The sequence below is a fragment of the Ranitomeya imitator genome, chromosome 4 (genome assembly GCF_032444005.1).
Source record: "Ranitomeya imitator isolate aRanImi1 chromosome 4, aRanImi1.pri, whole genome shotgun sequence".
Taxonomy (NCBI): Eukaryota; Metazoa; Chordata; class Amphibia; order Anura; family Dendrobatidae; genus Ranitomeya; species Ranitomeya imitator.
Genome location: NC_091285.1, coordinates 399204714 through 399276802, shown reverse-complemented (window position 1 = coordinate 399276802; position 72089 = coordinate 399204714).

Below are 72089 nucleotides of genomic sequence, written 5' to 3'. Positions count from 1 at the left end.
CCACACATGATGCTCCATACTGTATATTGACCACACATGATGCTCAATACTGCATAATGACCACAGTGCTCTATACTGTATATTGACCACACATGATGCTCAATACTGTATAATGTGTTGTGAATTCTGTGGTCAGGCTCCCTCCTGTGGTCATGAGTGGTACTTAGGCTGGTTCTGTCCATGAGCTTCCTTTGGTGGATGTGAGTGGGGCTGCGGCTTCTGAGTTTCCTTCCTCAGGTGACAAGGTTAAGTCGTTAGGTGCTGCTCTGTTTAACTCCACCTAGTTCTTTGTTCCTGGCCTCCAGTCAATGTTCCAGTATTGGTCTTGCTCTCTCCTGGATCGTTCTTGTGGCCTGTCTGCCCTGCATAAGCTAAGTTCTGCTTGTGTTACTTTTGTTTGCTATTTTTTCTGTCCAGCTTGCTATATTGGTTTGTTTTGCTTGCTGGAAGCTCTGGGACGCAGAGGGAGCGCCTCTGTACCATTAGTCGGTGCGGAGGGTCTTTTTGCGCCCTCTGCGTGGTTGTTTGTAGGTTTTTGTGCTGACCGCAAAGCTATCTTTCCTATCCTCGGTCTATTCAGTAAGTCGGGCCTCACTTTGCTAAAATCTATTTCATCTCTGTATTTGTATTTTCATCTTTACTCACAGTCATTATATGTGGGGGCTGCCTTTTCCTTTGGGGAATTTCTCTGAGGCAAGGTAGGCTTATTTTTCTATCTTCAGGGCTAGCTAGTTTCTCAGGCTGTGCCCGAGGCGCCTAGGTCTGGTCAGGAGCGCTCCACGGCTACCTCTAGTGTGGTGTGATAGGATTAGGGATTGCGGTCAGCAGAGTTCCCACGTCTCAGAGCTCGTCCTATGTTATTAGTAACTATCAGGTCATTTTCAGTGCTCTTAACCACCAGGTCCATTGTGGTTCTAAATCACCAGTTCATAACAGTACTGGAGGCCCAAAGTACTAATGCTTCTCAAAAGAGGGAAAAAAGAAGTTCTGAGACCATTTTTTTTTCTCTGCACTGTGTTTTGTCTTTCTTTTCCCCTAGACATTTGGGTGGTTCAGGACACAGGTGTAGTGATGGACATTAAAAGCCTGTCTTCTTGTGTGGATCATCTCACTGCAAGAGTACAAAATATTCAAGACTTTGTGGTTCAGAATTCTATGTTAGAACCTAGAATTCCTATTCCTGATTTGTTTTCTGGAGATAGAGCTAAGTTTCTGAGTTTTAAAAATAATTGTAAACTGTTTCTGGCTTTGAAACCCCGCTCCTCTGGTGACCCAGTTAAACAAGTTAAGATCATTATTTCTTTATTACGTGGCGACCCTCAAGACTGGGCATTTTCCCTTGCGCCAGGAGATCCTGCATTATGTGATATTGATGCGTTTTTTCTGGCGCTCGGATTGCAGTATGATGAACCTAATTCAGTGGATCAGGCAGAGAAAAATTTGCTGGCTCTGTGTCAGGGTCAGGATGAGGTAGAGATATATTGTCAGAAGTTTAGGAAGTGGTCTGTGCTCACTCAATGGAATGAATGTGCGCTGGCAGCAATTTTCAGAAAGGGTCTCTCTGAAGCCCTTAAGGATGTCATGGTGGGATTTCCTATGCCTGCTGGTCTGAATGAGTCTATGTCTTTGGCCATTCAGATCGATCGGCGCTTACGTGAGTGTAAAACTGTGCACCATTTGGCGGTATTATCTGAGCATAAACCTGAGCCTATGCAATGTGATAGGACTTTGACCAGAGCTGAACGGCAAGAACACAGACGTCGGAATGGGCTGTGTTTTTACTGTGGTGATTCCACTCATGCTATCTCCGATTGTCCTAAGCGCACTAAGCGGTTCGCTAGATCTGCCACCATTGGTACGGTACAGTCGAAATTTCTTTTGTCCGTTACTTTGATCTGCTCTTTGTCATCCTATTCTGTCATGGCATTTGTGGATTCAGGCGCTGCCCTGAATTTGATGGACTTGGAGTATGCTAGGCGCTGTGTGTTTTTATTGGAGCCTTTGCAGTATCCTATTCCATTGAGAGGAATTGATGCTACGCCTTTGGCCAAGAATAAGCCTCAGTACTGGACCCAACTGACCATGTGCATGGCTCCTGCGCATCAGGAGGATATTCGCTTTTTGGTGTTGCATAATCTGCATGATGTGGTCGTGTTGGGGTTGCCATGGCTACAAGTCCATAACCCAGTATTGGACTGGAAATCTATGTCTGTGTCCAGCTGGGGTTGTCAGGGGGTACATGGTGATGTTCCATTTCTGTCTATTTCATCATCCACCCCTTCTGAGGTCCCAGAGTTCTTGTCAGATTATCGGGATGTATTTGATGAGCCCAAGTCCAGTGCCCTACCTCCGCATAGGGATTGCGATTGTGCTATCGATTTGATTCCTGGTAGTAAATTTCCTAAAGGTCGACTGTTTAATTTGTCTGTGCCTGAGCACGCCGCTATGCGGAGTTACGTAAAGGAATCCTTGGAGAAGGGTCATATTCGCCCGTCGTCGTCGCCATTGGGAGCAGGGTTCTTTTTTGTGGCCAAGAAGGATGGTTCGTTGAGACTTTGTATTGATTACCGCCTTCTAAATAAAATCACAGTCAAATTTCAGTACCCCTTGCCACTGCTGTCTGATTTGTTTGCTCTGATTAAGGGGGCTAGTTGGTTCACCAAGATAGATCTTCGTGGTGCGTATAATCTTGTGCGTATTAAACAGGGCGATGAATGGAAAACAGCATTTAATACGCCCGAGGGCCATTTTGAGTACCTGGTTATGCCATTCGGGCTTTCCAATGCTCCATCAGTATTTCAGTCCTTTATGCATGACATCTTCCGAGAGTACCTGGATAAATTCCTGATTGTATACTTGGATGATATTTTGGTCTTCTCGGATGATTGGGAATCTCACGTGAAGCAGGTTAGAATGGTGTTCCAGGTCCTGCGTGCGAATTCTTTGTTTGTGAAGGGGTCAAAGTGTCTCTTTGGTGTTCAGAAGGTTTCATTTTTGGGTTTCATTATTTCCCCTTCTACTATCGAGATGGACCCTGTTAAAGTTCAGGCCATTTATGATTGGACTCAGCCGACATCTCTGAAGAGTCTGCAAAAGTTCCTGGGCTTTGCTAATTTTTATCATCGCTTCATCAATAATTTTTCTAGTATTGCTAAACCGTTGACTGATTTAACCAAGAAGGGTGCTGATGTGGTCAATTGGTCTTCTGCTGCTGTGGAAGCTTTTCTGGAGTTGAAGCGTCGTTTTTCTTCTGCCCCTGTGTTGTGCCAGCCAGATGTTTCGCTCCCGTTCCAGGTCGAGGTTGATGCTTCTGAAATTGGAGCAGGGGCTGTTTTGTCGCAGAGAAGTTCTGATTGCTCGGTGATGAAACCATGCGCCTTCTTTTCCAGGAAATTTTCGCCTGCTGAGCGAAATTATGATGTTGGCAATCGAGAGTTGCTAGCCATGAAGTGGGCATTCGAGGAGTGGCGTCATTGGCTTGAAGGAGCTAAGCATCGCGTGGTGGTCTTGACTGATCACAAGAACATGACTTATCTCGAGTCTGCCAAACGGTTGAATCCTAGACAGGCTCGTTGGTCGCTGTTTTTCTCCCGTTTTGACTTTGTGGTTTCATACCTTCCGGGCTCTAAGAATGTGAAGGCGGATGCCCTGTCTAGGAGTTTTGTGCCCGACTCTCCGGGTTTGCCTGAGCCGGCGGGTATTCTCAAAGAGGGGGTAATTTTGTCTGCCATCTCCCCTGATTTGCGGTGGGTGCTGCAAAAATTTCAGGCTGATAGACCTGACCGTTGCCCAGCGGAGAAACTGTTTGTCCCTGATAAATGGACGAGTAGAGTTATCTCTGAGGTTCATTGTTCGGTGTTGGCTGGTCATCCTGGAATCTTTGGTACCAGAGATTTGGTGGCTAGATCCTTTTGGTGGCCGTCTCTGTCGCGGGATGTGTGTTCGTTTGTGCAGTCCTGTGGGATTTGTGCTCGGGCTAAGCCCTGCTGTTCTCGTGCCAGTGGGTTGCTTTTGCCCTTGCCGGTCCCGAAGAGGCCCTGGACACATATCTCTATGGATTTTATTTCGGATCTCCCCGTCTCTCAAAAGATGTCGGTCATCTGGGTGGTTTGTGATCGCTTCTCTAAGGGTGGTTTCACACTTGCGTTTTTGTCTGCAGCGTTTTTTTTCAAAAAAACGCATGCTTTTTTTTTCCTATCTTTAACATTGAAAACGCATGCGTTTTTTTGTGTACGCGTTTGGTCGCGTTTTTTGACGCATGCGTTTTTTTACTGCATGCGTTCATTTTCTGAAATGCTACTTGTAGTATTTTTAGAAGCGTTTTTTGGACCAAAAAAAAACGCATGCGTTTTCATGCGTTTTTTTTGGGTCAAAAAATACATTGGAGTCAATGGGGACGCATGCGTTTTTTGGTGCATGCGTTTTTTGCGGTAAAAAACGCATGCTTTTTTTATTAAAAAACCAGAAAACACACTGATATGCCACCCCCCAGCATAAAGGTGATAAAGGGAACCTAACCCTACCCCTAACCCTACCCCTAACCCTAACCCTACCCCTAACCCTAAGGGATCCTAACCCTAACCCTACCCCTAACCCTACCCCTAACCCTAACCCTAACCCTACCCCTAACCCTAAGGGATCCTAACCCTAATCCCTTTATGGTTAGGGTTAGGGGTAGGGTTAGGGGTAAGGTTAGGGTTAGGATCCCTTAGGGTTAGGGTTAGGGGTAGGGTTAGGGGTAGGGTTAGGGGTAGGTTAGGGTTAGGGGTAGGGTTAGGGTTAGGATCCCTTAGGGTTAGGGGTAGGGGTAGGGTTAGGGGTAGGGTTAGGGGTAGGGTTAGGGTTAGGGTTAGGATCCCTTAGGGTTAGGGTTAGGGGTAGGGTTAGGGTTAGGGGTAGGGTTAGGGGTAGGGTTAGGGTTAGGGTTAGGGGTAGGGTTAGGGGTAGGTTAGGGTTAGGGGTAGGGTTAGGGTTAGGATCCCTTAGGGTTAGGGGTAGGGTTAGGGGTAGGATCCCTTTAGGGTTAGGGTTATGATCCCTACCCCTAACCCTACCCCTAACCCTAACCCTAACTATTTCTGTTTATAGTGGGTTTTTTACTTTATTTTGATGATTGGCAGTTGTCACACATTTTTCTGCATGCGTTTAAAAAACGCAAACGCATGAAAAAACGCATGTAAACGCGGTAAAACGCCGCGTTTTTTTCACCACATGCAAAAACGCATGCGTCAAAAAAACGCAGCGTTTACACGCGTTTACATGCGTTTTTTCACCATGCGTTTTTTTGCGTTTTTTACCGCAAAAACGCACCCGAAAAAACGCCAATGTGAAACCAGCCTAAGATGGTCCATTTGGTACCCTTGTCTAAATTGCCTTCATCCTCTGATTTGGTGCCATTGTTTTTCCAGCATGTGGTTCGTTTACATGGCATTCCGGAGAACATCGTTTCTGACAGAGGTTCCCAGTTTGTTTCGAGGTTTTGGCGAGCCTTTTGTGCTAGGATGGGCATTGATTTGCCTTTTTCCTCGGCTTTCCATCCTCAGACAAATGGACAAACTGAACGAACCAATCAGACCTTGGAAACATATCTGAGATGTTTTGTTTCTGCTGATCAGGATAATTGGGTGTCCTTTTTGCCTTTGGCTGAGTTCGCCCTTAATAATCGGGCCAGCTCGGCTACTTTGGTTTCGCCGTTTTTCTGCAATTCTGGTTTCCATCCTCGTTTCTCTTCAGGGCAGGTTGAGTCTTCGGACTCTCCTGGTGTGGATACTGTGGTGGATAGGTTGCAGCAGATTTGGACTCATGTAGTGGACAATTTGACCTTGTCCCAGGAGAAGGCTCAACGTTTTGCTAACCGCAGGCGCTGTGTGGGTCCCCGACTTCGTGTTGGGGATTTGGTTTGGTTGTCGTCTCGTTATATTCCTATGAAAGTTTCCTCTCCTAAGTTTAAGCCTCGTTTAAATTGGTCCGTATAGGATTTCTGAGGTTCTTAATCCTGTGTCTTTTCGGTTGACCCTCCCAGCTTCTTTTTCCATCCATAATGTATTCCATAGGTCATTGTTGCGGAGATACGTGGCACCTGTGGTTCCATCCGTTGATCCTCCTGCCCCGGTTTTGGTTGAGGGGGAGTTGGAGTATATAGTGGAAAAGATTTTGGATTCTCGTATTTCGAGACGTAAACTCCAGTACCTGGTTAAGTGGAAGGGTTATGGTCAGGAAGATAATTCCTGGGTCTTTGCCTCTGATGTTCATGCTGCCGATCTGGTTCGTGCCTTTCATTTGGCTCATCCTGGTCGGCCTGGGGGCTCTGGTGAGGGTTCGTGACCCCTCCTCAAGGGGGGGGGTACTGTTGTGAATTCTGTGGTCAGGCTCCCTCCTGTGGTCATGAGTGGTACTTCGGCTGGTTCTGTCCATGAGCTTCCTTTGGTGGATGTGAGTGGGGCTGCGGCTTCTGAGTTTCCTTCCTCAGGTGACGAGGTTAAGTCGTTAGGTGCTGCTCTGTTTAACTCCACCTAGTTCTTTGTTCCTGGCCTCCAGTCAATGTTCCAGTATTGGTCTTGCTCTCTCCTGGATCGTTCTTGTGGCCTGTCTGCCCTGCATAAGCTAAGTTCTACTTGTGTTACTTTTGTTTGCTATTTTTTCTGTCCAGCTTGCTATATTGGTTTGTTTTGCTTGCTGGAAGCTCTGGGACGCAGAGGGAGCACCTCCGTACCGTTAGTCGGTGCGGAGGGTCTTTTTGCGCCCTCTGCGTGGTTGTTTGTAGGTTTTTGTGCTGACCGCAAAGCTATCTTTCCTATCCTCGGTCTATTCAGTAAGTCGGGTCTCACTTTGCTAAAATCTATTTCATCTCTGTGTTTGTATTTTCATCTTTACTCACAGTCATTATATGTGGGGGCTGCCTTTTCCTTTGGGGAATTTCTCTGAGGCAAGGTAGGCTTATTTTTCTATCTTCAGGGCTAGCTAGTTTCTCAGGCTGTGCCCGAGGCGCCTAGGTCTGGTCAGGAGTGCTCCACGGCTACCTCTAGTGTGGTGTGATAGGATTAGGGATTGCGGTCAGCAGAGTTCCCACGTCTCAGAGCTCGTCCTATGTTATTAGTAACTATCAGGTCATTTTCAGTGCTCTTAACCACCAGGTCCATTGTGGTTCTAAATCACCAGTTCATAACAATAATGGCCACACAGTGCTCTATACTGTATAATGACCACACATGATGCTCAATATATGGCCACACAGTGCTTTATACTGTATAATGGCCCCACATGATGCTTTGTACAGTATAATGGCCCCACATGATGTTCCATACTGTATAATGGCCCAGATGATGCTGCATACTGTACAATGGCTCCATATGATGCTGGGTACAGTATAGTTGCCCCACATGATGCTGGGTACAGTATAATGACCCCACATGATGCTCCATACAGTTTAATGGCCCCACATGATGCTGAGCACAGTATAATGGGCCCAGATGATGCTGCATACAGTATAATGGCCCCACATGATGCTGGGTACAGTATAATGGCCCCACATGATGCTGGGTACAGTAGAATGGCCCCACATGATGCTGGGTACAGTATAATGGCCCCATATGATGCTGGGTATAGTATAATGGCCCCACATGATGCTGCATACATTATAATGGCCCCACATAGTTACCCCACCCTCATCATTGCATTTTCCCCAAGCCCCATCATTGCCTTCTCCATCACCACACACACACACCTCTCACTGCGCTCCCTCGCAGTCGGCAGTTTCCTCTCCCGCGGCGCTGAATGATGACATCCAGCTGCACTGCGCCGCTGACTACTCACATCGCAGCAGCTCTGGTAAACCACTGATAAAGACCTCTCCGTGTCTCCTGTGCCAGTCAGTGTCAGAGCGAGGAGCAATATCTGCTCTGGTCCGACGCAACTAGCGATCGTGCTAGCAGTTTAAAGCGACAGTACATTTGGTCTGAGGCCATACCAGAAAAGGAGGATCCCAGCCGGGACAGCGTCTCAAAATTGGGACTGTCCCACTGGATCCGGGATGGTTGGGAGTTATGCACACACAGCTCTGCTTCTTTCACCTCGCACACGCGTGGCTCCGCTCCATACACCTCGCACACGCACAGCTCCGCTCCATACACCTCGCACATGCGTGGCTCCGCCCAATACATCTCGCACATGCTCGGCTCCGCTCCATACACCTCACACACACCTGGCTCTGCTCTGTACACCACATACACATGCGGCTGTGCTCCGCATTCCTCGTACACACGCGGTTCCAATCTGTATACCTCGTACACACGCAGCTGTGATCCGTACACCTCGTTCACACGCGGCTCCGCTCCATACACCATACATGCGCGGCTGCGCTCTGCATTCCTCGTACACACACAGCTCCAATCTGTACACCTCGTACACGCGCAGCCCTGATCCCTACACCTCGTACACACACGGCTCCACTCACCTCGCACACACGCGGCTCCGCTCCATACACCTCATACACACCCGGCTCCGCTCCGTAACCTCATAAACATACAGCTCCACTCCATACACCTCATAAATATGTAGCTCTGCTCCATACACCTCATACACACGCGGCTGCACTCCGTACACCTCGTACACGTGCGGCTCCGATCCGTACACCTCGTACACACGCGGCTCCGCTCCATACACCTCGAACAAACATGCAGCTCTGCTCCGTACACCTCGTACATACTGCTCCGCTCCATACACCTCATGCACACCTGGCTGCGCTCTGTACACCTCATACACACACGGCTCCACTCAGTACACCTCGTACACACACGGCTCTGCTACATCCACACTGTAAACCCCTGCTGACCCCACACATAAATTTACCCTCATCCAGCACCATGACAGCAAAGCAGAGTCCTATCCTACATACACAGAGGCCCCTGATCATGTGACCTCTGAGTCCTCCCCTCCTGTGACCTCATCACAGGTCCTGTCCTGCATACACGGAGGCCCCTGATCATGTGACCCCTGACTCCTCCCCTCCTGTGATCTCAGACTCCTCCCCTCCTGTGACCTCATCACAGGTCCTGTGCACACAGAGCAGCTATATGTGGTGTGCGGCTCTGCGGATGGAGGTATGTGGCTCTGCAGTGAGGAAAAAGTAAGATCCCGCCCGTGACAGCAGGGCAGACTCTCAAAATCGGGGATGCCCCTCTGGATCTTGGATGGTTGGGAGGTCTGCCATCGTGACATTACCACCCTCCCGATGCAACAGTATCGGGCCTCAATCTAGTAAATTAGATAACTGTAAACTGAATACCTGTTTTGCATATGAGATGCAAAACTTTTGTTTAGGTCACTACAAGAAGCAAGCTAAGTACATGCAGAGGGAATTGATAAAAAAAAACCTCAGGGCTCCAAGGAAGGCAATAGGGTCAGTGTGAAAAAATGATGTAGTAAAGTAAATGTTCAGCACAGCCCGGGGGAGGTGCATAGAAGTAGGTGCCCAGACCTTAAACGTGATATAGAATGTACTCAGCACACTCTGAAAAGTCGGATGCAAAAGGGTGTTTAATACATACAGTATTCACAAATGTTTCGGTCTGCAAAGACCTTCATCAGTATGCTCTAAAGACAAAAAAATAATAAAGTGCATAGACATAAAAAACAAAAGTATATACAGATAAACGCATACTTTTGGTCATATAGGTTCTGGTGGTGACTAAGAGAGATGTATCCAAACACAATTACCATATTTTCCGGCGTATAAGATGACTTTTTAACCCCTAAAAATTGTCCAAAAAGTCGGGGGTCGTCTTATACGTCGTGTATGGGTGCACGGAGCGAACCTGGATGGTTCCCAGGGTCTGAAGGAGAGGAGACTCTCCTTCAGGCCCTGGGATCCATATTTATGCAAAAAAAAATAAAGAATAAGAATAAAAAATATGGATATACTCACCCCTCCGGCGAACCCTGGCTCTCAGCGCTGCAAGCGTCTGCCTCCGTTCCTAAGAATGCAGTTAGTGAAGGACCTTCGATGACGTCGCGGTCACGTGAGCAGTCACGTGAGCGGTCGCGTGACTGCGACGTCATCGAAGGTCCTTCACTAACTGCATTCTTAGGAACGGAGGCAGACGCTTGTAGCGCTGAGAGCCAGGGTCCGTCGGAAGGGTGAGTATATCCATATTTTTTATTTTTATTCTTTATTTTTTACATGAATATGGATCCCAGGGCCTGAAGGAGAGTTTCCTCTCCTCCAGACCCTGGGAACCACACGCCGTATAAGATGACTGGGCGTATAAGATGACCCCCATCATATACGGTGGGTATATCCCAAATTCCATATTTTATATGGAAAAGTTGGGGGTCGTCTTATACACCCAGTCGTCTTATACACCAGAAAATACGGTACTCACATTGCCACATGTGAGACTAACATGGTAAATATAAATATAATAGTGGCGCTAGACAGGGTATATGGTAGCGAAAAGACCAAAAGGAAGGAAAAAGGGGGGGGGGAGGAATAAAATAAAAATAAATATAAAAAGATATAAAAAGAACCAGGGGCAGTACATACCTATTGTGAAAAAGTGAAACACGTTAATTGTTACTCCAGAGAAGGGACAGAAAATCAATCACCATAGAAAATGACAGGATTTGATGTCTGATTTGATTTCCAAATGTAGCGCGAATTTAAACAATGGTGCTGCTTTGCCAGGACCAGATGTTTCACATTTCAATGAGGGAGACCACCATTCAAAAATAAACTCTTATGAACATTTTCTGTTGTAGTCTATAGTGTCCTCTATGGCCACTGTTTCTCACTACTTTACCACAACACAGCTTCAATACTACAGTCCTGATTAACAAGTGTCATCTACTTGTTCTTCGGTTCTGCATTCCTCTTTTCCCTTTAAAGAGACAGTATGGCCAGTAATTCTGATACTCTGGAACTCCCAACCGGAACATTTGCTTGCCATCGTACTCAGTCATGTTTAAGGTCCATTACCATCCAGTGTTATAAGCTCGGAGTCTGATGGCTAGGCGTCCTCTACTAGGACCCATTTCCGGAAGGTCACTGTCTCTTAGTCACTTAAGACCGGATCTCAATATCCCTTTTCTTCAGTCTCCTCTCACTTAAGGTTATCCCAGAAGGCGTCACTGCTCATCTTAAACCTTTTGGTGCACTCACTATGCACTTCAGGCCCTATCTGACAGGAAATTGTCACTTTCCCTTTAAAGGGACACAAGATTGCCTTGTGCAGGCATGTACTACGGAGGACAGGGAATGAACTTCAATCCAATATTGCAGCCAGCATGCAGCCAGCGGGTAAGGAAAGGGTGAATCAAAAACCCCGCCTCCATGGCTGAAGATTGTTCCCTCCAAATTCAGGTGACAGTGTCCCTTTAATTCAGCCTTTCCACTCTGAGCTAGTCCCAAACATTAACTCTAACTATCCCTATGGTCAAACTACACATATTACTAATGCACATCACAATCCACATTATATCTCATCACAAAACATTATATATTACATTTCACATTACACCACATAACAGTAAACTTGTTTCTTCAGAAGGAAATATGGACGGCATGTCCATATCCTTACACAAACACTGATGAGTATGAGAAGGTGAAGATTTTGTACTACATATGAGCAAAAAAACATTTAGGAGATTTTTTTGCAAAACAAAATTTTTGGTTTCAGCATAATAGAATTTTATTAGATGACAACTGGTGAGAAGAAACATGTTTTCAACCTTTGACTACATATCACAAAGTGTCAAGCAACCAGTGAAAGCCTTTGTAACAGTCCAGACAAATGTACTCCTACTGTGTATTCAGAAGTGCTTTATCTTCACAGATGGGAGGTTGTTAACAATGGTTTCATTATGCTCATAAGCACAGAGGCACACCCAGAATGCCACAAGGCTTTGCATTGCATGATCTGTCTGATCTGCTTGAAAGAGTCAGCTCCCTATGTCAGAGCCAAAATAAACCTGATAGGACAATTCGAACACTTCTGGATATTATATAAATACAGTACACACTGAACAAGTACTGTATCTGCTTCTTTACATCACAACATGCAGGGAAACCTTGCTCTGTAAAGTGAACCTGTCATTCGATTCATATTGCCTAAAACCATGAATCAGAGGCTGCCCACACTATTATAGCCAGGTATGTTTTTTCTCCATAGTGAGAGACCTGTCAATCACCTGCAGTGGCATTGGGAGAAGTTGGCCAAGGGTAGAACCAGACTATTTTCACCTCTGGCATTGGTCCGTGGCCAGATCTTTAAAGGGCATCTGTCAGTAGAATCAACCTCCAAAGCCGTCTATATTGGCATGTAGGTCATAGAAAGTTCAATAAAACAATACCTTGTTATCTTCGATAAGATATCTTATTCCTGGAATATTTTATTTGTCCGAAGCAAGTAAGAATAAAAGCGCCCGTCAATTGCCTGCAGGACTCGTGTGACATAGCAATGTCATGTGCACAATTAGTGGAGAAAGCTTGAACTTGATGGACCTAGATCTTTTTTCAACCTATGTAACTATGTAACTATGCCATGTGAGCCCCCAGAAACCGGCACCAGAGCTGAGTAAAGGCTATTATTTTACACGGTTCAAATATAGTGATTGTGAAGCGATTGTTCGAGTAGTGTACAGACCTTTTAAGCAATACAAGTCAAAATTTTCAAAAATTTTGATTGACATCTTTATTGTCCAAAAGTTGGCCACATATTGATAAAGGATCTTACAGTAATACTGTATATTGTGCTCATCTGATCAACAGTAAATATTAGCCAAAAATTGTGATTTTGAATTTATTGAAGATTGACAGCATCATTAGCAAATTTTGTTCAACCTGCACATGGAAGCAATTTATAATTCCATACTTTCTTATTTACATAGTTGTAGCATGATAGTTGAAGACATCATAAAAGTTGCATGTATACTCAACCTAGTGTTTTCATGTATTAGTACTGAACAGGGGTGTTGCTGGAGGCCTAACAGATGAAGAGACCAAGCCTTAAAGTACATGTCTCCCCATATGACCCATTACCACCACCACCACTTAAAGGGATCTATGCATATATACAGTTAGGGCCAGAAATATTTGGACAGTGACACAAGTTTTGTTATTTTAGCTGTTTACAAAAACATGTTCAGAAATACAATTATATATATAATATGGGCTGAAAGTGCACACTCCCAGCTGCAATATGATAGTTTCCACATCCAAATCGGAGAAAGGGTTTAGGAATCATAGCTCTGTAATGCATAGCGTCCTCTTTTTCAAGGGACCAAAAGTAATTGGACAATGGACTCTAAGGGCTGCAATTAACTCTGAAGGCATCTCCCTCGTTAACCTGTAATCAATGAAGTAGTTAAAAGGTCAGGGGTGGATTCCAGGTGTGTGGTTTTGCATTTGGAAGCTGTTGCTGTGAGCAGACAACATGCGGTCAAAGGAACTCTCAATTGAGGTGAAGCAGAACATCCTGAGGCTGAAAAAAAAGAAAAAATTCATCAGAGAGATAGCAGACATGCTTGGAGTAGCAAAATCAACAGTTGGGTACATTCTGAGAAAAAAGGAATTGACTGGTGAGCTTGGGAACTCAAAAAGGCCTGGGCGTCCACGGATGACAACAGTGGTGGATGATCGCCGCATACTTAATTTGGTGAAGAAGAACCCGTTCACAACATCAACTGAAGTCCAGAACACTCTCAGTGAAGTAGGTGTATCTGTCTCTAAGTCAACAGTAAAGAGAAGACTCCATGACAGTAAATACAAAGGGTTCACATCTAGATGCAAACCATTCATCAATACCAAAAATAGACAGGCCAGAGTTAAATTTGCAGAAAAACACCTCAAGAAGCCAGCTCAGTTCTGGAAAAGTATTCTATGGACAGATGAGACAAAGATCAACCTGTAACAGAATGATGGGAAGAAAAAAGTTTGGAGAAGAAAGGGAACGGCACATGATCCAAGGCACACCACATCTTCTGTAAAACATGGTGGAGGCAACGTGATGGCATGGGCATGCTTGGCTTTCAATGGCACTGGGTCACTTGTGTTTATTGATGACATAAGAGCAGACAAGAGTAGCCGGATGAATTCTGAAGTGTACCGGGATATACTTTCAGCCCAGATTCAGCCAAATGCTGCAAAGTTGATTGGGCGGCGCTTCATAGTACAGATGGACAATGACCCCAAGCATACAGCCAAAGCTACCCAGGAGTTCATGAGTGCCAAAAAGTGGAACATTCTGCAATGGCCAAGTCAATCTCCAGATCTAAACCCAATTGAGCATGCATTTCACTTGCTCAAATCCAGACTTAAGACGGAAAGACCCACAAACAAGCAAGACCTGAAGGCTGCGGTTGTAAAGGCCTGGCAAAGCATTAAGAAGGAGGAAACCCAGCGTTTGGTGATGTCCATGGGTTCCAGACTTAAGGCAGTGATTGCCTCCAAAGGATTTGCAACAAAATATTGAAAATAAAAATATTTTGTTTGGGTTATGTTTATTTGTCCAATTACTTTTGACCCCCTAAAATGTGGAGTGTTTGTAAAGAAATGTGTACAATTCCTACATTTTCTATCAGATATTTTTGTTCAACCCTTCAAATTAAACGTTACAATCTGCACTTGAATTCTGTTGTAGAGGTTTCATTTCAAATCCAATGTGGTGGCATGCAGTGCCCAACTCGCGAAAATTGTGTCACTGTCCAAATATTTCTGGCCCTAACTGTATGTATATATATATATATATATATATATATACACTGTATATATATATATATATATATATATATTGTACACTATTGTTGCTGCTAACCCAAAAACGTGCCATACAAAGACCAATATTACCAAAATTACTAAAAAGCCTAAAATAATTCTACTACACATTGTTTGATACCATACCTTTTTTTTACTCAAATAGTTTTTTATTAAGTATAAAATTTCAATAAAACATTTGACATTAATACATGTATTTTCAAATTTTCCCCAACAATAACCCCCCTTTACCCACCCCTCCTCCCTTTTTCCCAATTAGACAGCTCACACTCTTCTATTAACACGTCTTGTAACAGTATATACGTTAGCATTATATAGTGTCTTCCATTATGAACATATATACCATTATTTCATAGGCAAAACCTCCTCAGGCCTATCTTCCCTTAACCTCCTCCTAACCCAATTCCAGCCAAGGCATCCACAATTTGTCATACAAGACCATTTTCCCTCTTTTCTGATACACTCCTTTTTCCAGGGCAATAACCTGCCCCACATATGTATTCTCCCCTCGAGGGAGGCTCCTCTTTTATCCAATTTCTTGCTATGACCTTCCGAGCCATGTAGAGCAATCTAGCGATTGCTATTTTCAACTTGTTATCCACAATTATCTCCTCTACATATCCCAACAAGCACACCACTGGTTCCCTTGGGATTACACATCTGTACGCCCTTTCTATCCGGCTGAGAACCACCAACCAAAAAGCAGTCAATCTCGGACATGTCCAGAGCATGTGAAACATTCCAGCATTATCATTCCTGCATATAGGGCATTCCGAATCAGATCTCAACCCAGCTCTGTATAAGACATCCGGAGACCTATACACTCTGCGTAGAATATAAAGCTGGGAAAGTCTATATGGCTCATTCAGTGATAATTTTGGTATCCATTCTAATACAGATTCCCACGTTTCATCCTCCAAGTGACCCAGCTCTCTTTCCCATTGAGCCCTCGCGCCAATCGGATATCCCAATGAGTGGGTATGGAGTAAATCTTTGTACAGGGAGGAGATAACTCCCCTCGTTGTCCCCACTTCACATATGTATTCCAATACTAAGTCAATTTTGATTTTGAGACAATCCCCCTTATTCTGAGCCACAAATGCATGTCGAACTTGTGCATATTGATATCCCCTGAATGTCCTAAGATCATACTCCGACTGCAGCTGGGAAAAGGATTTCAACTCCCGCCACTCTAAAACCTGATAGACATATCGAATCCCCCTAGCTTGCCATTCTGATATACATCCCATTGCCAAAAACTCTGGTAGATTGTTATTAACCCCTTACCGGCATCAGACGTACTATACCGTCCGATGCCGGCTCCCCTGCTTTGATGCAGGGCTCCGCGGTGAGCCCGCACCAAAGCCGGGACATGTCAGCTGTTTTGAACAGCTGACATGTGCCCGTAATAGGTGCGGGCAGAATCGCGATCTGCCCGCACCTATTAACTAGTTAAATGCCGCTGTCAAACGCAGACAGCGGCATTTAACTACCGCTGCCGGCCGGGCGGCCGGAAATGACGTCATCGCCGACTCCCGTCACATGATCGGGGGTCGGCGATGCGTCTCCATTGTAACCATAGAGGTCCTAGAGACCTCTATGGTTACTGATTGCCCGTCGCTGTGAGCGCCACCCTGTGGTCGGCGCTCACAGCACACGTGCAATTCTGCTACATAGCAGCGATCAGCAGATCGCTGCTATGTAGCAGAGCCGATCGTGCTGTGCTTGCTTCTAGCCTCCCATGGAGGCTATTGAAGCATGGCAAAAGTTAAAAAAAAAAGTTTAAAAAAATGTGAAAAAAATAAAAAAAACATAAAAGTTTAAATCACCCCCCTTTCGCCCCAATCAAAATAAATCAATAAAAAAAATATCAAATCTACGCATATTTGGTATTGCCGCGCTCAGAATCGCCCGATCTATCAATTAAAAAAAAGTATTAACCTGATCGCTAAACAGCGTAGCGGGAAAAAAATTCAAAACGCCAGAATTACGTTTTTTTGGTCGCCGCGACATTGCATTAAAATGCAATAACGGGCGATCAAAAGAACGTATCTGCACCGAAATGCTATCATTAAAAACGTCATCTCGGCACGCAAAAAATAAGCCCTCAACCGACCCCAGATCATGAAAAATGGAGACGCTACGAGTATCGGAAAATGGCGCAATTTTTTTTTTTTTTTTTTTAGCAAACTTTGGAATTTTTTTTCAGCACTTAGATAAAAAATAACCTAGTCATGTTTGGTGTCTATGAACTCGTAATGACCTGGAGAATCATAATATCAGGTCAGTTTTAGCATTTAGTGAACCTAGCAAAAAAGCCAAAAAAAAAACAAGTGTGTGATTGCACTTTTTTTGCAATTTCACCGCACTTGGAATTTTGTTCCCGTTTTCTAGTACACGACATGCTAAAACCAATGATGTCGTTCAAAAGTACAACTCGTCCCGCAAATAATAAGCCCTCACATGGCCAAATTGACAGAAAAATAAAAAAGTTATGGCTCTGGGAAGGAGGGGAGCGAAAAACGAACACGGAAAAACGAAAAATCCCCTGGTCATGAAGGGGTTAAACCACAGCGGTGAAAACCTGGTAAGACAGGTAACCCCACGAATGTGTTTAACTTTCCCCCATATTTTATATATCAGAAACAATGTTGGATACATTTTTCCAAGCATCCCCAGGGAACCATCTTCTAAACACTGTACCGCCAGACTTCTTTTTGTCTCCCTCTCTATCAAGAGTTGTACCACATTGGCAGACGTCCCATGCTCCCAGCCCTTTAAATGCTGACATTGGGCCGCTAAAAAGTATATTTTGGGATTAGGTAAAGCCAAACCTCCCGCATCCTTAGGTCGTTGAAGCGTCTCCAACCTAATTCGGGGGTGTTGTTTCCCCCACAACCAACTTCTAAATAAGGAGTTAATCAGTTTGAATTTCCCACTAGGTATCCAGATAGGTGAGTTATGGAGAACATACAATATCTTAATATACAAAAAAGGTTGCACTCCATCGTGTCATAGCATTGTCTAATATGAAATATATGAAATATGAATAGCAAAATGGCTTTTGAACATTAGGAAAATATTTGAGAGACGCTTTGCACAGAATTTGATCAAATACTGAGAGCCCATCAACCATCAAAGGCCAATGTCTGTATGTCTGGGTGAATGTGGACACCTCTGTCAGCAAAAGCCTACATATGTGTTGGCAAATTCTGTGCAAAGCGTCTCTCAAATATTTTCCTAATGTTCAAAAGCCATTTTGCTATTTATATTTCATATATTTCATATTAGACAATGCTTTGACACGATAGAGTGCAACCTTTTTTTATATATTGTGTATGGAGGTAGCTGCTCCTGGTATGCACCTATTCACACTAGTTTTGATGTGCCAGTCTTTTTTCTGTCATTTCTATGTTAGCTTATTGACTGAGCACTCCTCCCGTCACCATGTGGTTTTTAATTACATCTAAGCACACTTGGTTCCGGCCAACCCATATGTAGGCTTTTGCTGACAGAGGTGTCCACATTCACCCAGACATACAGACATTGGCCTTCGGTAAGTGTTCACATTTGGACAGGGAGGTCAGGGACCCATCAGTTTTTAAGAGATCACCTTGACGCGCAAAAAGCGCAAAATCATGCAAAAAAGCATGCAAACGCTGCGGTTTTTTGCATTTGCGGTTGCGGATGATACGCTGTGCACAGACGCAAATGTGAAACTAGCCTAAAAGATGTTTTTTATTGCAAAAAATAGTTTTTGCATCACCACATTTTGAGAGCTATAATTTTTCCAGATTTTGACACACTGAGTTATGTGAGGTCTTATTTTTTGCGGGAAGAATTGACGTTTTTATTGGCACCATTTTCGGGCACATGACATTTTTTGATGGCTTTTTATTCCGATTTTTGGGAGGCAGAATGAACAAAAACCATCAATTCAGGAATTGTTTTTTTTTATATACCGTTCCGCGTGTGGTAAAATTGATAAGGCAGTTTTATTCTTCGGGTCAGTACTATTACAGCAATACCTCACTTATATCTTTTTTTTTCATGTTTTGGCGCTTTTACACAATAAAAACTATTTTATAGAAAAAATAATTATTTTTGCATCACTTTATTCTGAGAGCTATAACTTTTTTATTTTTCTGCTGATGGAGCTGTATGGTGGCTTGTTTTTTGCGGGACAAGATGATATTTTCAGCGGTATCATATTTTTTTACATCCGTGTTTTTGACCGTGTTTTATTGCACTTTTTGTTCGGCGGTATGATGATAAAGCATTGTTTTTTGCCTCTGATCATCTTCATCTCCACTCCTTATGGGTCATTTGCATCAAATCTGTTCCATCCAGCATGCCCACATGAAATTCCCTCTCTGAACCCTGCTTATACAGGTACTATACAGATGATCAGGTTTTTAAATACATCAGATAGGGATTATATACATTAGGTAGGACTGCCCTATATGGGTATACCTTGACGTTTGGTGGAGCAGCTTAGTATACATTTTTTTGCAAAAAAACGTATCAACTAAATACCCTGTTTCTTCCATCTTTTGACTAGCACTTGCTTGTTACTGTGATTTTTTTTTTTACAACAGAGTATTTTTGACCTCACTGTGCTCTTTTGTGTCTTCAAGTTTCTTGGTGGTGTGTGATCAGGTTCCTACAGACTTGTTCATTGTGCAAGTAGCCCATGTGTTTCTGGTTCTGTAATTGTTCTCTTGTTTCTACAAGACTCGGGAGTCCACCACTCTTTATGGGTTATTTGCATCAAAGCTGTTCCATCCAGCATGTCCACATGAAAATTCCCTCTCTGAACCCTGCTTATACAGGTACTATACAGATGATCAGGTTTTTAAATACATCAGATAGGGATTATATACATTAGGTAGGACTGCTCTATATGGGTATAGCTTGACGATTGGTGGAGCAGCTTAGTATACATTTTTTGCAAAAAACGTATCAACTAAATACCCTGTTTTTTCCATCTTTTGACTAGCAATTGCTTATTACTGTGATTTTTTTTTACAACAGAATATTTTTGACCTCACTGTGCTCTTTTGTGTCTTCAAGTTTCTTGGTGGTGTGTGATCAGGTTCCTACAGACTTGTTCATTGTGCAAGTAGCCCATGTGTTTCTGCTCCCTATATACAGTATGATTTTCTCCCTACATACATTTTGAGGTTCTCAGAGCCCACTAAATACAATATGATGCCCCGACATCTTCCTATATGCATTATGAGGCCCTCAGGGGAATCTTATATACAATATGATGAGGATCCAGCAGCCCCCTATATAGATGATGATGTCCCCACAACCTTTCTATAAAGAGTATGATGCACCAAAGCCCACTATGTAGAATATGTCCATCACAGCCCCCTATATTTGTTCAGACTGGCCTACCGCCTCAATGCATTAACCTAACGATCCCTGTGTGGCCTATTTATAATAAAAAAAAAAAAAAAGGTTCCTCGCATCATGTTCTCATACACTTTATGCAGTATTAGCCCTCTGTGTCTGTACTGCTACATACTTAGGCAGGTAGCTGGTTCATGCAGCTTTACATGAACACCTGAGCCTTACACTATAGCTGGTCCGAATAACTAAAGCAATTGTTACCATCCACCTCTCGTGTCTCCCCTTTTCCCCATAGTTTGTAAGCTTGCGAGCAGGGCCCTCACTCCTCCTGGTATCTGTTTTGAACTGTATTTCTGTTATGCTGTAATGTCTATTGTCTGTACAAGTCCCCTCTATAATTTGTAAAGCGCTGCGGAATATGTTGGCGCTATATAAATAAAAATTATTATTATTATTATTATCATGTTCCCATAGTCCCTATATAGAGGATGATGGCCCTCGTAGCTCTCTATATACAGTATGATGGCACCATAGACCCTTATATGTAGTACGATGTCCATAGACCCTTATATGTAGTACAATGTCCACACATTTTCCTATACATTGTACGATGTCCGTACAGCCTTCTTTATATAGTATGATGGCCCCCCACACCTCCTATAAATAGAATGATGCTCCCACATCCCCCTATACGTAGTATGATGTCCTCACAACCCCTTAAATATAGTATGATGTACCTCCACATGATGTCCATACAGCTTTCTATATACTGTATAACAGCTTCACTATATAAGATATGATGTACTCACAGCCCTCTATATATGACACAGTGCCTTGCGAAAGTATTCGGCTCCCTGGAACTTTTCAACCTTTTCCCACATATCATGCTTCAAACATAAAGATACCAAATGTAAATTTTTAGTGAAGAATCAACAACAAGTGGAACACAATTGTGAAGTTGAACGTAATTTATTGGTTATTTAAACTTTTTGTGGAAATTCAAAAACTGAAAAATGGGGTGTGCAATATTATTTGGCCCCTTTACTTTCAGTGCAGCAAACTCACTCCAGAAGTTCATTGTGGATCTCTGAATGATCCAATGTTGTCCTAAATGCCTAATGATGATAAATATAATCCACCTGTGTGTAATCAAGTCTCCTTATAAAAGCACCTGCTCTGTGATAGTCTCAGGGTTCTGTTTGAAGCACAGAGAGCATCATGAAGACCAAGGAACACAACAGGCAGGTCCGTGATACTGTTGTGGAGAAGTTTAAAGCCGGATTTGGATACAAAATGATTTCCAAAACTTTAAACATCACAAGGGGCACTGTGCAAGTGATCATATTGAAATGGAAGGATTATCATACCACTGCAAATCTACCAAGACCCGGCCGTCCCTCTAAACTTTCATCTTAAACAAGGAGAAGACTGATCAGAGATGCAGCCAAGAGGCCCATGATCACTCTAGATGAAATGCAGATATCTATAGCTGAGGTGAGACAGTCTGTCTATAGGACAACAATCAGTCTACACTGAACAAATCTGGCCTTTATGGAAGAGTGGCAAGAAGAAAGCCATTTCTCAAAGATATCCATAAAAAGTGTCCTTTAAAGTTTGCAACATGCCACCTGGGAGACACACCAAACATGTGGAAGAAGGTGCTCTGGTCAGATGAAACCAAAATAGAACTTTTTGGCAACAATGCCAAATGATATGTTTGGCGTAAAGGCAACACAGCTCTTCACCCTGAACACACCATCCCCACTGTCAAACATGGTGGTGGCAGCATCATGGTTTGGGCCTGCTTTTCTTCAGCAGGGAGAGGGAAGATGGTTAAAATTGATGGGAAGATGGATGGAGCCAAATACAGGACCATTCTTGAAGAAAACCTGTTGGAGTCTGCAAAAGACCTGAGACTGGGATGGAGATTTGTCTTCCAACAAGACAATGATCCCAAACATAAAGCAAAATCTACAACGGAATGGTTCACAAATAAACGTATCCAGGTGTTAGAATGGCCAAGTCAAAGTCCAGACCACAGTCCCATCAAGAATCTGTGGAAAGAGCTGCTGAAAACTGCTGTTCACAAACGATCTCCATCAAACCTCACTGAGCGCGAGCTGTTTGCCAAGGAAGAATGGGCAAGAATTTCAGTCTCTCGATGTACAAAACTGATAGAGGCATAACCCAAGCGACTTGCAGCTGTAATTGCAGCAAAAGGTGGTGCAACAAAGTATTAAAGTATTTTGAATTTCCACAAAAATTTAAAATAACAAATACATTTCATTCTACTTCACAATTGTGTTCCATTTGTTGTTGATTCTTCACCAAAAATTTACATTTGGTATCTTTATGTTTGAAGCATGATATGTAGGAAAAGGTTGACAAGTTCCAGGGAGCCAAATACTTTTACAAGGCACTGTATATATAGTATGATGCCTCAGGGCTCCTTCTATAATATGATGGACCCTATAGCTCCCATATATAGTATGATGTCCTCACAACTCCCCTATATACTGTACCATATGTCACCACAGCTCCCTTATATATACACTATGATGTCCCCACAGACACCTATCTACTGTACTATATAATTGTCTAAGGGTCACTTCCGTCTTTCTGTCTGTCTGTCCTTCTTTCTGTCACGGTTATTCATTCGCTGATTGGTCTCGGCAGCTGTCTGTCATAGCTGCCGTGACCAATCAGTGACGGCCACAGTCCGGAAGAAAATGGCCACTCCTTCCACCCCGCAGTCAGTGCCCGGCGTCCGCATACTCCCCTCCGGTCAGCTCTCACACAGGGTTAATGGCAGCGTTGACCGCGGTGTAACGCACTCGGTTAACGCTGCTATTAACCCTGTGTGACCACCTTTTTACTATTCATGCTGCCTATGCAGCATGAATAGTAAAAATATCTAATGTTAAAAATAATTAAAAAAATAAAAAATAGTTACATACTCACCCTCCGGTGGCCCCCCGGATCAGGAACCGGCCTTTCCCGCTCCGCGCGACGCCCGCTGCATGCATTCGGTCTCGCGAGATGATGACGTATGGTCTCGCGAGACCGCTATGTCATCATCTCGCAAGACCACAATGCAATCTTCAGACCGGACCGTGTGCCAAACATCTGGAACTGGCCGCTTCGATCCGGAGGCTCCAGGAGGTGAGTATGTAACTATTTTTTATTTTAATTCTTTTTTTTTAACAGGGATATTGTGCATACTACGTGACTGGCCAATATACTACGTGGCTCTGTGCTGTATACTACATGGCTCTGTGGTATATACTACGTTGCTCTGTGCTGTATACTACATGGCTCTGTGGTATATACTACGTGGCTCTGTGCAATATACTATGTGACTGGGCAAGCTGTGAAATATACACGTGACTGGGCAATATAATAATAATAATAATCTTTATTTTTATATAGCGCTAACATATTCTGCAGCGCTTGACAGTTTTGCACACATTATCATCGCTGTCCCAGATGGGGCTCACAATCTAGAATCCCTATCAGTATGTCTTTGGAATGTGGGAGGAAACCGGAGTGCCCGGAGGAAACCCACGCAAACACAGAGAGAACATACAAACTCTTTGCAGATGTTGTCCTGGGTGGGATTAGAACCCAGGACCCCAGTGCTGCAAGGCTGTAGTGCTAACCACTGCGCCACCGTGCTGCCCGTATACTACGTTGCTGGGCAATATACTATGTGACTGGGCAATATACTACGTGGCTGGGCAATATACTACGTGGCTGGGCAATATACTACGTGACTGGGCAATATACTACGTGGTATGTGGTTGGGCAATATACTACGTGGACATTCATATTCTAGAATACCCGATGCGTTAGAATCGGGCCACCATCTAGTATACAGTATAATGACTCCACAGCACCCTAAATATAGTATGATGTCAACACAGCTCCCCTATATAGTGTATTATATTCCCAGATCCTTATATATAGTAGGAGTTGTCGCAATAACCTGATAATACAAAAAATAAAGATTATTCATGCTTAATCCTGATTCTCATCACCTTTTTAATTTTTTCTACAGCCTGCAGAGGCAGCGTAATGCAGTGCGTCACCACACTGCCTGTGTGTGTGCACTGTCGTTTAGTAAGCTGCATGCCTACAGCAATCTACAGCTTACAAGATAGAAAGTGATAGGGCAGGACGGCCGTGGCTCCTTGCCCTATGCTATGGAATTGAACTGTATCAGCGTCATATTGATGCTGACACAGCTGAAAGTGAAGGTAGCCTGAGATCTGTCCGCTGTCCGTTTATAGCCCTTGACGTCATTTGGTCTGGCCTTTTGTTAGATTCCCTGTGGGTTGCAGTGCATGGGCCACCGGCTATTTAATTTTCTGTAGAATACATGTACACAGCATTTATTCATGCACTCTAAGTGTATCTTATGTGATGTATATGTATATACAGCATTTTCAGTGTATCTAGTGTATCCTATGTGATGTAGAAACAGTGGTCTCAGTGTGTCCTATGTTATGTAAAGAGCTGTCTGAGTGTATTTCAGGTGATTTATACAGAAGAGTCTCAGTCTATCCTATGTGATATATAAAGCAGATAATCAATGTAGACTATGTGATGAGCATACATCAGTCTCAGTGTATCTTATGTTATGTATATTCAACAGTCTCAGTGTATCCTATGTGATGTGTATACAGCATTCTAATTGTATTGTATGCAACATATACAGCAGTCTCAGTGTATTCTATCTGTATACAGCAATCACAGTGTCTACTATGTGATGTACATATAGCAGTTTGGGTATACTATGTGATTTTTATATAGCAGTCTCGGTGTCTCCAATGTGATGTATACAGCAAAGTCTCAGTGTTTCCTTTGTGATATATATATACAACAGTATCTGTGTATCCTATTTGATGTGAATACAACAGTCTTCGTGTATTCGATGTGTTGTATATAGCAGTCTCAGTATATCCTATGTGTTGTATACAGAAGTTCAGCACAACGTATGTGATATATAAAGCAGAGTCTCAGTGTATTCTATGAGATGTATATACAGCAGAGTTTCAATGTGTTCTATGTGATGTATACAGCAGACCTCCCACTGCTTGAGTTCTATAATTGTTACTTAGAAAAATATGAATTTCATGCTTTCAGGAGACCTGCATTGAAATATGCATCTGTGTTAGGAATAACTTACGGATGCGAGCCAATCTTTTCAAAACTTCCCATTGCAAAAACCTGGAAAAACAGTTGTAAGTAACAATCTCATTAATACCTCCTAACATCACACACCTTACCGAAGAGATGCAGTTCAAGCCATCACATTAGGGGTCAGTTAATTAAATGTTTTGACCTAATATAGCTGGATAATTATTAAGTTGATAATTTAATATGGGCAGTAAGTAATGTTCTATCTATCCAAATGTCGTTCGGCAAAAAAATGTTCCCCACCCCTGGTGTGTGGGCACAGTGTTACGTAAAGAACAGGTTGTGAGTTTCATTGCAAATATTTTGGAAAGTACTGTGTTAACAATATTTCTTAGGCAATCTACGTCTGATTAGTGTATTATGAAATTTGTCATCTTGTTGACAAAAACAGTAGGCGAAGCCTAGCAACATTACATATACAGCACAAAAGGTCTATGCATACACATCAACTCAACACCTGAATCCGGTGTTTTCTTTGCGACTTATGCTTCCTTGAAAATTAATTTCCAGATGACAGTGTGATAAGAACAGAAACATTTATCAAAGCTGTCAGAGCTCACCTTTTCATTTTTCAAACTGCTGTAGAAAACATGTACTGACATTTTGTTTTTAATAATGAGGCACACTTTATTTTAATAATGAAAATTGACACTAAAATATTACTAGAAATTAATAAATTGATGCCAGATACATAGCTAAATGTCTCAGAGTTTATATCTGAGAAATTTAAATTACTAGTATAAAAAGAACTAAACAATAGCATATGGTTATAAATGGGTTGTCTGGTATTCTGTGAAAGTCAGCAGTCATGTTAAGTGACTGCAGACTTCCGAGTCCTTACAGTGTGGGCGCTGCATGCTGTCAGGCTTCCCTGGTGCTGCTGGTGAAAGTGGATGGTCATGTTACCAGAACCAGAAGTATGTGATTTGTATACATGTGGTCAGGTGAATTTAGTGAAGTGAAGCACCTCAGGTCCGAATGTGGCTGGAAGTATGCAAATCAAATATTTGCAATCTCATGCCACACATTGTTGCCAGCAACACCAGAGAAGCCTAAGACTATGTGCCCACGTTGCAGAAATGCTGCGGAAATGTCCGCAGCATTTCCGCAACTCCCTGCCGTGGGTAAAACGCATGCGGAATTCGCATGCGTTTTCCGGCAAAACCCAAGCGTTTTACAAGTGGTTTTAGCTTGTAGAAGGCTTGCATTTTCCAAGAGATTTGAAGCATCGCTTGGAAAAGTGATTGACAGGTTGGTCACACTTGTCAAGCATAGTGCTTGACAAGTGTGATCAACTTCTTACTATTGATGCTGCCTATGCGGCATCAATAGTAAAAGATAGAATGTTAAAAATAATAAAAAACGACGGCCCCCGATCTCCTTAGCAGCGCTTCCGGTACGTTCTGTTCCCATGGATGCTTTGCGCGAAGGACCTTTGTGACGTCACGATCGCGTGACCGCGACGTCATCTCAGGTGATTCGCGCAATGCATCCCTGGGAACGGAAGCCACCGCGTGCACTGCTGAGAGGCGGGAGGACTTCAGGGGCCATCAGAAGGTAAGTACAGTATATCCCTATTTTTTATTTTAATTCTTTTTTTTACATGAATATGGATCCCATGGCTGAAGGAGAGTCTCCTCTCCTCCAGATCCTGGGTACAGTCCGCACATGAAGTGCTCACTTTACGCATGGTGGGCATAGCAATATGCGTAGAGTGAGTGTTTCAATGCAATCCTATGGCTGCGGAATCACCGCGAATCCGGAGAAATAATGAACATGCTGCGGATCTGCAGCGGAAAAATCTGCAGCATGGGCACAGCAACTGCGGAATCCCATAGGATTGCATGGGAATGCGTTTTTTAAGCGTTTCCGCTGGGGCAAAAAATGCGGCAGAAATGCATATAAAATACAACGTGGGCACATAGCCTAAAAGTGAGCGCACTGCACAATGTCAGAATTCAGAAATCTGCAATCTTTCCTCTTAAATCCTCAAAGCCCCTTGTCTGTTTTGTGTCTCTTTTTTAGTTAAATAGAAACAACACTATTAATCCTTTCTTAAATATCGGTAATAAATAAGTTGTACAATTGCAGATCCAGCACTTTCAATTTTTCTTTTGAAATTACAAATATGTTGTAAATTAAGATTATTATCCTCCTAAACTTAAGTCAGTGCACAATGTAAGAAAAGAAGGCCCTTGGCACATTGGAAACAGAGAATGGGAAGACAGTATTGAAAAGAAAGTTTATTGCATTGTGAAATGCGAGGTGTCATTATTGAAACATGTATAAAACATTTTTGTAAGTCTAAATGGTAAGCCATTGGGTTCAATACAAACAATTTATCTGCCCATATAAAAGGAACCTTACTTGTCTCTTTATTGGGCTTTGAAATCAAATCTTATTTAGGTATTTGTTCTGTAGAAATAATTTTAGGTTCTATAACAATTTACTTGCATTGGTTACTGTGATGACACCTTTATTTTAACGAGACATAACATGCTTCTGATCATCACCTTGTAGTGAAGGGTAGGAGTGGATAAAATGACAGACAAATATTAACCAGGGATAAATAATAAAGCAAAAATCAATTGGGCCTTTGTTAGATGTGTTACTTTGAAAGAAATTATGCAAGTAAAGGACTCATTACAGGCAATGATTGTGAATGATTGGTGGTCTAAAGAGTTATTCCCAATGTAACTCACTGATCATTAGAGGTTTGGGTTCTACAGAGCCCCATCCTGAAGGAAGCAGACTTCCTCTTCACGTTCATTTCAACAGGAGGCAGGGACAGTGGCGCCAGCGCCGATTGGGCGCTGGGCACCATGTGTCATTTTACCAAATCACAGCCTCGGGGTCACAAGTGCCGACACCACTGGAACGGAGCCGGCACAGGAGGTGACTGTAGGTTTGTCTATTTTATCTGGGCTGAACATTTAGTTTAAGAAGAAGTTGTCCTAGTTGTGGACAACCCCTTTAATCTTGGCTCCAGCAATCTCATATTTAATGGTGGATGAAAAAAGTTTAGCATGCAGACCTCTACTCCATTCAGGACGGAGCTCTGCAGAGCCCGGCACTAGAATTGCAGAACCTTGATATTAGGATTGCTGGGGATCACATCAACCTGACCTCCAGCTATTAATAAGCTATCTCCTATCTTTAAGTTGAGTGATAACTTGTGTAGGCAGTCATCTGGGAGGATACTGGGCTGAGTGTATGTCCCCCTGGATAGCTAAGCTGGGCAATATATTTATTTAAAGTACTGGTTGGTGCAGCAACTTTGGTGTTGACCCATTTTATTCATGGTAGTTCCAGGCCATTTTTTATTGGAGTGATGCGTAGGATATGGTAGCAGGACTCATCACTCCCACTCCAGTACGGGTTTTGTTGGAGGCTTAGCCAGCTCAGCTGAGAGAGGCCGTCTCATTACAGACACAGAAAAGTCTGAAGGAAAAGCTTCAGAGAGACATAGCCTTTGAACTGACATGATGTATTTCTGAGCATATCCACAGCGGTTAAATGTGCTAAACGCTGAGTTGCTGGAAAGCCAAGGCCCCCACACATCTCTGGTAGCATGAGGTATGATTTCTTAGTTAGCGCCTAGCCGGGAAAGTCTTTGTTGCTTTCGGTTGCTTTGTTAGATGAATTTCGGCTGAAAATAAAAGCCCAATGTTTCCTTTTGATGAACTGTTTCCATCTATGTCATGGACATGCCACCCTACAGCACCCTCACAAGCTAATAAAGCTCTGAGGCCATATTGTTCCAAAAGTCTAGTGTCTGTCCCTTATTTAAAGAAGCACTCCCATCAAAATTTGTATCCTCTTAATATATTGCAATCATATTATATTGCACTGTGTACTTAGAATTGCTCATTTTGCCCTTCTACAGAGATCATTCTCCTCTTTTCCATTAAGTCTATGACATCATGTGATTAAAAACTGACCAGATGAATCCTTCTAAGCTCTAAGTAGAAATAGGAAGTCTCTTTTCTTTGCATGAGTAACCACTGTGAAAGTCCCAGGCAGGGGGGAGGAGCAGAGCAGCTGGGTCAGGAGTTCAAGAGGGAAATAATAAATGCAGGACAAAGAGACTTCCTGTTTCTACATAGAGCAGATAAAAGAGATTAATTATCTGGGTAGAAAGGCAAAATGAGCAATTCTAAGTATAGATTGCCAGATAATATGATGATGCAATATCTTTAATATTTGCAATTTTATTAAATAATTGCAGAATTTAATTCAATTTAATACCAAGAAATATTATTGTTGCCTATAGACAACTCTCCCTAGTGGTAGCAATGTTGTTACCGGTTACATTTATTGATTGAACTGCTAATAACAATATGAATAACTGCACGATGAAAGAAAAATAATGCTAAATAATAGTTTTCAGGTTTTCCACTGATCTACACATACAAAAATTATTATAATTTTTGGAGCACACGTAAATCAGAATGATTGTACACACAAATCTTAATATATTTGTGCAATGTCTAGTATTGGGACACGTGGGGAGGTGCATATTCCGTAACACCAAAAGGAGCCTCCCCGTGTCATCAAAAGCCCCTCGTGTTAAAATGCCGTATAGTGCTGCCTGTTTTAGATATTTCTCCATACAAGACTGCGAGTCAATAGTTTTACAAGAATTTGCACCGTACCTGCTTACTATACTATCATGTCAGTATCTTATGTACTTATTCTTTCTTGTAAAGTTAATGAATTCTCAGTATATCCCTGCAGCAACATGCATCCATTAATTAGATACCAGATGCAAATTAAATAAATTAAATCTACAGGCGCAGATATTAATTTTACGATTAGTCATAAATAATTAGAAAGCATGATCTAATAGATGAGAAATCACTTTTTTGGATATATATAGTGATTACTCATCTTATGTTACATGATACACTAGTAGGTTTCCAGGTCAGTTAATTAATACGCTGAGGTTCCTATGTATAGAAACGCCTTGAAGAAATGTATTGTATAAGCAGAAGCTTTTTGCAGCAGACAAATGTTATAATTCAGATGCAGTTAAAAAATATATATCTTTCCTACTAGAAACAGCCTAGGGTCGCCCAAAATCTCAGTTGGCAACATTTAAAATGCCATAATACCCAGTATTGTCCTGGCACTGGGCCTACTGGACCTGCTTATGATGAATGAGGCTAGGTCTACATGGCCATTCCTCTGTGGTAAGATGGCAAGAAATTGCAATTATGTCCAATGGGAATTCTATGTTACTATGCAGAATATTGTGTTTTTCGAACACACATTTAATCACACTGTGCAGCTTACTATATATGGGAATATCATGCAAGTCTGCTGGATAGAGAAAGGAAAAACTGAAGATAAATGGAAATGTCAGTGAAAAGAGATCTAAAGTAAACTACGTAAGTCAACACAGTTACTGATCACACCTAGTTTCACATAACAAGTTGCATAATGGCTGGAGTGTTATTAATTATAACAAGTTGAATTCTAGAATTATATTTCCATGATATGCTTATACTGTATATGTAGGATTATTTGCTACAGTATTTAGTATACATTAGTAATCATCTAGTGTTTAGTCCTTCAGCTGAATTACTGCAGCCATTCTATGTGACTGCAGATCCCTATGAATTGACAATATACAATGGGTACACTGTCAGGATTCTGCTGCCGTCTAGTCAACCAGTGGTCACTTGACCATATGTTAATTGAATACTTGGGTAATGTGCTGCTGACTACACTCTCATCCATTACTCTATATATAACATTGAGAGAAGCAGAACAAGATGCTAGTCTGCATGTGACCACAACCATACACATTACATACTAGTTATCATGTAACTGGCAGGTTGAGCAGGCAACTGAGCGGAATCCTGAAAGTGTGCACATTCCACATCGTCTGGATTCAGCAATCTGCAGTCCTATACTGAATTTTGGAAATGTAGCTGAAACCCCGGAAAACCCCTTTTTCCAGTTTACAGGTATGACTTTTTTCTTTTTTTAAAGTTGTATCATTACAATTTTTTTCTTTCTTGCTTTATTAGGGAGGGAGTGTTCAAAAAGTTTGTTTTATTATCACGATTACATAAAAGCAAATTGTTTCATATTTCCAATGGTTAATGTGTAAAGTCTAGGACCATGAACCATACATTTTCAGTGTGTTGTCCTTAACAGGTTAAAAAAACACAAGCGTATGCTGTCCACTGACGGGAAGTGTATGTGGATGAAGAAATGGTTTTCTTATGTCTGTTTAGTATGTCTTAATGTTATTGTATACTTACATCAAACGTTACTTTTTTTTATTTTAGCCTTTTTCCAATGCACCAGGCTGCACATATGCTGCACACTGCAATGAAATATGTAAAAGAAGGGGTTAATTATATCTTCTGCATGCAGTAATATCCTTGAATAAACTACAGTACCCAGTATGATCAGTTGTTGGACTGGAAAGCTATGGATGCCACTTTATCATGAGCAAATGTGCTCGGATAAGGTCCTATCTGAGAATGCTCGAGAGCTAACTGAGTATCTTCAGCGTACTCAAAAAATATGTTCAAAAATCCCCATGGCTGTTCGATAGCCGCAACACAAGCAGGGATTGTCTAATACAGTTACGTCCATATATATTTCGACAGAGACAACATTTTTCTAATTTTGGTTATAGACATTACCACAATGAATTTTAAACAAAACAAATCAGATGCAGTTGAAGTTCAGACTTTCAGCTTTCATTTGAGGGTATCCAGATTAAAATTGGATGAAGGGTTTAGGAGTTTCAGCTCCTTAACATGTGCCACCCTGTTTTTAAAGGGACTAAAAGTAATTGGACAGATTAAATAATTTGTAAATAAAATGTTCATTTCTAGTACTTGGTTGAAAACCCTTTGTTGGCAATGACTGCCTGGAAGTCTTGAACTCATGGACATCACCAGACGTTGTGTTTCCTCCTTTTTGATGCTCGGCCAGGCCTTCACTGCGGTGGTTTTCAGTTGCTATTTGTTTGTGGGCCTTTCTGTCTGAAGTTTAGTCTTTAACAAGTGAAATGCATGGTCAATTGGGTTGAGATTAGGTGACTGACTTGGCCATTAAAGAATATTCTACTTCTTTGCTTTAATAAACTTCTGGGTTGCTTTGGCTTCATGTTTTGGGTCATTGTCCATCTGTAGTATGAAACGACGACCAATCAGTTTGGCTGCATTTGGCTGGATCTGAGCACACAGTATGGCTCTGAATACCTCAGAATTCATTCGGCTGCTTCTGTCCTGTGTCACATTATCAATAAATACTAGTGACCCAGTGCCGCTGGCAGCCATGCATGCCCAAGCCATCACACTGCCTCCGCCGTGTTTTACAGATGATGTGGTATGCTTTGGATCATGGACTGTACCATGCCTTCCCCATACTTTTCTCTTTCCATCATTCTGGTAGAGGTTGATCTTGATTTCATCTGCCCAAAGAATGTTCTTCCAGAACTGTGCTGGCCTTTTTAGATGTTTTTTAGCAAAGTCCAGTCTAGCCTTTTTATTCTTGATGCTTATGAGTGGCTTGCACTGTGCAGTGAACCCTCTGTATTTATTTTCATGCAGTCTTCTCTTTATGGTAGATTTGGATATTGATACGCCTACCTCCTGGAGAGTGTTGTTCACTTGGTTGGCTATTGTGAAGGGGTTTCTCTTCACCATGGGGATTATTCTGCCATCATCCACCACTGTTGTCTTCCGTGGGCGCCCAGGTCTTTTTGCATTGATGAGTTCACCAGTGCTTTCTTTCTTTCTCAGGATGTACCAAACTGTAAGTTTTGCCACTCCTAATATTGTAGCAATTTCTCGGATGGGTTTTTTCTGTTTTCGCAGCTTAAGGATGGCTTGTTTCACCTGCATGGAGAGCTCCTTTGACTGCATGTTTACTTCACAGCAAAACCTTCCAAATGCAAGCACCACACCTCAAATCAACTCTAGGCCTTTTATCTGCTTAATTGAGAATGACATAACGAAGGGATTGCCCACACCTGTCCATGAAATAGCCTTGGAGTCAATTGTCCAATTACTTTTTGTCCCTTTAAAAACAGAGTGGTGCATGTTAAGGTACCGTTACACTGAACGACTTACTAACGATCACGACCAGCGATACAACCTGGCCGTGATCGTTGGTAAGTCGTTGTGTGGTCGCTGGGGAGCTGTCACACAGACAGCTCTCCCAGCGGCCAACGATCAGGGGAAAAACTGTCTTCAATGATGCGAAGTCCCTGGGTAACCAGGGTAAATATCGGGTTACTAAGCACAGGGCCGCGCTTAGTAACCCGATATTTACCCTGGTTACCATTGTAAAAGTAAAAAAAAAAAAACAGTACATACTCACATTCCGATGTCTGTCACGTCCCCCGGCGTTCACTGTGTCAGCGCCGGCCGGCCGTAAAGCAGAGCACAGCAGTGACATCACCGCTGTGCTCTGCTTTATGGCCGGCCAGCGCTGACACAGTCAGTGCAGGAAGCTGACGCCGGGGGACGTGACAGACATCGGAATGTGAGTATGTACTGTTTGTTTTTTTTTTACTTTTACAATGGTAACCAGGGTAAATATCGGGTTAGTAAGCGCGGCCCTGCGCTTAGTAACCCGGTATTTACCCTGGTTACCAGTGAACACATCGCTGGATCGACGTCACACATGCCGATTCAGCGATGACAGCGGGTGATCAGCGACCAAAAAAATGTCCTGATCATTCCTCAGCGACCAACGATCTCCCAGCAGGGGCCTGATCGTTGGTCGCTGTCACACATAACGATTTCGTTAACGATATCGTTGCTACGTCACAAAAGGCAACGATATCGTTAACGAAATCGTTATGTGTGAAGGTACCTTTAAGGAGATGAAACTCCTAAACCCTTCATCCAATATTAATGTGGATACCCTCAAATGAAAGCTGAAAGTCTGAACTTCAACTGCATCTGAATTGTTTTTTTTTTAATTCATTGTAGTAATGTCTATAACCAAAATTAGAAAAATGTTGTCTCTGTCCAAATCTATATGGATGTAACTGTATGTAGGCAATACATGCAATTGTTGCACCTGTCCAACAGCCATGGGGACTTGAACATATTTTTCGAGTACGCTGAAGATACTAGGTTAGCACTCGAGCATGCTCAGATAAGACCTTATCCAAGCACGTTCGCTCATCACTTCTCTTTATAAATTATTCAGATGAATTATTTACCATTTGCATATATTTATTGGCTAATTTGTAAATAATATATTACCAATAATTCAATTAAATGAATATTGCCTTCCTCACACGGGTACCTTTCTGAGCACTTACAGTTCACAGCATCAAATAGAATAGTAACAGCAGGGGCTAGGTGGAAACTTTATCACACTGAGCTCTGCAGTCATTGGCGTTCACTCATATTCGTACACACATGAATATTTGAATAATTGTAGGAGAAAGTATAGTCCCCTTTTCGCTGCCTGCAAATGTTTGGAAAACTCCTTTGTAAACAAAATGAATCAATATTGCATAGCTTCATAACAGTAAATTTAAGATAGCAATGTGGGGCAGAGGGGGATGCAGCTGCAGTTTCCCATTCAATGTTTCAGTGCAACAGCATGGGGAGGGAGAGAAAATCAGAGATCTTTCTGGATGAGTTTTCTGATGACATCAGAAACAATGTGCCTTCATAGTGATGTGGCTGAATGAGCTTCTTTTAACGTTTTTTTCTGCTTTGCACTTCCCTATCCACTGTCTCCTTTCTACATCTTTATTATCCTAATTTTTCTTTTCTCCTGTGTCATTAGGGTTTCTCCACTTTTACATTTGTTTCAACACAGTGGTTACCATCAGGTCCTCACCTTAGAGAATCCTTTAGAGGGAGTCTGTCATCCTCGAAAACTCAAATTAAACCACTTATACTTTCATATTAGCAACGTATTTACCTATAGAAAGCATTGATCTATCAAAGATTTCGGTTTTACATCTCATTTTACATATGGAACTAAATCCACACCTTTGTGCCTTGGCCCTGGCTGTGTCATAGTGGGTAGGTTCTCATCTCCTCGCAGTCAGAATCATCTGCAGTCAGGAGCGAGAGTGTAGAGCGTTTCTGCACTGACACTGTGTGTTCTCTCGGCTCCTACAGTGTCAGTGCATGCAGGGCTAGGGATTGAATTCAGGTAGTACTCCAAAGCAAGCGCTGTCAATAAAGACAAGGGGCGGTGCAGAGAATGGCAACTGAGGGGAGTAGAAAGGTTCACTGAGCTCTGCATGGTTCCTTTCTTCTTGAGTCCACAAGACACGGCGCCCATGGTTTCCATAAAGAATTTCACATTTTTACTTACCTGACCACAGAACAGTTTTCTATTTTGCTTCAGTCCATTTTAAATAAGCTTTGGCCCAGAAAAGATGACACCGTTTCTAGATTACAGTTATACATGGCTTTGTCTATGTATGATAGAGCTTTAACTTGCATTTGAGGAGTGAGCTGTATTCAGAGACAATGATTTCTAGAAGTATTCCTGAGCCCATGCAGTGATTTACATGACCAAATCATGCATACTTCTAATGTAGCACTGCCTTAAGGCCCATAGATTGCAAGCATCTGATATTGACCTTCGGCCTTTTCCCTTGTGCATATGGATTTCTCCAGAATCTCTGAATCTTTTGATGATATTATGTACTGTAGAAGTCTTTGCATTTTTATGTTGGGGAACATTTTTCTGAAATTGTATCACAATTTTTTTTAACAAAGCTATTCACAGATTGGTAGACCTCTAACCATCTTTGCTTCTGAAAGACTCTGCCTCTCTAACATGTTTTTTATACAACCTACTCAAAAGGTGAATATACAAAAAAAAGGGAGTCCAAAAAATGAAAAGTTTAAAATAATTTTATTAATCACAATATTAAAAACAGGAGGAAACTGACACCAACGACATAAAATTACCATAGTACAAGGAGATAATATAATATATTCATGATTGGGAAAGCTGACCAAAAAACATAATTATAAATGATCCCTTATAAAATAATCTTTATAAAGTGCAAAAAATGAATAGACAGAAAAAAAAAATCGACGGTAAGTCTGAAAATAAAGGGCATAAAAAATATAAAGAAGGGATTATAGATAAATACCAATGGTCAGGGATCCGTGGCTCCTATAGCTCCAATGTACGTTTCACCAGCGTGGCTTTCTCAAGGAGTCACTAAATCACTAAGCTGGTGCATAGAGCCTCTGGTGTTGGACCCAATGCATTTCTGAGCTGGATTCGTGTACTTGTTTACATGGTACTGTAGCTTGGTGGCTATGATGCCTGACAGTAGTTTCCATGTTGATGTAAGGCAGATTATTGGGCATTAGTTGGATGGAACTGTTCCTTTGTGAGAAACCTTCATGATCAGTACTCTTCTTCCAAGCTGGGTGGTGGCCTGCTTCTAGCAGTTGGTTCGTCTGCTTTACCATGCGTTCATGTACCGCTGTTAATTTCTTTAGCCAGTAGGTGTGGATCATGTCTGGGCCAGGTGCTGTCCAGCTCTTCATGTTCTTGAAAGGCTGATGGATGTCTGCTTCTGTAATCGTGACTGGTTCCAACTCTAGGTGGTTGCTGTGTTTCATTATCAGATCTTGCAGCCACATTGCACTAGTGTTGTGTGTTTTTTTCCTTCTCCCATATGTTCCTCCAGTATTGTCCAGTCTCTGCTATTGGTGGAGTTGCTGCCTTTGTACTCTGTAGTTGGGAGTACACCTTGGATGATTCTTTGGAGAGCAGGGCATTTATCTTCTTGGCCTCAGCTTCTCTATTGTATCTCCCTAGTCTTGCAGCGAGTGCTGTGAGCCTTTGTTTAGCAGTCTCTAATGCTTCAGTTGGGGTCAGGCCTTTGAACTTGTCCAGCTTGGTCTTATTCTTGATCTTTACACCATTCTGTATTTCTGTTAGTAGGCTGACTTACCTTCGTGTCACCTTGATCTTTGTCTTCAGTCTTCTTTTCCAAGGGGGCACTTACTAAAGATTTTCATGGGGTTGCACATGTTGTTCTTCTAGGTCTTCATGTGGGGTGGATCTGCAATGCAGTTGATCCATCTCAAGTTGTGATAATAGCTTTCTCTTTATGACATTGAAACGTTGGGTAACTAGTTGTTTCATGCAGGTTTTGTATCCATCCAGAGTTTCCTCATACGTTTCATATATCCTCTCTCATTTGGTCTGCTGTTAGCATTTCATTAGATCACGTTCTCTTGCCTTGTCCATGTATGGTTTGTTCCAGTACTCCATTTAACATCAGGTTGTCCTGGTTCCTCGACATCTGACGCGGACCTTGTTAATCCAGGTGACGTCTGTGCCGGTAATGACTCTCTTTATTCGTGACACTCTCATGTTTATTGAGGTAGGCACTATAGTGTTAGTAGTCTTGCTCAAGGACCACTACTAGTATATTATTTCCATGATTTTAACTCAAGTCTCCCACGTTGGTGGTTGTGCACTTTAACCACTATGCTATAACAGCCACCTAAGGTAGGTATTACAGTGTTAGGAGCTTTGTTATATAACTTATTTATTTTTCCACAGGGCAGAGTCGGGATTTGAACCCCAATCTCCCATGTTGTAAGCTGTGCACTTAAAGGGAACCTGTCACCTGAATTTGGCAAGATTGCCTTGCGCAAGCGTGTACTACGGAGGACAGAGAATGAACTTCAATCCAATATTGTGGCCAGCAAGCAGCCAGCGGGTAAGGAAAGGGTGAATCAAACACCCAAAAACTCTGCCCATATGACCCAAAACCAGTCCCGCCAAATTCAGGTGACAGGTTTAACCATTACACTTATATATACAGCTCTGGCAAAACTTAAGAGACCACTGCAAAATGTTCAGTCTGTCTGATTTTTCTCTTTATATGTATATTTTTTGAGTAAAATGTAAATTGTTCTTTTATTCTATAAATTTCTGACAACATGTCTCTGAATTTCCAAGCAATAAATTCTGTATTTTTTTCTGAAAAGGAGGAATGGTCGAAATTTTAAAAAAAGCATACAGTGCTTTCAGACCTCAAATAATGCAAAGAAAACAAGCTCATAATCATTTAGAAACAACAATACTAATGTTTTAACTCAGGAAGAGTTCATAAATAAATATTTTGTGGAATAAACATGATTTTTAATCACAGCTTTCATGCGTCTTGGCATGCTTTCCACCAGTGTTTCACACTGCTTCTGGTGCAAAAATGTAAGCAGTTCTTATTTGTTTGATGGCTTGTGACTCTCCATCATCCTCTTGATTACATTTTGGAGGTTTTTAATGGGGTTCAGGTCTGGAGATTGGGCTGCCCATGACAGGGTTTTGATGTGGTAGTCTCTGAGTCTTAATTTTTGCCAGAGCTGTAGTTGGAAAAAATTCCCTGATTATCAGCTTGACTAGATGGAAGCTAAGGGAAAACTCTGCAGCTAGTACCCTAAAGAGAGCCTGTCAGCAGGATTGTGCTCAGTAACCTACAGACAGTGTCATGTCGGTGCTGTTATACTGATTAAAATGATACTTGATGATGAACTCCTTTTTGTGGTTTTTGTTTAATCTTTATTTTCAGTTTTAAGTTAATAATATGCTCGTGCTTCGAGGCGGCCTGTAGGGGGGTCTTCATGTGGTGCTTTGCTTAGGTATTCATACTGTTGGCATCTGACAGGTCACTGATCCCTCAGTGACTTGCCCCCTAGTTTGAATAATGAATATCTGTACATACTGAAAAAACTCTTCTGCAGGCAAGCACCGACCATTGTACCTGCTCTTTTTGTATCCCTTTCCTATTTTATACAGTTCGACTACCTTTTCCCGTAATTCCATTTACAATTTTTTTGCTTTCCCCATGACTCACAATTCAGAAATGTTAGTGGCTGGATGAAGGATGCAAGAGTCTGTCTGGATCCCAGAAACTCACTCAGCTTTTATGCACACACACTGATTACAAGCAAACAGGTCACAGGTGAGGATGTTATCTTTAGTAGCCATTCAAACCCATTTGTATCAACTTCTGTGCATGTTATCTGGCCAAAATCACCAGGGTATGTCAACTTTTGATCAGGGTTATTTGGATGTTTTGGGTTGTCATTATGATTTAAAAAGAGAAACCACGGTAGTTTGACAATAAATGGCATCACCCAACCACTAACCATGAGTGGAGACAAGGTTTTGGCGTTACTCATATTCTCTGAAAAAAGGCCAAGAAAGCAAAAATTCTGCCAGGGTATGTAAACTGTTGTGAATTCCGCTCTTGGGCTCCCTCCGGTGGTTGTAAGTGGCACTTTTGTGAGTTCTGCTCTTGGGCTCCCTCCGGTGGTTTTAAGTGGTATGGCTGCTCCTTGGATTTAGCAGCCTGCAGCTGCTTCCACTGATTGTCTTTCTGCTCGGCTATTTATGCCTGGCTCTTCCCTTCAGCCAGTGCCACTTGTCAATGGTTCCTGGTTGGATTCACATCTCTCTTGGATTTCTCTGATATCCTGACCAGTTCAGCAAAGATAAGTCCTTTCTTTGCTCCTTTCTGTCCACATGTTGTGGACTTATTCGTTCTGTGCATTCTATGTTTTGTCCAGCTTGTCAGTATGGATTAATTCAGTTAAGCTGGAAGCTCTGGGAAGCAGATTTACCCTCCACACCTTTAGTCAGGTGTGGAGATTTTTGTAAACTCTGTGTGGATTTTTGTAGTTTTTAATACTGACCGCACAGTATTCCGTCCTGTCCTATCTATCTAGCTAGACTGGCCTCCTGTGCTAAATCCTGGTTTCATTCTACGTATGTCTTTTCCCTCTCCACTCACAGTCATTACTTGTGGGGGGCTATCTATCCTTTGGGGATTTTCTCTGAGGCAAGATAGTTTTCCTGTTTCTATCTTTAGGGGTGCCTAGGGAGTGACAGGAGCATCCCACGGCTACTTCTAGTGTTGTGTTGAGCTTAGGGACTGCGGTCAGTACAGATACCACCTCCTTCAGAGCTCTCCAATGTTGCTCCTAAACCACCAGTTCATAACAGTAAACTCTTGAGCACAACTGTATATACCATACATTCACTGTGAGTTTCCCAATAACTGGCCTAGTTTTGGAAACAGTAGTGGCCTCGTCCATCACTCAATTGCTTAATTTTCCTGTCAATTCAAGGTGGCGGACTGCTGTTCCCTGAGAGTTGGTACCAGCATGGAGATCTGCGTGATTGTTGCCCGGCTGTTTTTTCCTGACACCTTCTGTAAACAATGTCCCAACTTCTTTTAAGCCAAGTTTCTGCCACTATTGCTAATTAAGTTAATTTTTTAAATGAAATTAAAGAAAGTTTACTTTTGATCTTCTTATATTTGTTCACTGTTGTGATTCGAATATGGCTATAAAATATTTCCAAATCATTGCATTCTTGTTTTATTTACATTGGTAGCTCAGTGGTTAGCACTGTAACCTGGCAGCACGTTGGTCCTAGATTCAAATCCCACAAATCCAAAACTCTGCAAGGAGTTTATATGTTTGCGTGAGTTTCCTCCAAAAACATACTGATAGGGAATTTAGGTTGTAAGCCCCAGTGGTGACAGTTATGACAATATCTGTAAAGAGCTGTGGAATATGATGGTGCTCTATAAGAAAGAACAATGCATAAACACATTTTCCACAGTGTCCCAACTTTTTTAGGAATTATATTTGTACTTCGTTGCTTCACCAGAACTTCCCACTGCCTGATACAAAAAAAAAGTTTTAAAACTGAAATGGTTTTAATGATGTTTAGTTCTAGATCCCTACTTGTTTGCTGTATAATTCTTCATTGTGTCACTCTAGGGCTTAGAGCCAGGGGTGTAAGTTGGATCTCTTAGGCCCCAAGCAAAAGCACCAATGGGGCCTCTATTGAAGGTTTTTAATATTAATGTGCCAAATGCTCTTTTTGAGCCCCCTACACTCTTATTACAGTTATGCCCCTGCAGGAGCTCAGTTTTTCTGGTGCAAATACATAAGAACTGTACACATTAATTTAAAGAAGTATTCACATAATGTCAAGTCATTCCCTATCTAGAGGAACATACATGGACACATACCCTATCAACAAAATAGGAGATAACTTTATATTCTAGGTACACCCCTTTATTGTGACAAGACGAAAATACAGATGCAGCATCCAAAATACACCTATGCTAACTGCTTTTTCCTCCTTTTGGAATAAGAGGTAACAATTGCAATATAAATTTTGGGAAAACTGGAGGTTTAAGGCGATGCATTGGCATACAATAGTATTAAGAGATTAAGGAATTCCTATACACTTCTACTTCCACAAAAAGTCACAATGTGCAAGCAATAAGAAATATTTAATGTCTGCGCCTATAACCATCCATCCACCTCTCACTCAGTTAAGAAAATACACAAGATTTCACAAAAGTTTTGTTAGTGCATTTAGTACAGCTCCAGATATTTAATGAAAAATGAATATATAGACATAGTGACTTTCAGTCACAACATAAGCATCTCACAGACATATCACAGCAGAACCATTTGGCAAGAAGCCATGCATAATGGAAGCTGTATGAATATACTACTACGTGCACTATAGCACTGGTAATGCCGGTTAATAAAAGTTGAGATGTATATTGATTCTGGAATACTTGGTGGGTACTTCTTGTATATTATTACATCACATATTCTACCCTGGACTTTAACCCCTTAGTGACAGAGCCAATTTGGTACTTAATGACCGAGCCAATTTTTGCAATTCTGACCAGTCACTTTATGAGGTTAAAACTCTGGAACGCTTCAACGGATCCCGCTGATTCTGAGATTATTTTTTCGTGACATATTGTACTTCATGTTAGTGGTAGCATTTCTTCGATATTACTTGCGATTATTTATGAAAAAAACGGAAATATGGCAAAAATTTTAAAAATTTTGCAATTTTCAAACTTTGTATTTTTATACCCTTTAATCAGAGAGATATGTCACAAAAAATAGTTAATAAATAACATTTCCCACATGTCTACTTTACATCAGCACAATTTTGGAAACAAATTTTTTTTCTGTTAGGGAGTTATAAGGGTTAAAAGTTGACCAGCAATTTCTCATTTTTACAACACCTTTTTTTTTTAGGGACCACATCACATTTAAAGACATTTTGAGGGGTCTATATGATAGAAAATAATGAAGTGTGACACCATTCTAAAAACTACACCCCTCAAGGTTCTCAAAACGACATTCAAGAAGTTTATTAACCCTTTACGTGCTTCACAGGAACTGAAACAATGTGGAAGGAAAAAATGAACATTTAACTTTTTTTTGCAAACATTTTAATTCAGAACCATTTTTTTTATTTTCACAAGTGTAAAAACAGAAATGTAACCATAAATTTTGTTATGCAATTTCTCCTGAATACGCCAATACCCCATATGTGGGGGTAAACCACTGTTTGGGCGCACCGCAGAGCTTGGAAGTGAAGGAGCGCCGTTTGACTTTTTCAATGTAGAATTGGCAGGAATTGAGATTGGACGCCATGTCGCGTTTGGAGAGCCCCTGATGTGCCTAAACAGTGGAACCCCCCCACAAGTGACACCATTTTGGAAACTAGACCCCTTAAGGAACTTATCTAGATGTGTGGTGAGCACTTTGAACCCCCATGTGCTTCACAGAAGTTTATCACGTTGAGCCGTGAAAATAAAAAAAAAATCACATTTTTTCTACAAAAATGATCTTTTTGCCCCCAAATTTTTATTTTCACAAGGGTAACAGGAGAAATTAGACGACAAAAGTTGTAGTGCAATTTCTCCTGAGTACGTCTATACCCAAAATGTGGGGGTAAACCACTGTTTGGGCGCACCGCAGAGCTTGGAAGAGAAGGAGTGCCGTTTTACTTTTTCAATGTAGAATTGTCTGGAATTGAGATCGGACGCCATGTCGCGTTTGGAGAGTCCCTGATGTACCTAAACAGTGGAAACCCCCCACAAGTGACCCCATTTTGGAAACTAGACCCCCCATGGCACTTATCTAGATGTGTGGTGAGAACTTTGAATACCCAAGTGCTTCACAGAAGTTTAGAATGCAGAGTCGTGAAAATAAAAAATATTTTTTTTTCCACAAAAAAGATATTGTAGCCCCCAAGTTTTTATTTTCACAAGGGTAACAGGAGAAATTGGACCACTAAAGTTGTTGTCCAATTGATTCCGAGTACACTGATGTGCCATATGTGGGGGTAAACCACTGTTTGGGCGCACGGCAGAGCTCAGAAGGGAAGGAGCGCTGTTTTGGAATGCAGACTTAGATAGAATGGTCTGTGGGCGTTATGTTGCGTTTGCAGAGCTCCTGATGTACCTAAACAGTAGTAACCCCCCACAAGTGACCCCATTTTGGAAACTAGACCCCCAAGAAACTTATCTAGATGTGTGGTGAGAACTTTGAATGCCAAAGTGCTTCACAGAAGTTTAGAATGCAGAGTCGTGAAAATAAAAAAATATTTTTTTTTCCACAAAAAAGATTTTGTAGCCCCCAAGTTTTTATTTTCACAAGGGTAACAGGAGAAATTGGACCCCAAAAGTTGTTGTCCAATTTATTCCGAGTACGCTGATGCCCCATATGTGGGGGTAACCCACTGTTTGGGCGCACGGCAGAGCTCAGAAGGGAGGGAGCACCATTTGACTTTTTGAGCGCAAAATTGTCTGTCGTGTTTGGAGACCCCCTGATGTAACTAAACAGTGGAAACCCCCCAATTCTAGCTCCAACCCTAACCCCTACACACCCCTAACCCTAATCCCAACCCGATCCATAATCCTAATCACTAACCCTAACGATAATCACAACCCTTACCCCAAAACAACCCTAATGTCAACCCTAACCATAACCCTAATCAAAACCCTAAATCCAACACCCCTAATCCTAATCTCAACCCTAACCTCAAACCTAACCCCAATCCCAATACACCCCTAATCACAACCCTAACCTTAACCCTAATCCCAAACCTAACCCTAATCCCAAGCGTAACCCTAATACCAACTCTAATCCAAACCCTAACCCCAAATCTAGCCCTAACTTTAGCCCCAACCCTAGCCCTAACTTTAGCCCCAACCCTAACCCTAAGGCTACTTTCACACTTGTGTCGTTTGGCATCCGTCGCAATCTGTCGTTTTGGACAAAAAAACGGATCCTCCAAATGTGCCCGCAGGATGCGTTTTTTTGCCCATAGACTTGTATTGCCAACGGATCGTGACGATGGCCACACGTCGCGTCCATCGTGCACTGGATCAGTTGTGTTTTGGCGGACCGTCGGCACAAAAAACGTTCAATGTAATGTTTTTTTGTACGTCACATCCGCCATTTCTGACCGCGCATGCGTGGCCGTAACTCCGCCCCCTCCTCCTCAGGACATAGATTGGGCAGCGGATGCGTTGAAAAACTACATCCGCTGCCCACGTTGTGCACAATTTTCACAACATGCGTCGGTATGTCGGGCCGACGCATTGCAACGGCCCCATACCAACGTAAGTGTGAAAGAACCCTAACCCTGAATTTAGCCCCAACCCTAAATTTAGCCCCAACCCTAGCCCTAACCCTAGCCCTAACCCTAACGCTAGCCCTAACCCTAGCTCTAACCCTAGCCCTAGCCCTAACCCTAGCTCTAACCCTAGCCCTAACCCTAATTTTAGCCCCAACTGCTCTTCTCCTGTCGGCCGGCAGATGGCGATAGATGGCGGGCGCACTGCGCATGCGCCCACCATTTTCTTTTCCCCAGCAGCCAGGAGGAGCAGTAGGAGGATCCAGGGACACCGGTAAGTATATTAGGGTCCCCGAATCCCCCTATTTCTCTGTCTTCTGATGTGCGATCACATCAGAGGACAGAGAATTACACTTTGATTTTTTTTTTTTTGCGGTCGCCGGTAAACAGTTAATTACTGGCGATCGTAAAACAGGGGTCGGTAAAACTGACCCCAATCATGTTCTTTGGGGCCTCGGCTACCCCCGGCAGCCGAGACCCCAAAGATTCTCCCGGTGCCGGCCGGTGGGCGCACTGCGCATGCGCCCGCCATTTTGAAGATGGCGGCGCCTACCGGGAGCCACAAGGAGCACCGGGGGAGATAGGTGAGTATCGGGGGGCTATCTGGGACCCCTTTTCTCTGTCCTCTGATGTGCGATCACATCGGAGGACAGAGAAATTAAAAAGAGATCGCTTTTTTTTTTTTTTTTTGCGATTGCCGGTAAACGGTTAATTACCGGCGATCGCAAATGCGGGGTCGGTAAAAAACCCCCCGAATCATGTTCTCTGGGGTCTCGGCTACCCCCGGCAGCCGAGACCCCGGAGAAAATCCGACTCTGGGGGGCGCTATTTACTTTTTCCACAGCGCCGTTAATTAACGGCGCTGTGGTTTAAGTACCCTTAGCGGCCGCCGTTAAAAGCCGTATCAGCGGTCGCTAAGGGGTTAAGGAATTGTGCAGATGACCATATTATCAGTCTGAGTGCGATCAGACAAAACATTGGCTCGCACCAAGCCCAGTGTTAGTTTATGGGGCTGTGCACATGTCTGATTTTCTTCCTTGATATTCGGATCACAGTAGGCAATTCAAGTCAATGAGTGCGTGGAAATCATCAGACTGCACTCGAATGGTGAGTGATTTCTGCGCAGTACACAATGGAGAAATTATGTTTTCCCTCTTCTCCTAGCAATGAGCTCCGTATTCTCTCATCCATGCAAATCAGATCAACACATGCTGATATAAGGAGAAGATCCAGATCAGGCAGACCTACTCCGTAAAAAAGGGGAGAAGCCAGCGCTGCTTATGGTCAGAACGCAAAACATAAAGTGCACATGCACATATTGATTTCTAACTGTATTTAAAAAATGAGACATTTAGCAAATAGGGTTGAGCGACTTTTACTTTTATAGGATCGGGTCGGGTTTCACGAAACCCGACTTTTTCAAAAGTCGGGTCGAGTGAAATCGGCCGATCCTATAAAAAAGTCGGGGTCGGGGTCGGCCGAAACCCAATTCAGTGCATTGGGTTTCCAATGGTTCCCAGGGTCTGAAGGAGAGGAAACTCTCCTTCAGGCCCTGCGATCCATATTTAAGTGTAAAATAAAGAATTAAAATAAAAAATATCGCTATACTCACCCTCGGACGCGCGCTGGTACTAACCGGGAACCTTCCGTCCTTCGAATCAGCGCTTGCAGGACCTTGCGGTGACGTCGCGGCTTGTGATTGGTCGCGCGACCGCCCATGTGACCGCTCGCACGACCAATCACAAGCCGCGACGTCACCGCAAGGTCCTGCAAGCGCTGATTCGAAGGAAGAAAGGCTGCCGGTTAGTACCAGGGCGCGTCAGAGGGTGAGTATAGCGATATTTTTTATTTTAATTCTTTATTTTACACTTAATATGGATTCCGATACCGATTTCCGATATTGCAAACATATCGGAACTCGGGATCGGAATTCCGATACCAGATTCAGAAGATCGCCGACTTCATGGCTGACCCCACACAGGGGTCGGGTCGGGTTTCATGAAACCCGACTTTGCCAAAAGTCGGCGACTTCTGAAAATGGCCGACCCGTTTCGCTCAACCCTATTAGCAAACAATTGATAAATTCTTTGAGCCACCCCGCCACATCACGGTATTCTCATAATGGGGCAGTCCTACTCTACGCTTTTTGTATTCGCTGTGCCATTACGGCCTCCTAAATGTATTAAAAGCAAGACCACATTAAATGCAAACTGTATCTGAAGCATTTCTGAATCACTCCCATGGTGCCAGAAAGAGCAAGCACAGATAAACGTCGACCAGGTCTGGACATAGACATTTCAGGTACAACCTCCACACTGCCCAACCAGTACCACAGATGAAGGGTGAGACAGGCTTGGACACAGGTGCACAATCAAACAAAGCCTAGGGCAGGGCAGGGCAGGGCTGCTGTATGTGTGTACAGCAGCCTAGGTCAATCATAAAAAAAAACACAGAAAGAATGGCATACATAACCCAGTGCGCACGGCAACAGTGGTGGTTAACCACAAACCAATATCAAATACTTTGCCATCAAAAAAATAAATAGCCATAGTGGCTTTAAAAGACAATCTCAGGAGCTCTATGAAAGATTTGAGAACCGTGGGTATCCCCGTTCGGTTTTGGACACTGCTCTAGCAAGGGCTGAGTTCCAAAGCACGAATAATTCCTCATTAGCAGTAGCAGGTAAGAGGACCCTCGAAAAGAGATTCACTTTTTGTTTTAAGTTTGGCCCTCTGGATGGCTTTATCAGATCAGTCATCAGGAGAAGCTGGCATATTTTGGAGAAGGACCCTGTCTTGGCAGAGCTTAGCAGTAGAGGCCCCCTGTTTTCTTGTCGTCGTGGGAGAAATTTGAGGGATTTACTAGTACACAACCGCGTGAGTGATGAACGGGTTAATTGGTTAAGAGCAGGGACCCCTAAAGGTAATTTTAGGTGTGGTCATTGCAATTTCTGTTATTCCATATAGTCGATAAAATTTTCAAGATTGGTTCCATTCAACATTCTGTCTGTGAATTTATCTCTTGCAGAACCACACATGTGGTTTATGCGCTGTTCTGTCCATGCGGTTTCATTTATATTGGAAAAACGATTCGTCCCCTTTTTGTTAGGTTCAGGGAGCACTATAATTCCATTAGCTCCGGTAAGGGAGTCTCTCGTTTAATAAACCACATGCGGTCTTGTCATGGGGGTAATGCAGCATTGCTGCGTTTTGCTGGTTTGGAGAGGGTTAATTTACCCCAGCAAGGGGGTGACTTGAACAGACTTTTACTCAGGAGAGAAGCCAGATGGATACTGCGCGCAAGCACAATGGGACCGTTGGGCCTCAATGAAAGGATTGATATATCCGTGTTTTTGTGAATATTTTCCATCTTGGTTTCTATAATTTGTCTGAATTATGTTCATATGTTATTGTTTGTTGTTTTTAATTGTATGTGTGTTTTTATTCTGACAAGTAGGTGTTTCATATACTGCGCTGATGTCAGAGTGGGGGAGGTTACCTTGGCGTGTTTCCTGTTAAGAGTTCCTCGCCCTCTCTCACAGCAATAGGACCCGTGGAAGCGCAGGTACGCAAAACGGCAGTCGTCCGATTATAGTACACGTTCTCCCTTGTTTCCTTGCTGCTGACTCTTATGTCACAATAAAGGATTGAAAAATGTTATGGATGGTGAGTGCTCTCAACTTTCTTCGTTACTTTGAACTGCACTGTTTTTCATGATTGAGCACCCGGATCCCTCTGTGGAAACATCAAGCAACTAATCAGCTGTCTCTGAAGTACGCATGTGGTGTATCTGTTGCAGTAGGTACGGTATACTTTCTCTTTTGGTTTATTTTGATTTCAAGGAGAAACGTTGTAGTTTGTTTGAAGTGTTCCCCCTGTCTGAGAGTCAAAAAGTCAACATCCTCACTGGCCAGTTAACTGGTGCAGCCCAGATGGAGGTAAAGTCCTGGCCGGACACTGATAAAAGAACTGTCAAACAAATCTGATCTTGGCCAGGCTGAAGATCACCTTTGACACTCACTGCAGCAGAGATTAAAATGAGATTCTTTGGGTGCAAACAAAGGGTGCAGGACAGTGTACGGGACTATGCCCTTAATCTTCAGGAGACGCTGAGGGCCATTAAGCAGGTTGACCCCAACAGCATGCAAGATGATGATAGACTGCGAACTGAGCAGTTTATTGAGGGGCTCCTGTCCAACACCCAAAGGACACAGCAGCGCATCATGGCCCTACAAAACCCTGACCTGGACTTTGTGCACTTTAAAGACAGGGCCATTCAGGTGCTGCATGAACCAAATTCCAGCAGCACAGCGCCCCCTAGGCGCCCAGCAATTACATACCACCACGAGGCGGCATCCTTTCCCCAGACCCCCGTTGAGGCCGACGCGCAGACCCTAGATAATGACCCTGCTGCAGAACTACGTCTCCAGGTCCAGGAGTTAACCAAAAGTGTGGCTACGCTAACCCAAACTGTGCAGTCCATGCAAGTATCGTCCCCAAAGGAAAAGATCCAGCTGGCCTCCTGTCCAGATGACGTCCCGTGGCGATGGCAGAGGAGAATCCCATCGACCAGAGGGTGAGACAGCGATCGCTATTACCAGGACGGCTGACCCATCTGTCGCCGCCGCATCAAGGCAGGGCACATCGCAAGATTCTGTAATGTAAACAAGCTACCCCTAGGGCAGAGGGCCAACCCCCAGGAGTAAGATGACCAGGCCCACAAATCTGGCAAGACAAGTACGTCAGAGGATGACCGGTCCTCCCAGTTATGATTGATGGCATCCCGATGAACGCTTTGCTGGACACCAGCTCCCAGGTGACAATACCATATATCCTTTACAAACGGTACTGGGCTGACTCTAATATTATGTGTGGCCCAGATGATGATCTAACAATAGTCGCCAGTAATGGTCAGTCTTTGCCACAAGAGGTGACCATTCAGATGGAGCGAGTAGAGTTGAAAGCCCAAGGTCTGATAATTGTAGATATTGATCGGAGAGAATATAACCCAATGATGACCCTAGGTACCAATGTGATAGAAAATTTTCTTGGCAAGATTATTGTTCTATTGCAACAGGTAGCCAAAACTGCCAGTTCCAGTCAGCAGTGAATCCTGCAGAAGGAGATCAAAGCCCTGATGCAGAGGCAACAGGTAGAGCTGTTGTAATATCTCCAAGAACTGAAATGTTAATTTGGTGTTGAGCTGCTATAAGTATCAGAGGTCAAGATTACCAGGCACTGGTAGAACCTGTGTGCTCAGACAGCAGGCCTACTATCCTGACAGCCAGAGGTATAGTAGATGTCTGCAAGGGAAGGGTACCTGTACGCATCCTAAATTGTGGGTAGAAAGAGGTCAAACTACCAGGTATGCCACCATTGCTATGCTGTTCACTGTCAATAACAATGCGTTACAGACAGTAGAACCCTTGGTCCCGTCTGACCAGGTGGATGACAATGGCTCTGCAGAACAACTAGAGGATTGGTGTCAAAAGCTACACATAGGCATTGACTCCACCCCTTTCACACCAAAAGAATGGGGTTTACCTGGAGGTTCAAGAGTATGAACAGGTATTCAGCAAACACCCATTGTACTTTCAACAGGTAAAAGGGGTTCAACACCATATCCCCACTGGAGATCATCCACCCATTAAAGAAAGGTACTGCCCAGTTCCCCCGCCCCACTAGCAGTGTGCCAAGGGCATATTATGGGAGATGAAAAAAACGGGGGTCATTAGAGATAGTTGTAGCCCCTGGACAGCTCCGTTAGTCCTCGTTAAGAAGAAAGATGGTACAATGAGGATGTGTGTTGATTACAGGCAGATAAACTGCATAACACATAAATATGTCTATCCGTTACCACGAATAGAGGAGTCATTAGCTGCCCTGAAATTTGCTATCCCTCCACCTTGGATCTCACCAGTGGGTACTGGCAGGTGCCCGTAGCAGAGGCGGATAGCGAGAAGACCGCCTTCACGACACCCATGAGCTTATATGAGTTCAACAGTATGCCATTCTGGCTTTGCAACGCAGTGTAAACATTCCAGAGGTTGATGAAGTGTTGCCTCGGCACAAGAACTATGTATACTACAGGAGGTGGTTCTGTGTAGAGGGCTGACATGAGTGATATACTACAAAAGGGAGCTCTGTGTACATGTGCTGATAGGAAATATATACTGTAGAATGGGGCTAAAAGGAGTTATGAACTGCAGAATGTGGCTTTGCATAGTGGGATTGCGAGTATACAGCTCTGGCAAAAATTAAGAGACCACCACATCAAAACCTTGTCAGGGGCAGCCCAATCTCCAGACCTGAACCCCATTGAAAACCTCTGGAATGTAAGCAAGAGGATGATGGATAGTCACAAGCCATCAAACAAAGAATAACTACTTAAATAAATATATATATATATATACACACACACACTCACACATTATAAGACCATATTGTAATTTTGTGAATAAGTATTTTAGTGCACCCATGTATACAAAGCAACAAAGTTTGTAGTATTGTCTTTATAGAGAAGGCATAGGCAGTACTAATTGCCTAAAACTTGCAATATGGAAAACTAAGCACTTCCTTATTTTATTGATTATTATATAAGAATACAAAACAAAAACACGGTATATGTAGGATACATATAGGAACTATTCTCCAGAGGGAAGTGGAGCTAATATTGTGCTCCAAACAAGTACAATTATGCCATTATAACAAGTTATATTATACAGCATTGATAACTATACAGCTGTTTGGTAGAGATAACTTGATAAAATATAGCACATAACATGACAGTTTTTGAGCACCATACTAATATGTTTGGTGAAAGTAGTTTCTGGTGGTTATTTGGACTTTGTGTGGCATTACATGATATGCAACAGAAGATATCCAGCTATTTTTTAAGATTGATCATCTTATACTTCGGAGCCAATTTGAGTGTTTGGGTCAAGACTTAAAGGGAAGACAAAGTATTCTTGCAAACTATGAATTTGGGGTCACTGTGGATAAAACAATGGTGGAAAACCTCAAACCTGATAACTTTTTTACAGGGTGGACCTTTGGACAAAAGCCACAAAATGAGTGGATGGTGTTAAGGTACCGTCACACTCAGCGACGCTGCAGCGAGATTGACAACGAGCCGACCTAAACTAGATCGCTGGAGCGTCGCTGTTTAGGTTGCTGTAGAGACGTCAAACACAACAACTCCAGAACAATGCAGGAGCGATCCAGTGACGTAACAGCGACTCACTTCTCGTTCTCGCTGGTTGTTAGCTCCATGTCAAACAGCCGGAGTGTACCAATCAGACACACATCTAGGGGCCCTATGCTCGTTGCTGGCGTTGTTGCTTTTGATGTCAAACATGACGATACATGCCGACCTGGCAACGAAATAAAGTTCTGGACTTCTAGCTCCGACCAGCGATGGCACAGCGGGATCCAGATCGCTGCTGCATGTCAAACACAACGAGATCGCTATCCAGGATGCTGCAACGTCACGGATTGTTGTCATTCTCTTTGCAAAGTTGCTGAGTGTGACGTTACCTTTAGACTTTTACATGCATCTGTCTGTCAATTACTAGAAAATCTGAAATCAAGTAGGATATCAACATACAGAGGTTCGTATACTGCAATGAATGGACAAAAAGAATAACAAATGTTTTCATGTTCTTTCAGAATGATTTTACAATTTTTTTTATTTTTTTGACTAAATATATGATTAGGTATTCCATAATACACTCCAATAGTAGAGTCCATGCACATTAGATAAAATGCAGAAAAAAATTACCAATTTTGACCATAGTGAATGATCGTCTGATTTGTTAAAATGAGCGATCGTTCATTTCAACTGACAACCAGGCAGCAAATGATTGTAATAATGAAAACACTTGTTGCATGTTGGATTTTTCTCAGCACTGCCTGTATCTTCATTCTACAGCCCCAAAAATCCAATGTTGGCAGATGAAGTTTATCCCACCAATGATCATTTGTTGCCCCAATCTCATCTAATGGGTTTAAGGGCTTGAAAGCGGAATTTATCAAGACTGCTGGAGGAAGATGGGCTAAATCTATTAAGAGGAGCATGACTCTTAATAAATTCGGAGCATGTTTTGGGCTGTTTGTGCACTAGAAAACTGGATCTCCACCAACCACAAGTTGGCTGTCACGAAACAGCTGTCGGGTGAACAGGGACCAGGGGCTCCTTCCCTGTCCCTAACACAAGGGGGCGCCTAGCTTGCCCTGCTCCCCATGATACTTCTGAAGGTGAAGATGCCTCCACCCATGCCTTATCTCCTGAGTTAGCCCTCCATCTGTTCTCTTCCACATCCAGGGAAGGGGGTGCTACTGTGCACCACAGTACACTAATCCGACAAACAAGGCAACACAAACAAAGGTTAACAGAAAACTTCAGGCATACAAAATATTCACTCACAAATAACAGAGGAAGGCATAGGGGTGTGAAGGTAGGGGAATAAACCAAAATAGAGAAGGATAGGGAATTACCATGCATACAAACCAAGCAACAGTCAGAGATACAGTGAGGAAAAAAAATATTTAGTCAACGACCAATTGTGCAAGTTCTCCCAGTTAAAAAGATGAGAGAGGCATGTTATTGACATCATAGGTAGAATACAACTATGAGAGTCAAAATGAGAAAACAAATCCAGAAAATCACCTTGTCTGATTTGGCAAGATTTATTTTGCAAAATATGGTGGAAAATAACTATTTGGTAACCTAAAAACCTGCAAGATTTCTGGCTCTCACAGACCTGTAACTTCTTTAGGAAGCTCCTCTGTCCTCCACTCACTACCTGTAGTGTACATGTGTGTACTACCTGTAGTAATGGCACCTGTTTGAACTTGAAGTTGTCATCAGTATAAAATACACCTGTCCACAACCTCAAAACAGTCACACTCCAAACTCCACTATGGTGAAGACCAAAGAGCTGTCGAAGGACACCAGAAAAAAAAAATTGTAGCCCTGCACCAGGCTGGGAAGATTGAATCTGCAATAGGCAAGCAGCTTGATGTGATGAAATCACCTGTGGATGCAATAATAAGAAAATGGAGGACATAAAAGACCACTGATAATTAGGGATGAGCGGTGTTCGAGTCTGCACGTCAGCACATGATTAAGGGTGCTTAGTCACCGGAAACGCGTTGACCTTGTTTTTATAATTTTTTCTGTATGCTGATGTTTTGTCCTTTCATTGTATTTTGAGTGAAATAAATTATGGATTTTTCACTATTTCGTTGAGCTGGATCTCCTTCTCTTTCCTGTTCGTCCACGCCCTGACACAGCGGTTCCGTGCTCCGAGCTCCTGGGAATGTCGGTATGGTGAGCTGGATTTTGTTTTTCCACGTCAGCAGAGTAGCCCGCCTGTGAAACTAACTACACCGCCTGTGTATCTCTATTTTCACTGCATCTAATCCAGTTAATAGTTTAGGGCCTAGGAGCAGTGTCTGCACGTCAGCAGAGTAGCCCGCCTGTGAAACAAGCTATCGCCTGTGTATCTCTATTTTCACTGCATCTAATCCAGTTAATAGTTTAGGGCCTAGGAGCAGTGTCTGCATGTCAGCAGAGTAGCCCGCCTGTGAAACTAATAATATCGCCGGTGTATCTCAATTTTCACTGCATCTAATCCAATTAATAGTTTAGGGCCTAGGAGCAGTGTCTGCACGTCAGCAGAGTAGCCCGCCTGTGAAACTAACTATAACGCCTGCGTATCTCAATTTTCACTGCATCTTATCCGGTTATTAGTTTTGGGCCTAGTACCACAGTTTGGCCACTCAGTTCTGCTTAGTTTTCATCAATCGGTTGTTGTGCCAACAACTACAGATACAGAGTTTCCAATTAGTTAAGCACTAAAATGAGTGGCAAAATGTCTGCTGCTGGTGGAAAGGGGAATAGGCGTGTTGGAAAGGGAAAAAAAGGTTGTGTCTGTGGGGTAGGTGGTCAAGCAACAGTAACATCTGCAGAAGAAAGACCATCTTCCAGCCAAAGTAAGATGTTGACTTCTTTTCGTGGACAATCTGATATGATCCCTTTCTTAAGACCATCGCTACAAGCATCGCCAAAAATTCCAGATGAGGCACAAAAACAGCATGTGTTTAAACGGATATCAAGTGCTCGTTCAAGTGGGCTCTCCTCCAAGTCAACTTCAACATCACAACTACTCCAGTCCTCAGAGTTGTCACCCCAATCCCACTTGCTTTCTCACAGCTCCAAAGTCTCCAGCTGCCCGTCTGAGCATGGGGTAACACACATGGTTGAGTCTGTAGAGCTGTTTAAGCATACTATAGCCTGGGAATCATAGGTCTGCTCCAGAGCTTCTGTGAATCCAGACGAGGAAATGATCTGCACTGATGCCCAGAATCTTTGTGAGTCGGATCCAGGCCCAGATGAAGAAGGTTCTGAGCATAATGTAGACACTCGTTCCCAAACTGTAACTCCTGTTGGTGGAAACAATGAGGAAGATTATGATGAGACTGAGATACCTGATTGGAATGAAAACCTGACTTTTCGGTTGGGGCAGGAAGAGGTTGGCTCTGAGGACGATGTGCGTGAGAACACACAAGATGATGATGACGAGTTTGTAGACCCCACTTACTGTCAACCCCCAGTCCGCCAGTCCAGGAGGTCAGCAGAGGAGGTGGAGGAGGATGCTAGTGACGAGTGTGACGACAAGGTAACGGTGCGCCTTCCTGGACAGAGACGGAGTACTGGAAGCACGTCAACAACTGCATCCTCAACCCCAACTGTGCCTCAGACCAGAAGTTGTGGTGGCTCTTGAGGTCGTACGGGCTCTAAGCCTTGCATAGCCTGGGCATTTTTTGACATCGCAAAGGATGAACCAACTCATGTTGTCTGTAAGATTTGACAACAAAATCTCAGTAGAGGCCAAAAAAATCACTAGCTTGAGTACTTCATGCATGAACCGTCACATGGATATGAGGCATAAGTTGCAGTGGGAAGCTTCAATGTAGTAATTCATACTTCTATATATTGTTTTTTTTTTTTTTAAAATGCTTAATAAAATTGATATTTTACCATAGTACTGTAGTGGGGATCGTATTACTTCTTTGATCACACTTTCTTGTGAAGGATATCTAGAGTATGGTACCTTTGCCCTTCGTTTTTGGGGGGGCAATATTTTGTTATTTATAGAGCAATTTTTGGTGTATATAAAACATAACATCTCCGCCAGCACCTTCCTCACAGACCAGCAGTTTGCCGGGGACACACTACTCAACTCCGTCTAAGCACGGCAGCCAGCCCTCAGTCCCTCAGATGTGGACAAGTAAAAGACCATTTCTTCCTAGCCATGACAAAGCTAAGAGGTTGAATTTCTCCATCTGCAAGCTGTTGGCTACAGAAATGGTGCCTTTCCGCCTGGTGGACACAGAGGATTTTCGAGATCTAATGTCCGTCGCAGTGCCCCAGTACCAGATGCCCAGTCGCCACTACTTCTCAAAGAAAGCTGTGCCTGTGCTACACCAGCATGTCACACACATCACCGCTTCCTTGAGAAACTCTGTGTGTGACAGGGACGAGTAGACATGGACAGGGGCGTTACATGTCGGTGACTGGGCACTGGGTAACTATGGCGACATCAGGAGAAGGGGCTGCTGTCCGAGTCTTGCCGTCCCCATGAGTTGCTCGTCGATCCTCTGTATCTAGAAGTTCCTCCACTGCTTCTGCCTCCTCAACCTCCTCTTGGTACTCCACTTGCACCCAAAGCCTGTCTGGTAATGCCACCCGCGTTTTAACTGGGCAGAAGGAATCCTGCACACCTCCTCACTATGCTGTCACCAGGGCTCAACGGCATCAGGCAGTGTTTTCATTGAAATGTCTGGGAAATGTGAGTCACACAGCTGAGGAGTTGTGGTCAGCTCTGGAGACCGAGTTCCATCAATGGTTGTCTCCACTCAACCTACAGCCAGGGAAGGCTGTGTGCGACAATGGTGCAAACCTGGGTGCGGCCCTTCGCCAGGGAAATGTCACACACGTGCCTTGTATGGCTCACGTTTTGAACCTGGTTGTCCAGCAATTTTTATCCCACTATCCCGGACTAGATGGGCTTCTGCAGAGGGCACGGTAGCTGTGTGCTCACTTCCGCCGTTCGCATCCCGCAGCTCGACGACTTGCATCTCTACAGAAGTCGTTGGGCCTGCCAGTTCACCGGCTGAAATGCGATGTGCCCACACGGTGGAATTCAACTCTGCACATGTTGCACCGACTGTGGCAGCACCGACGAGCCCTGGTGCAATACGTTATGATGTATAGCCTGGGCCAACGAGATCAAGAGGTGGGGCAAATGACGCTGCAGGAGTGGTCTCAGATCAGGGACCTATGCACCCTTCTGCACAGTTTTGAAATAGCAACGAAGATGTTTAGTGCTGACGATGCCATTATCAGCATAACTGTTCCGGTGATTTACATGCTGGAGCACACCTTACACAGTGTTCGGAGTCAGGTGGTGGAACAAGAGGAGGAGGAACAGGAGGAGTAGTATACGGAAGGGATCATATCTCCAAGGTCAAGAAGGTTGGCAGCACCAAGGTGGCTGGCATTGGAGGTTGGGGGAGAGGGATTACCGAGGGCGGAAGGTAGCAGCCAAACTGTTGAGGAAGTTGCAGGAGGTGAGGAAGACGTGGAGGACGAACTGTCGCTGGTCATGGAAGACTCATCAGATGAGGGAGACCTTGATCAAATTTCTGTTGTGCGAGGTTGGGGGGAGAGGGCAGATGAAGGAAGCATGATTCTCACCTCGCCACCACCAAGACAACAAGGACTTGGTCCTCCTGGATGCGCAAGACACATGAGTGCCTTCTTGCTGCACTACCTGCAACATGACCCTCGGATTGTCAGAATCCGAAGTAATGCAGACTACTGGGTTGCCACACTCTTAGATCCCCAGTACAAAAGCAAATTTGGCGTATTAATTCCTGCCATAGAAAGGGATTCACGCATGCAGGAGTATCAGCAGAGACTGTTACAGAATCTGCCTTTCCACAAAACACCAGTGGTGCACAAAGTGAATCTCTGAGTTCTTACTTGCCAACCATGGGACTATCGAGTCATCACTCAAACCGTAACAGTAACATCGTATCTGGTGGTAACAGCAATTTTTTCCAATCGTTTCAAGATTTTTTTAGACCATCCTTTGCAAGGCCATAGGAGACAAGAAGTCTGACGCACAGGCAACGCCTAGAGAGGATGGTACAAGAGTATCTCCAAGTTAACATCAATGCCATGACTGTGGAACTGGACCCTTGCTCATTTTGGGCTTCCAATCTTGAAAAATGGCCTGAGCTCGCCACTCACGCCTTGGAGATCTTGTTGTGCCCCGCAGCCAGCGTTCTATCTGAACGTGTGTTCAGCGCTGCTGGTGGTGTGCTGACAGATAAGCGCACGCGGCTGTCCAGTGATAATGTAGACAGACTAATATTAATCAAGATGAACAAATCCTGGATCCGCCAGGACTTTTCTACCCCTGTGTCATCTTGGGGAGACTAAAAGCTTGATGATTTTTGAAAATCACCTCACCAACTGTTTTAAAAAACTCTGGCGAAATTGATGCCACTTAAGTGGTGTCTGTGGCCGATTTTTTTGAAAAAATGGAGACTCTTTATTTAGTCCCCTTGCTGACTTTTACATGACATTGCCATCGTCAATTCCAGGTGGGTGGGGTGGTCTGCAGAGTTGTTTACTCATACTATGGCCTGGGATTCAGAGGTCTGCTCCAAAGCTTCAGTGTCTGCTAGTAAGCAGAGTAGCCCAGCCACCCACCACCTGTTTACCTAATTACTATTTTTAACGGCATCTGGCCCAGGAAATCCTTTTGGGCCTAGTAGAATTTAGTGCTACTCAGCAGCGTACCCCACGCATGAAGCAAGCTACACCACCTGTTTACCTAACTGCTATTTTGTAACAGCATCTAGCCCAGGAAATCCTTTTGGGCCTTGTAGAGTTTGGTGCTACTCAGCAGCGTACCCCACCCATGAAGCAAGCTACACCTCCTGTTTACCTAAGTACTATTTTTTAACAGCTTCTAGCCCAGGAAATCCTTTTGGGCCTAGTAGAATTTGGTGCAACTCAGCAACGTACCCCACCCATGAAGCAAGCTACACCACCTGCTTACCTAACTACTATTTTTAATGGCATCTGGCCCAGGAAATCCTTCTGGGCCTAGTAGAATTTGGTGCTATTCAGCAGCGTACTTCACCCATGAAGCAAGCTACACCGCCTGTTTACCTAACTACAATTTTTTAACGGCATCTAGCCCAGGATATCCTTTTGGGCCTAGTAGAATTTAGTGCCACTCAGGAGCGTACCCCACCCATGAAGCAAGCTACACCGCCTGTTTACCTAAGTAATTTTTTTTAACGGCATTTGGCCCAGGAAATCCTTTTGGGCCTAGTAGCAATTTCTGCTACTCAGCAGAGTACACCACCCATGAAGCAAGCTACACCGCCTTCTTTCTTTCTCAATCTAACCCCTCGACTCTGGGGTGTCCACTCTCCCTCCAGCTCTCTCCTTCTCACAGGTGGACTACCGCGTGTTTTCACACTATGGTGAATCTTTTGGGCCCAGGCATAAGAAGTCGTCGAGGTAATGGATAATATGTGCCGCCTTACAAACGTCCATGACGACACATTCGAGGAAGCAACTAAACGCCTCAAATAGTGAGCAGGATATGGAGCACCCCATGGGCAAACAGCGATCTATGTAGTATGCTCCTTCACAGAAGCAGCCCAATGGGAGGACACTATTCGGAGGCACAGGTAGTAACCGGAACGCCCCCTCAATGTCTGTTTTAGCCATTAGGGTGCCCCTTACCAACTTCTTGACCCGCCTGATTGCCTCGTCAAAGGAGGTACAGTACATAGTACTGTACTTGGTTCTGCGTCGATGTTGTCGTTTACTGACCTGCCCCTTGGATATGACAAATGGTGGATTAGTTTGAATGTATTGGGTTAATTTTTTATCACAACTCCCAACAGGGGTACCACTACGTCTTCTAAGGAAAGTGTTCTGAATGGACCCGCCGCCATTTTACTTAAAGATATTTATTTTATTTTTTTTGTCAAGACGTCTGGGTGTTGGTATAGTGAGTTTAGATTTTTACTCCAGCCTTTCTTGATTTTAGAAGGGCATGACATGCCTATATCTATGACTCCTCCTCCTTTTACTCCTCCAACTCTTTTCTTTTCGCATGACTATATGTAGTTGTGACTTTTCCATGTGTTTGTTGTGTCTTCTGAGCAGTTTGTCAGCTTTTGGACACCTTTTAAGGTGTTTTCTATGTGTTTTCTATGTGTTTGTATGTGTTTGTGTTTGCCTGCCATTCGTTTCAATGGGGTTCGACGGTGTTCGTCGAACGTTCGACGAACAGTTCGTCGAACACGTCCCTGTTCGACGAACCAAACCGAACCCTATGGAGGTGGCTCAACACTACAGATAATCTCCCTCGATCTGCAGCTCCATGCAAGATTTCACCCCATGGGGTCAAAATTATCACAAGAACGGTGAGCAAAAATCACAGAACCACACGGGAGAACCTAGTGAATGACCTGCATAAAGTTGGGACCACCGTAACAAAGGCTACCATCAGTAACACTATGCCACCAGGGACTCAGATACTACAGTGCCAGACGTGTCCCCCTGCTTTAGCCAGTACATGTCTGAGCCCGTCTTAAGTTTTCTAGAGAGCATTTGGATTATCCAGAAGAGTACTGGGAGAATGTCATATGGTCTGATGAAACCAAAGTGGAACGGTTTTGTAGAAGTAAAACTCGTTATGTTTGGAGGAGACAGAATGCTGAATTGCATCCAAGAAACACCATACCTACTGTGAAGCATGGGGTTGGCAACATCATTCTTCGGTGCTGTTTCTCTGCAAAGGGACTAGGGTGACTGATCCATGTACATGAAAGAATGAATGGGGCCATGTATTGTTAGATTTTGAGTGCAAACCTCTCACAATCTCCAAAGGCATTGAAGATGAAACATGGGTGGTCTTTCAGCATGATAATGATCTCAAGCACACTGCCAGGGCAACGAAGGAGTTGCTTTGTAAGAAGCATATGAAGGTCCTGGAGTGGCCTAGCCAGTCTCCAGATCTCAACCACATAGAAAACCTTTGGAGGGAGATGAAGTCCATGTTGCCCAGTGACAGGCCCAAAACATCACTGCTCTAGAGGAGATCTGCATGGAGGAATGGGCCAACATACCAACAACAATGTGTGCCAACCTTGTGAAGACTTTGGAACATTTGACCACTGTCATTGCCAACAAAGGATAAATAACAAAATATTGAGACGAACTTTTGTCAATGACCAAATACTTATTTTCCACAATATTTTGCAAAATAAATATTGCCAATTCAGACAAGGTGATTTTCTGGATTTGTTTTCTCATTTTTGACTCTCATAGTTGTGGTCTACCTATGATGTCAATTAGGGTTGAGCGACCTTGACCTTTTTAGAGTCAAGCCGTGTTTCGTGAAACCCGACTATCTTAAAAGTCGAGTCGAGTGGAATCGGCCGATTATCACGAAAAGTCGGGTATCGACCGAAACACGAAACCCAATGCAAGTCAATGGGGGAGCATAGTCGGCAGTGAGTGGAGGCCAGGAAAACACCTACACTGCCCATTTTAATGGCAAAAATATCCATTCTTGTTACAGAAGCTTGTCAATCGTAATTTACCTTATAATAATTGGAAGGCATTTGAAATTGGGGGTCATTTGGCTAAACACTTTTGCGTACTATGAGAGGTCCTGTACCAGTGACGTCGCCAACTAGTATTCCTCCCCCCACCTGATGAAGGAACCTGCACTTTCATCTGCACCTTCCACTTTGTCCCCGTGTAAGGTAATATGGTATGCGGGAAGGGGGATCTGACTTTCAGCAGGGTCACAATCTTGCTGTGTAGCGTGCACGGGGAATGTTGCGTTAGGGGGCAATGTACCAGCAGACTCATCTATCACTGGCTGGGCAATGGGCAGGATGAGGAGGAAACACAGATATAGGCCCAAAGAATAAAGTGGGCTAAATGCAGTTCAAAATTGGTAACAGGATTAACCAGGGGGCATTGCAGTGGAGGACAACTGGAATGAGAGGCTGACACAGAGAGTAGGCCCAAATCAGTAAGTAGTCGAAATGCAGTTCAAAATTGGCAACAGTAGTAAACAGGCGGCACAGCTTTGTTCAGTGGAGGAGAACAGCAAGGAGTGGCAGACACCGATAGTAGGTCCCAACCCAACTAGTAGGCCAAATGCAGTCTAACATTAACAACTACTTAACGAGAGCCTGAAAATGGAATTTCAGGACAGGAAACCAGGAGAACAGCAAGGAGCGGCAGACACTGTTAGTAGGCCCCAAACCAACTAGTACGCCAAATGCAGTTGTTCCATTTAACCACTATTTAACAAGAGCCTGAAGATAGAAGCTCAGGAAAGGCAACCTGGAGAACACCTTGGAGCGGAAGACACCGTCTCTACAACCCAGACCCAACTTGTAGGCCTAATGCAGTGTAGTTTGCAACAACTACTAAACGAGAGTCGGAAGACCGAAGCAATGGCGAGGAAACCTGGGGAACACCTTGGAGTGGAACACACCGTCTCTACACCCCATACCCAATTTGTAGGCCTAATGCAGTGTAGTTTTCAACAACTACGAAACGAGAGTAGGAAGATCGAAGCAATGTGGACGAAACCTGGGGAACACCTTGGAGTGTAACACACCGTGTCTCTACACCTCATACCCAATTTGTAGGCCTAATGCAGTGTAGTTTGCAACAACTACTAAACGAGAGTAGGAAGATCGAAGCAATGTGGACGAAACCTGGGGAACACCTTGGAGTGTAACACACCGTCTCTCTACACCCCTTACCCAATTTGTAGGCCTAATGCAGTGTAGTTTTCAACAACTACTAAACGAGAGTAGGAAGATCGAAGCAATGGAGAGGAAACCTGGGGCACATCTTGGGGCGGCAGACACCGTTAGTAGGCCCTACCAAAGTAGTAGCCCCAATGCAGTTTTCAAATTCCTAGAGGCTGAAAACAAGACTATTGATGCTCTGCTTTTTTCAAAGGAGGACAGCTGTATTGAGGGGCGCAGACAGACACAGGTAGTAGGCCTTAAACCAAAAATGTGGCTCACTGCAGTTTAAAAAAGGTTACAGGGGTACACAGGCAGCATTGCTCTGGGCAGTGGAGGACAATTTCAATAGTGGACCGCAGACAGACTTTGTACACCTACTATTAAAAAAAGGATGCTCTATGCAATTAAAAATAGGTTCCAGGGGTCCACGGGCAGCAGTGGTGTGGTCAGTGGACGAGTATTGGAAGGAGGGACCGCAGACAGGCGTAGTAGGCCTAACATTACAAAATTAGGCTGTAGGCACTTTAAAATTGGTTCCAGGGGTACACGGGCAGCAGTGGTGTGGTCAGCGGAGGAAAATTTGAATTAGGGACTGCAGACAGACTTTGTAGGCTGTCCCCTGTGGACCATGCATCCAACACATTAACCCAGTGCGCCGTAATGGACACGTAACTTTTTGTGGACATGCCTACTGGTCCATGCGTCTCTTGTCAGGTGCACCTTTCTACGGTTTGATTGCCTGAGTGCTATGACAATGCAGACTTTTTCATGCCAGTGGAGGGCTTGGATGGCTTTTCTCGCAAAAGAAATGTCGACTGGGTAGCTTGAACCGTGGTACAGCGTAGTTCATCTGGGCTTTCTAAATATAAAGCAAAGAAAAAAAGGAGGCTCCATGCACTTTCAGCTGGGTTCCATGAGTACACGGCCAGCATTGGTCTGGTCAGTGGAGAACTATTGGAAGGAAGGACCGCAGACAGGCTTCGAAGGCCTAACTGTTATGATGGCAATCCAGTAACACAGTGTGCCAGTAATCAGAGCACATACAGTGATCTGACAATAACCCAAAAACAATAGAACGAGCTCTGAGACGTGGAATCTCTGTAGACCGCAATACCTGAACCTATCCTAAACACAACTAAAGGCAGCTGTGGATTGCGCCTGACACTACCTATGCAACTCGGCACAGCCTGAGGAACTGACTAGCCTGAAGATAGAAATACAAGCCTGACTTGCCTCAGAGAAATACCCCAAAGGAAAAGGCAGCCCCTCACATATAATGACTGTTAGCAAGATGAAAAGACAAAACGTAGAGATGAAATAGATTCAGCAAAGTGAGGCCCGATATTCTAGATAGAGCGAGGATAGCAAAGAGAACTTTGCAGTCTACAAAAAACCCTAAAACAAAAAACCACGCAAAGGGGGCAAAAAGACCCACCGTGCTGAACTAACGGCACGGCGGTACACCCATTGCGTCTCAGAGCTTCCAGCAAAACGAATAGACAAGCTGGACAGAAAAAATAGCAACAAAAGCAAGAAGCACTTATCTAAGCAGAGCAGCAGGCCACAGAAGAGATCCAAAGTTCAGATCCAACACTGGAACATTGACAAGGAGCAAGGAAGACAGAATCAGGTGGAGTTAAATAACAAGGCAGCCAACGAGCTCACCAGAACACCTGAGGGAGGAAGCCCAGAAGCCGCAGTACCACTTGTGACCACAGGAGTGAATTCAGCCACAGAATTCACAACAGTACCCCCCCCTTGAGGAGGGGTCACCGAACCCTCACCAGAGCCCCCAGGCCGACCAGGATGAGCCACATGAAAGGCACGAACAAGATCTGGAGCATGGACATCAGAGGCAAAAACCCAGGAATTATCTTCCTGAGCATAACCCTTCCATTTAACCAGATACTGGAGTTTCCGTCTAGAGACACGAGAATCCAAAATTTTCTCCACAACATACTCCAATTCCCCCTCCACCAAAACAGGGGCAGGAGGCTCAACAGATGGAACCATAGGTGCCACGTATCTCCGCAACAACGACCTATGGAATACATTATGTATGGAAAAGGAGTCCGGGAGGGTCAGATGAAAGGACACAGGATTGAGAATCTCAGAAATCCTATACGGACCAATAAAACGAGGTTTAAATTTAGGAGAGGAAACCTTCATAGGAATATGACGAGAAGATAACCAAACCAGATCCCCAACACGAAGTCGGGGACCCACACGGCGTCTGCGATTAGCGAGAAGTTGAGCCTTCTCCTGGGACAAGGTCAAATTGTCCACTACCTGAGTCCAGATCTGCTGCAACCTGTCCACCACAGAATCCACACCAGGACAGTCCAAAGACTCAACCTGTCCTGAAGAGAAACGAGGATGGAACCCAGAATTGCAGAAAAATGGAGAGACCAAGGTAGCCGAGCTGGCCTGATTATTAAGGGCGAACTCAGCCAACGGCAAAAAGGACACCCAATCATCCTGGTCTGCAGAAACAAAACATCTCAGATATGTTTCCAAGGTCTGATTGGTTCGTTCGGTCTGGCCATTAGTCTGAGGATGGAAAGCCGAGGAAAAGGATAGGTCAATGCCCATCCTACCACAAAAGGCTCGCCAGAACCTTGAAACAAACTGGGAACCTCTGTCAGAAACAATATTCTCAGGAATGCCATGCAAACGAACCACATGCTGGAAGAACAAAGGCACCAAATCAGAGGAGGAAGGCAATTTAACCAAGGGCACCAGATGGACCATTTTAGAAAAGCGATCACGGACCACCCAAATGACTGACATCTTTTGAGAAACGGGAAGGTCAGAAATGAAATCCATCGAAATATGTGTCCAAGGCCTCTTCGGGACCGGCAAGGGCAAAAGCAACCCACTGGCACGTGAACAGCAGGGCTTAGCCCTAGCACAAATCCCACAGGACTGCACAAAAGTACGTACATCCCGTGACAGAGATGGCCACCAGAAGGATCTAGCCACTAACTCTCTGGTACCAAAGATTCCTGGGTGACCAGCCAACACCGAACAATGAAGTTCAGAGATAACTTTACTAGTCCACCTATCAGGGACGAACAGTTTCTCGGCCAGACAACGATCAGGTTTATTAGCCTGAAATTTTTGCAACACTTGCCGCAAATCAGGGGAGATGGCAGACACAATGACTCCTTCCTTGAGGATACTCGCCGGCTCAGATAAACCCGGAGAGTCGGGCACAAAACTCCTAGACAGAGCATCCGCCTTCACATTTTTAGAGCCCGGAAGGTACGAAATCACAAAATCGAAGCGAGCAAAAAATAACGACCAACGGGCCTGTCTAGGATTCAAGCGCTTGGCAGACTCGAGATAAGTAAGGTTCTTATGATCAGTCAATACCACCACGCGATGCTTAGCTCCTTCAAGCCAATGACGCCACTCCTCGAATGCCCACTTCATGGCCAGCAACTCTCGGTTGCCCACATCATAATTACGCTCAGCAGCAGAAAACTTCCTGGAAAAGAAAGCACATGGTTTCAACACTGAGCAACCAGAACCTCTCTGTGACAAAACCGCCCCTGCTCCAATCTCAGAACCATCAACCTCGACCTGGAACGGAAGAGAAACATCTGGTTGACACAACACAGGGGCAGAACAAAAACGACGCTTCAACTCCTGAAAAGCTTCCACGGCAGCAGAAGACCAATTAACCAAATCAGCACCCTTCTTGGTCAAATCGGTCAATGGTTTGGCAATGCTAGAAAAATTACAGATGAAGCGACGATAAAAATTAGCAAAGCCCAGGAACTTTTGCAGACTTTTCAGAGATGTCGGCTGAGTCCAATCCTGGATGGCTTGGACCTTAACCGGATCCATCTCGATAGTAGAAGGGGAAAAGATGAACCCCAAAAATGAAACTTTCTGCACACCGAAGTGACACTTTGATCCCTTCACGAACAAAGAATTAGCACGCAGGACCTGGAAAACCATTCTGACCTGCTTCACATGAGACTCCCAATCATCTGAGAAGATCAAAATGTCATCCAAGTAAACAATCAGGAATTTATCCAGATACTCACGGAAGATGTCATGCATAAAAGACTGAAAAACAGATGGAGCATTGGCAAGTCCGAACGGCATCACTAGATACTCAAAATGACCCTCGGGCGTATTAAATGCCGTTTTCCATTCATCTCCTTGCCTGATTCTCACCAGATTATACGCACCACGAAGATCTATCTTAGTGAACCAACTAGCCCCCTTAATCCGAGCAAACAAGTCAGATAACAATGGCAAGGGATACTGAAATTTAACAGTGATCTTATTAAGAAGGCGGTAATCAATACACGGTCTCAGCGAACCATCCTTCTTGGCTACAAAAAAGAACCCTGCTCCCAGAGGTGATGACGATGGGCGAATATGTCCCTTCTCCAGGGATTCCTTCACATAACTGCGCATAGCGGTGTGTTCAGGCACGGATAAATTAAATAAACGACCTTTAGGGAATTTACTACCAGGAATCAAATTGATAGCACAATCACAATCCCTATGCGGAGGTAGGGCATCGGACTTGGGCTCTTCAAATACATCCTGATAATCAGACAAGAACTCTGGGACCTCAGAAGGAGTGGATGACGAAATAGACAAAAATGGAACATCACCATGTACCCCCTGACAACCCCAGCTGGATACCGACATAGAGTTCCAATCCAATACTGGATTATGGGTTTGTAGCCATGGCAACCCCAACACGACCACATCATGCAGATTATGTAGCACCAGAAAGCGAATAACTTCCTGATGTGCAGGAGCCATGCACATGGTCAGCTGGGCCCAGTACTGAGGTTTATTCTTGGCCAAAGGTGTAGCATCAATTCCTCTCAACGGAATAGGACACCGCAAAGGCTCCAAGAAAAACCCACAACGTTTAGCATAATCCAAATCCATCAGATTCAGGGCAGCGCCTGAATCCACAAACGCCATGACAGAATACGATGACAAAGAGCATATCAAGGTAATGGACAGAAGGAATTTGGACTGTACAGTACCAATGACGGCAGACCTATCGAACCGCTTAGTGCGCTTAGGACAATCAGAAATAGCATGAGTGGAATCACCACAGTAGAAACACAGCCCATTCAGACGTCTGTGTTCTTGCCGTTCAACTCTGGTCATAGTCCTATCGCACTGCATAGGCTCAGGTTTAATCTCAGACAATACCGCCAGATGGTGCACAGATTTACGCTCGCGCAAGCGACGACCGATCTGAATGGCCAAAGACATAGACTCATTCAAACCAGCAGTCATAGGAAAACCCACCATGACATCCTTAAGAGCCTCAGAGAGACCCTTTCTGAACAAAGCTGCCAGCGCAGATTCATTCCACAGAGTGAGTACTGACCACTTCCTAAATTTCTGACAATATACTTCTATATCATCCTGACCCTGGCACAAAGCCAGCAAATTTTTCTCAGCCTGATCCACTGAATTAGGCTCATCGTACAGCAATCCGAGCGCCAGGAAAAACGCATCGACACTACTCAATGCAGGGTCTCCTGGCGCAAGAGAAAATGCCCAGTCCTGAGGGTCGCCGCGCAAAAAAGAAATAATAATCAAAACCTGTTGAACTGAATTACCAGAAGAATGAGGTTTCAAGGCCAGAAATAGCTTACAATTATTTTTGAAGCTCAGAAACTTAGTTCTATCACCAAAAAACAAATCAGGAATAGGAATTCTTGGTTCTAGCATAGATTTCTGATCAATAGTATCTTGAATCTTTTGTACATTTATAACGAGATTATCCATTGAAGAGCACAGAGCCTGAATATCCATGTCCACAGCTGTGTCCTGAAGCACCCTAATGTCTAGGGGAAAAAAAAGACTGAACACAGAGCTGAGAAAAAAAAATGATGTCAGAACTTCTTTTTTCCCTCTATTGAGAATCATTAGGTGGGCTCCTTGTACTGTTATGATGGCAATCCAGTAACACAGTGTGCCAGTAATCAGAGCACATACAGTGATCTGACAATAACCCAAAAACAATAGAACGAGCTCTGAGACGTGGAATCTCTGTAGACCGAAATACCTGAACCTATCCTAAACACAACTAAAGGCAGCTGTGGATTGCGCCTGACACTACCTATGCAACTCGGCACAGCCTGAGGAACTGACTAGCCTGAAGATAGAAATACAAGCCTGACTTGCCTCAGAGAAATACCCCAAAGGAAAAGGCAGCCCCCCACATATAATGACTGTTAGCAAGATGAAAAGACAAAACATAGGGATGAAATAGATTCAGCAAAGTGAGGCCCGATATTCTAGATAGAGCGAGGATAGCAAAGAGAACTTTGCAGTCTACAAAAAACCCTAAAACAAAAAACCACGCAAAGGGGGCAAAAAGACTCACCGTGCCGAACTAACGGCACGGCGGTACACCCTTTGCGTCTCAGAGCTTCCAGCAAAACGAATAGACAAGCTGGACAGAAAAAATAGCAACAAAAGCAAGAAGCACTTATCTAAGCAGAGCAGCAGGCCACAGGAGAGATCCAAAGCTCAGATCCAACACTGGAACATTGACAAGGAGCAAGGAAGACATAATCAGGTGGAGTTAAATAACAAGGCAGCCAACGAGCTCACCAGAACACCTGAGGGAGGAAGCCCAGAAGCCGCAGTACCACTTGTGACCACAGGAGTGAATTCAGCCACAGAATTCACAACACCTAACATAATAAATTAGGGCTGTAGGCACTTTAACATTGGTTCCAGGGGTACACGGGCAGCAGTGGTCTGGTCAGTGGAGGAGTAGTAGAAAGAAGGGACCGCAGACAGGCTTCGAAGGCCTAACATAATAAAATATGGCTGTATGCACTTTAGAATTGGTTCCAGGGGTGCACGGGCAGCAGTAGACAGGTCAGTGGAGGCCTAGTGGAAGGAGGGACCGCAGACAGGCTTCGAAGGCCTAACATAATAAAATATGGCTGTATGCACTTTATAATTGGTTCCAGGGGTGCACGGGCAGCAGTAGACAGGTCAGTGGAGGCCTAGTGGAAGGAGGGACCGCAGACAGGCTTCGAAGGCCTAACATAATAAATTAGGGCTGTAGGCACTTTGAATTCTCTTGCAGGGGTACACAGGCAGTGGGCACCATTGGTGTTGTCAGCGGCGGCCGATTGTAATGAGTGTCTGCCAGTTAGTAGTCCCAAAAAATCAATACATGTTAATGTCTCTCATTACAACAAAAAGAAAAACCAAAAGGGTGCAATCATTAGGTACAGGGTTGGGCTCCTCTCCGTAGTTTCAGACCTAGTAATTTTGCACAAAGTATTTACTTGGGTAAATATAGGACACTGCCCCTGACTATGTTAAGTACCATCATACATGTCAACACAATGGTATTGTCAGTGGCAGTAATTTACGGATGTCCGCGCATAGACTAAACATAGGTGTAACTGTGAGAGATAATTGTGCAAGTGGTAGAGCAATGTTTGAGCTGGGGGTGGGTGAACTCTCTTGTGGCCGGCGGTACATGCCCAGGGCCCCTCATGTTACAACAGTGTGTCTGACGTTGGGTGCGCACCACCACCGCCAGAGACACTTTATTGTACTATGAGGGACCCAGTGGCAGTGCCGTAGACCAAAAGCGGGCACACCCACCTCTTCAGACAAACAGCACTCTCACGGGTGCTTGCGCCAAGTGGCGATACCACGGCCCCGTGTGGGGAGTTTGGCCATTTAGGGAGGTGTAAACATGTCGTATGCTGGACAATCAGCTGCTGCAAATTACGAGATTGGAAAAGTCATTCAGAGTAGTCCACAGGCAAGACCTTTTCATAGGAAAGCTAGGTGTCGGACTGGCAAGGTGGGGCAAAAGAATTCGATATCCAGTTGTGGTTCATTTTAATGAAGGTTAGATCATCAACATTTTGGGTGGCCAGACGATTCCTTTTTTCGGTTAATATTGAACCTGCAGCACTGAATACTCTTTCTGATAGGACACTAGCTGCCGGGCAAGCAAGCTCCTGCAATGCATATTCTGCCAATTCTGGCCAGGTGTCTAATTTGGATGCCCAGTAATCAAATGGGAATGACGGTTGAGGTAGAACATCGATAAGTGATGAAAAATAGTTAGTAACCATACTGGACAAATGTTGTCTCCTGTCACTTTGAATTGATGCAGCAGAACCTGTCCTGTCTGCGGTCATAGCAAAATCACTCCACAACCTGGTCAGAAAACCCCTCTGTCCAACGCCACTTCGGATTTCTGCACCTCTAACACTTCTGTTCTGCTGCCCCCTGCTGCTCGTGTGAGAACGATCACGGGCGCTGTGTGCTGGGAATGCCTGAAGCAAACGGTCAACAAGAGTTGATTGTTTGGTTGCTAATATTAGTTCCAAGTTCTCATGTGGCATAATATTTTGCAATTTGCCTTTATAGCGAGGATCAAGGAGGCAGGCCAACCAGTAATTGTCATCGTTCATCATTTTAGTAATGCGTGTGTCCCTTGTGAGGATACGTAAGGCATAATCCGCCATGTGGGCCAAACTTCCAGTTGTCAAATCAGCGGTTGTGTTTGGTTGAGGGGCAGTTTCAGGCAAATCTACGTCACTTGTGTCCCTCAAAAAACCAGAACCCGGCCTTGCCACGCCACCAATTTCCAGTGGCCCCGGAAAAGCTTCCTCATTAAAAATATACTCATCCCCATCATCCTCCTCCTCTTTGCCCGCTACCTCGTCCTGTACACTGCCCGACCAGACAATGGCTGACTGTCATCAAGGCTTTCCTCTTCCTCTGCTGCAGACGCCGGATTTTTTATGTGCGTCAAACTTTGCATCAGCAGACGCATTAGGGAGATGCTCATTATGGCGTTGTCTGCACTAACCAGCCATGTGCATTCCTCAAAACACTGAAGGACTTGACACATGTCTTGTATCTTCGACCACTGCACACCAGACAACTCCATGTCTGCCATCCTACTGCCTGCCCGTGTATGCGTATCCTCCCACAAAAACATTACAGCCCGCCTCTGTTCGCACAGTCTCTGAAGCATGTGCAGTGTTGAGTTCCACCTTGTTGCAACGTCTATGATTAGGCGATGCTGGGGAAGGTTCAAAGACCGCTGATAGGTCTGCATACGGCTGGAGTGTACGGGCGAACGGCGGATGTGTGAGCAAAGTCCGCGCACTTTGAGAAGCAGGTCGGATAACCCCGGATAAGTTTTCAGGAAGCACTGCACCACCAGGTTTAAGGTGTGAGCCAGGCAAGGAATGTGTTTCAGTTGGGAAAGGGAGATGGCAGCCATGAAATTCCTTCCGTTATCACTCACTACCTTGCCTGCCTCAAGATCTACTGTGCCCAGCCACGACTGCGTTTCTTTCTGCAAGAACTCGGACAGAACTTCCGCGGTGTGTCTGTTGTCGCCCAAACACTTCATAGCCAATACAGCC